General features: G+C 36.5%; 1 protein-coding gene across 4 annotated transcripts; it reads left to right on the top strand.

Moving 5' to 3' along the window:
- The first annotated feature begins 18,027 nt into the window (after positions 1–18,027).
- gabrg2 (gamma-aminobutyric acid type A receptor gamma2 subunit) lies at positions 18,028–67,374 on the top strand. 4 transcript variants are annotated; one of them, XM_023342147.1, is made up of 10 exons: positions 18,028–18,524; positions 27,237–27,376; positions 30,879–30,946; positions 32,055–32,275; positions 41,005–41,087; positions 42,582–42,719; positions 56,496–56,648; positions 58,824–59,029; positions 60,214–60,237; positions 63,789–67,374. In XM_023342147.1, the coding sequence occupies exons 1-10, from the start codon at positions 18,403–18,405 to the stop codon at positions 64,065–64,067; spliced, it is 1,434 nt and encodes a 477-aa protein (XP_023197915.1). In that variant the 5' UTR covers positions 18,028–18,402; the 3' UTR covers positions 64,068–67,374. The 4 variants fall into 4 exon arrangements, with proteins under 4 accessions (XP_023197915.1, XP_023197914.1, XP_023197917.1 ...); XM_023342146.1 differs by having other exon boundaries at positions 63,786–67,374; XM_023342149.1 differs by lacking the exon at positions 60,214–60,237.
- The last annotated feature ends 4,709 nt before the right edge of the window (positions 67,375–72,083 follow it).

Below are 72,083 nucleotides of genomic sequence, written 5' to 3'. Positions count from 1 at the left end.
TATTTCTTGTCTCTACTTTAGTTATGTTTCTTAGGTTTAGTTATTTTTCAGTATTAGATTTATTTCCTAGTCCCCTGTGTATTATCCCTCACCATTTCCTCTCTCTCTCCTCAGCCTGCTGTCTGCTCTCCTCTCACACCTGCAACTCGTTTGCTAATCAGCCCAGGTCTTTTGTTCCAGCATTCACTCTCACAGTATTTAAACCCTTCTCCTCCTCATGCTCCTTGCTGGTTCATCTTGTCAAACCCAATTGGACCGTGTTAGATCCTGTTTTCCGGTCATTCTCCTTGTGCTTTTGTTTGGTCCTGAAGTTTTTTGTTCTCCTCTGGCTTCCTGTACCAAGTACTTACTCCCATGAGTTTCTTTTGTAAGTTTTTGTTCATTATTTTTTCTTCAAATCAACTCACAGCCTCAGCCTTTCTGTATATGGATCCACGTAAACAAACACACATCATGAGCCCTGACTGAGTGATTTTTACCTAGCAGTGCTTGGCAAATATCTTTTTTTCCACAACACAAACAAAAAGCAAAACAGAAGACATTTACAAAGGGACAAAGACTTCATCATAGTCCATATCCAGTTCTTTTGGCTGAGCTTCCATTTGACCATATTTCTTGCCTGCGATATGTCTCCAACTTTCTTGTCTCCACATCAGACGTTTCTATCACACTGTAGTCATAGATCTTGTAAAATCTCAACCTTCATAATCTTCTATTTCTCTAGCTTTTACAGTTTTCTAAACTGTTTTGCTGTTCTGCTCTTCTTTGGTATTTACCTCAGGGACTGACTAAACTGGCGAAGAAAGCCTCTTTATCTTCCAGAACTTTTGTTTGGACAAGAATTTACATTGGATGCCCTGATACAACCCACATAGATCTATACTGACTTGGAAATGTCAGTAGGAATAAAAAGTCTTGAGGTCACCTTTACACACATTCATGTGGAAACTAAGATTTCTTAAATGATTCCCAAACTTATACTTTTCAAATTCAGTCTTCAGAGACATTAGCCAAAACAATAACACCTCCTGTTCTTACACATCTGAGTACGTTTGCTAGACTTTTATTAAGATAAAAGCAGCTTTGTCACCTACAAAATTTGTTTCCATTTTGAGGGAAATGCATTTAATTTGTTTGTTGGATTTGTTTTACACAATGCCAGTTACATAATATAATTAAAAGTGGCTGTTTTCTCATCATTGAACTACATTTATGTGCTTTCCATTTCCCAGTCAAGCACACTTAAATTAAGAAAGGTTTCAAGCTTATTGAAATTTGTGGCTATATTTAATACCAGACAACAGAGTGGCAATTTATTTAGCTTAATTCACCTTGTGCAGCCTGTTTTAAATTGGAAGTGAGGGATTGAATGTAGAATTAATCTGTTTTCTGACTTTTGATTGAGGGACTTTTCAGCTAAATCTATTTTAAATGTATCAGTGATTTATAGGTGAATTTTTCTTTCACCATTGCCTAACAGTCTAATATATATATATTTACAAATCACTGTACTGGCATCAAATAACCTCCAGGTTTACCACAGTTCATACAATGCTATACCCTAGTATTTTAATTTGAAACATCAACACAAAGTAGTTCATATTTGTAAAATGAAAAGAAAAGACAGCTAGTTTTAAAACATTTACAAATATATATTTGTCAGAAGGATGAGACTGCACAAAAAGCTTTTGAAATAGAAAACCTATTTCAAAGTAAAAGCATGAATATGAAACCCTTTATTTTTGTATGAAGTCAACTCAGAGAATATTTCTGTTATTTTCATAAGTAAAGAACATACTCCTTTGAAACCAGAAAACTTTTCTGTTTTCTCTGCAAGTGCTTTTTATTTTGAGTGAGTTAAAAACCTCCTCCTGAGAAACTACTCTGGCATTTTTGTTTTTTGGACCTTATTATGATGCAAGAGTAGCCACAACAATCAGACTTGACCTGAAAAGTTTGAAGTTTGTGTCTTATCTTTGGATTTATCCTTCTTATGTTTCCATATTAAGTTCCTTGCTTGGAAATTTCTCATGCATGTTTTCTGCTCTTTAAGTAATTTAAATGCGTTTGTACAGAACACATAGCTTAGCTTCACTTGTACTACTCTGTAAATCTTATTGTTTTATTTTGAAATCTGTCTTTTCTTGAGGTCTCTGTTGTATTTATCTCACATTTCCTGTTGCTTCTGATTGAACTGTTTATTTTCTGCTCTTGGTTGGAATCTTGATTCATTTTTAAGTTGTGTTATGTTCTGTTTTATTTTGTATTTAGTTAACCATTTAGTTTCCCTCATCTTTTTGATTTCTGTTTCTCACATTTGCACAGCATCAATTGATCATCATCAAATAGGTTCCTTTTGTACTATCACTACTCCCTGTATATATGTGAGTGTATATATACAGTATATACAGTATATATATATATATATAAGTTGTTTGGGGTTTTTTTTGTACAGCTCATAGTGAGATCTTTAGTCAGCATCAGTCTGAATAAATTACGTTTTACAGTATTTTGTTCTTGGTGTTCTATGTAGGATTTCTTGTCATTTGTTTTTTTTTTGAGAGTGTTGTGTTTTTTAACACATTTCCTGTCGCCTGTCTTTCAGGAGCTTAAGCAGACATGTAGGATATTTCCCTGATGAAGGTTAAACTCATCTGTGATACCCAGAAAGCTTACTGTGCATAAATAAATTCACCAAACAATAATTATGAGGCTTGAAAACAACAGCTCTAGATATATGGCACTCTTTTATGTGGATACATGGACTCATGTGCCATGTCCTAGGGCCTAGACTATATACAGTACATCACCCTTTTACACCCTTAAATAAAAGTGCAACGTCACACATCGTCAGTGTGAGCCCCACCTTACTAAGCGTTTACTTTGTTTCATGCCTTGTTTGATCTGAGCTGTTTTACTCTTCAGCAACTCTGATGGAACTGTGCATTTTCATTCTTTGCACACAAGTTTTTGTTATTTCTTTTACCCTTCCTCTCCCTACTTTTCTCCATCTGCTTCCATTTCCAAATTGTCCTTCTCTTTACAAAGTCTTCTAGATGGCCCTTGTTAGAACCAGCAGAAAGCATGCTTATCTATAACAAGGTCTCCAGCTCACAAGGCCTCACTTCTGTTCAGCCAAACATTGGCATTCAATCATATCTTGTTACCCTGGCATGCCCCTTTCAAACCATCCACTCTGCAAGATAAATATCCACTCAAAGGGCACACGTATCAAATTCAATCACCAAGCATAACTTTTTCTTTTTTCTTTTCTGGTTCTACATACCAATTTCATCCATCCACATTACTGCATTTGAATTTGTAGAAAGACATTTGGCCTGTTTTCCACAATGGATTACTCTGCAAAACTGACCATCTTCCAGATATAACCTTAACTGACTTGAAACGCAGAAGCTCAAAAGTTCCTTTTGAGGCAGGACTGTTACAATTGCAAAAGCTTAAATCAATAGAGAACGACTGAATAGCATCGTAGTTGACCAGTAAAGTACAATTAGAAGCAATAATTGAATGTATGTTTCAGATAAATGTTTTTTTATTATTATTATTGTTGGTCTGATGCACAAATCTTAAATGTCAAACTTCATTTCTGTTGTCGTATTTACACATGGATAATGTGCAAACCAACAATCATCTGAACTTGGTAAAAGCATCATTTTTTTTAGATTTGTGGTCTCAACATGGAAAGCATGAACCTCTGCAGACTACTCCAACTTAAATCAAACTGCAGAACTATTTGACCTTACAGTACATCTCACATCATTACCCAAAGCATCCATAGCATGCTAAAACATCTATCCGTGAATTAATATAAATTATTAAATAGTAAAGTCAAATGGATTCTTATCCATTTGGAAGTTATGTCTCTTTCTGCATGTATCAAAATAAGCAGGATTACCAATGTGTGCATTTTTGCAGATTTTTTAAGACTTTAATTGTCTTGTTATGGCCTTGGCTTACTCACAGTTGGAAAGATAAAAGAGAAAAGGGGCTCTTTTAAACTCCACGAGTCTCCTTCTAACAACCGTTAGCCCTAAGCTTCTCTGCAGCAGCCTTACACTCTGAAAATTAATATTAATTGATACCCACAAGCCAACAAATGCTCTAAGAGGATACGCCCTACAGCAACCTTTAATGGCTGATGAGAATTCCTGGTGACTTAAGAAGTGAAGAATGAACAGGCTGCAGTCAAGACTTTACTAACATGCTTTAGCTCACAATTGACGGTGACTTCTTTTGAAGACATCCAGTACAACATTTATGAAGAAGGATCATGTTGTAGTTGATATTTTCACTAAATATCTAAAAAAAACAAAAGAAAAAAACGATCTGGATTAAATCTTTAAATTAGCATCTCATTTTATTTATTTTGGACCTTGTAAAATATGTTTACTATGATTAAACGAGCCCAATATCCTTTAGGTTCTTTAGAAAATTCCCAGCTAAAAGAATTGTGTACTACCATTTTGTTCCTTCAGTGGAAGTCTTGTTTTGTCTCTGTAACAATGCCAATGCTCACACTGCTATGCAACCTGCCACCTACTTTGCTACTTGGCTGGCAGTCTGTCAGATTCTGCCTGTAGTCCCTCTCAGCATCTGTGTCTTGATGTGACCAAGTTTACGTCTCAAATCTATACCTTGTATATAAACAGTAATAAGAATGTCTTTTTGAACTGCCACCTAGTTTTGAGTGCAGTAGTCCAGATTCTTTAAAACGTAAAGAATCAAGCTGAACTGTTGTTTCAGTGGTGCACAAAGTTTTCTAATCAACTTTAGGGACAAAAGAGCCATGCAAAACCCCAAAACAAACCCATGAAATGCAAAGTGGCATATTCCCCCCCCCCCCCCCCCCCCTTTTTCTAATGTATTTTAAAAAGTAAAATATGATAACTGATTTTTTTTTCCTAATTTGTATAGTGTATATACTCTTTATCATTCCTCATCTTTTTGGCTACAGCCTAAAATTGAGAAACAAAGAAAATGCCTTTTATACAGCATTAAAAGGATGAGCACAACTAATAAAATAAGACAATTCAAAATTAGCCAAATCACCAAAGACACCAAGAAATGTTAAAATATACATAAAGAATATGTTAATGAAAAACTGTATATCAAAAATTTTACTTTTTTTTTTCTTATAGCACACTTTTGATGGTAAAAGGTAAAAGCCAATCATGGGGGCTTTGTGGCTCAGTGGGCAGCGTCATCATTTTGTCAGAAGGTTGTGGGTTTGATTTCAGCGTCCCTCTGTCACATATTAATCTGTAACCCCATGTTGCTTACCAATCTGTGTGTCAATATATGACTGTGTGCGGTTTAGTGAGAGCAACTGGTTGAGTAAAGTGCCTTCACTGGTCAGTATGACTGAAAAAGCACTACATAATTACATTCATTTATCTTGTAAATATTTGGTATTTAAAGTAACGTAATTAGTTTAGTAAGACTGGATTATTTCAGTCGTTTGTGCCTTTTTTGCAGTGTGAATGCAGATCATTACATTCATTTTTTACAAATGATGGCAGCTGAATAGCTGCATCCTTTGAAACTGTTCAGACATTCAAAATATGATGATGGCGATAAGCTATGTAGAAACACATCCACCTTTTCCACAACATAAACTCACAGTGGTCGTTAAAGATCAGCCACTCTCTTTTTGTCTCTCTCAGTTTTTGTTTTTTAAAGATTACAGGTTTCTATTTTCTGGAAGCAAATGCCACATGCTCCACAGAATGCTGTGTGTTTCTATATGTCCTTAAGATTTGGACATAATTTGCTGCTAATTGTGCAACTATTTTATAAACTATATGTCTAGCTCACACAATACTAATACTAATGTGGTAGATAATTGCTGACATTTAGCTCCCACCCCAGGCATAATTTGTCCTTCAAGTCTTTCGTCCCCCAAAATATTCCAGATTTTGTCTGGCATTTGAATTTGACAGATGGACAGACGGACAGATGGACAGACAGACAGATAGACAGAGCATCACATGTTAAGAGAATGAAGGAGTGAATGACTGTGACAGAGAGATACAGAAAGCCCCAATTATTCATCTGCTCATCTCACTGCAGTAGATCCAGCAGGGGGAAGTATTGCAATATTTGGTGGGTGAGCGCCTTCGTGTTACACAATTGTCTTAACTAAAGTATCTTGTTAAGCATCACATTGAGCTGTATGCAGTTGTGTGTGTATCTGAGAAGTAATCACTCATCCAGCGTTGACAAAGCTCCAGTATCCCAATGATAGTCACATGAAGGAAGGGGGAAGCTGTTGTTCCCTTTTTAAAATCTGTGTTGCATTTTCACTGTGTGTCTTCTCTTGTGTGTGTCTGCAAGTCTGGCGCTGTTGGAGGAAAGGTACATAAGGAACAAGGCAGAAAGGAAGCTGTTATAAACCATGAAATGTCTCCCCTCACTTGGGAGAAGATGACATTTTAAAGATTTTGACAAAAGTGAAGGGCGCAGATGTTCATGTTCACAGAAGATCTGAGATGGTTATATGGAAATCTTGGGTTTAGATTCACCATTTTCTCTCACACACACAACCAAATTCTTAATATTAGTAGATCATGTTTACATGAGTAAATAGGAACTATAAACAAATTGCTTAATTTAAAGAGGGACTCTAGAGGACAGTTAGTAATGAATTTTGAACCTTATCACTATCCTACCTAATCCACTTCCATTCATTCCTCTCACATGTATTTATTTGTTATTCTTGTATTCTTTGCTTTAGTATTAGTTTAGTATTAATTTAGCTTGTTTGCTTTTAAAATAGAGCTGTAATTTAGCAGTACAGTTGCTTTGCCATGATAATAAGACCTTAGTAATTTTCAGCAAATGTCAAATTCCTTCAGGCTTATTTATGCGTCTTGCATTTATTTTTTTTGTGACATGAACAAGCAGAAAAGCATGTGCCTTGTTGTCATTGTGCTAGGATGTACAGATGGAGGAAAATAATGAACTCCTTCCTCCTGTACCTGAGGTCTCTTATGTGATAAACAATAAGTTTATTACAACATCATTACAAAGTTCTCAAAAGCTAAATTATCCTTCAACTCAATTTCAGGCCATAAAACTTATTTCAATTTCATTTTGAGGTTAAAAAAATAATGTTGCTTTATTATAATATCATTACACTATTATGCACAAAATCTACAATAAGAATTTCCCTTCTAATTTTGTTCTATTGATTCTTTATTGTATAAATAAATCCTTCCCTTGGTTCAACTATTTCTAATCGCAACCAGTTTGAGTTGGAGTTTTGCTCAGTACTTGTGTGACCTGGTTTTGTGTGTTTTTCATTTCACATATTGCAAAAAGTCATAAATTAACAACTCAAATTGTTCCAACAGTTTCTAAAGGCAGCATTAGCTTCAGTCCCCAAGAGCCTCTGTATTTGTATTTTACTCCTCAGTATGATTTGATATTTTTTAGACAATAATTTTTTTTTACTGATTTTGTTTTCAGCAGTTATGACAAATGTATTAGGTTAAAAAACTGAATTAAAAAATACTGTGTAAATAAAATAAAAGCTGTTTTCTTTTAAAAATGGTACTTTCTTAAAGAAACTACCATTTCTGTATATATGTATACACTTCATATATACAGTTGACCCACTGTGAGCCTTGGCAGTGAACTATTTTTCAGTATGATGTATGATGTTGATTTATTTTTCTTAAAACAAAACAAATCATTCTTTCTTGATCACTGAAGAATCCTCCTACCCACATTGCTACACAACCCTCTAGCCTTCTGCTCCATTCTCTGTTCCAAATTAGGTGTCAAAGCCAAATCATAACATCATGTATATGAATTTCTTTCTTTCTTAGGAGAAACCACAGACTTTGGCCCTATTGACACAGCTGTGATATCTAAGTAAAATTACACAGGACTCAGGTTTTTAGAAGGCATGATTGTGGTAACAACTGGTTTACCAAAACATGTTTTGTAGAAGACAAAGACCAGCAGTAAAATCACATGAATTATCCAAATAATATCCTAAACATTGTGAACACACTGATGGAAGCACAAGGCAAGCTCCAGGTAAATAAGTCCCAATGTAGAGAGACAATTTGGTCTCTGCAGAGTCTCATTGGTCTTTTCCTACTTCAGAGCTGATAGGTAGCTGCTGAGTTCCAGCAGAACTCTTACAATAGACGGAGACCAGCATCACAAGAAAAATAGGAAGAAAGGTGGAAGAAAAGCAAACACAAACCTGATCCACATGACCCTAGAATTTCCAAAATCCCCCTTCTCCTTCAATTCTCCATTTTCCTGTGCAGTTTTTAAACTAAGTGCATGTTTTAAGGTAACAGTGTTACATAAAAATAACAGATGTATCTGTAAGTGTTATGCAATGCTGCAGCTGCAATTGACAAATACAGACACCATTATTTGATTAACAAAAAAAGAGTAGTAGCAGATTCAAATTTGTCCAGCCTCAGTTATCATCTGATTCTTCCAACATAACATACCAACTCTACGAGAAATAAACCTGCCAAGGCCAGAAGGGAAAATAAAAGCTAAAGCTATTCTTACAGGTGGAGTCATTGTTTTTATCGTAGGGGTCAATCATCTTGAAATAACTATCAAAATGTTTGAAATATGTGACTACAATTAATTTGTTTTGAGCTTCATGCACTTCTGTTTCAGATCTTGGCTATTATATTTATAGACAAAACTCCACCTGCTGTGCAAACGGAAGAAACAATTCGCAAGCATGAACAATCTATTTAAACAGTTATGGCCAGTAAAAGAAATAAAACTGTTGAGCAAATGTGAAATGTTTACACTGGCAGAGGGGTTTTTTTCTGGCTTGACCTGAATGCTAATGATGTTATGGTTAGCTCCAGCTCATAACAAGGCTGTGGCTCAGAGGTTAGAAAAGTGAAGAAGAATCTCAGACCTTCCATTGATGAAGTGAAGATAACAGAAAAGAAACCAATGTTTGTGTCCAGCTGAGAAATATGTCCAATGTAAAAGTAAAAACATTTACTGAAAGACTGACATCTATATTTTCACAAAAAAGCCATGGAAAACATGTTTGTATTTTTTTTTAAGTGAACCACAAAAGTAAGCTTTTTCTCATCAATAGTAAATGCCCTCAGTTATATTTAGCACTTTGTAAAAACAAAGAGTTTGTGTATGTAGAATAATCTCCTTATAAGTATAAAGGTGTATGATTAGATCTCTAATAAATGTCGCTAAGTGACACCGTATTCCTTTTAACATTGTCAGTTGCATCCATGATTTTTAATTTTGTTAAAATGTCCCACCTATCAATTGTAGTTTTGAACATTTCAAATAATTTCTGACACTATTTTTGTGCATAGAGGAAGACCGACAGTTATTATAGTGAAAAGTGTGAAGACAAAAAGCAAGATAAAAATCTGTAGAGGTTTTGAATGCTATCCAAAAAAGACATTAAGAAGTTACTTAGATAAATCTATAATGGTTCACAGGATGCAGCAGCCTCACAGCTCTAAATCATATCAAGCATCTAGATAATTGTTCTCACAGTAGAAAAACTACATCCTACTTCCAAGCCCCAGAATGCTCATTTACCCTGCCCCATCTGTCTGAGTGGGGGGATTGGTTAATGCGAAAGGCTTAGGATGAAGTATGAATCAGATGATGGGTTCTGATGATTTAATATCAGCTAAGAAGAGGGAGTTACCGGTTTTATTCTGTGATAAAATGAAGTATAACAAAGCAGGAACAACACAAACAGCAGCACATTTGGCAGTGATGGTTATAGTGACATGACAACATTTAGCCATGATTTATTGAACGTCTACATTTCCGCAGTGAAGTTCACACATTTTTATGGCAACTGTAAAATAAATGTGACTTTTTTGTCTCAATACAACTACAAGGGAAGCGACTGAGAAAATCTTTCTCAAAGTCAGCAGGATCTTTCATTGTTGGGGTCCATTAAGAAAAATGCAATCAGCCAAAGCTTTACATCACTCTTATAAAAAACAACTTAAGTTTTCTGCAAGATTATCTTGGTCGTATTTTCAGATTGACTTTACTGTGTATTTTAAATGCCCACCGATTCTAAATTGTTACATTTTATATAGAAGTTGGTTTAGATTTCGTCACACTCAAGGTCAGGAAAAAACTTTTTTTTACCTTAAAACATAAATACCCATTTAAAATCCATGCCAAGAGATGCTTTGCATATGTATATTAAGATAAAGTGATTGGACTCAAATATAAGGATAAGTGATTGGGGTGTTATGGATTATCTATATCTATATTTATTTATGTTTTTATTAGGCATAAAAATGCAGATAATCAAGTCCAGTTGAAGCAGACAACCAACATGTTCAAATATACTAAATAGCTCTAAACCTTCCTCTAAATTAACAAATTACTGGATTACTCATCCCCCTGCCTCACACACACACAATTTTGTACACTTGGACTTTACTCCTTTTTTTTATTACATTCAATAATGGATTAAATAATTTAATAGTAGATTAAATAATGAATCTGTATTTGTCAATTGCATAGCACTTTCAGATACATTCAGATAAATCTGTTATTTTCTGTAACACAGTTACCTTAAATTGGTTTTAATTTGTTACATTCAGTTGCAACAAAAAACAAATAAGCAGTACTGCAGAACTTAATAATGTCATTTTAAATGTTTTAATGTGTCATTTTAAACTTTATATTTGTAATTTGTAGCTTTGTAAAAGTTTGAACATTTTTCAAACTAGACCAGAAACTCCAAGTGTTTAAAGAATAAATGTAGATTCAATAATAAGGAAAGTTTAACAAGGAAAAGTAGAAACTTTTAATATATTTTTGTATTCACATGTGATTTCCTAGGAATAACACCAGTCATATCTGGTACATTCAGCCAGTAATTTGACATGAGATATGATAAAATATAAACTATTAAAGACTGAAATCTGAATTCTATACAGACTATTTAATATGGGGAGTTCAATCACATAAAGAAAGACTACTTAACATGATTTCAAATTTATGTGAAGAAAATGTAATATGATCTGATAAATAATTTAAAAATATTTATAACAACGTCATACAAATCAGGATTTATGAGGTACTGCAAGCAGACCGCATTAGTCCTCATTTGGTCATCTGCAAGTAAGAAAAATGAGTGTGCAGCACCTAATGAATTACTCAAACCTTCAATGTGTGAAGTCCAAATTGACCCTAACATGACGCCAATCAAAGGAGAAAACTGGATAATTGAAAATCTTTAAGATATAAATGAACACAGAATCTCATTAACCTTTTAGAGCAGAACATCAACAGCTCTAGGTCTTAGTATGTTCACTCTCTCTCTCGTTCATACATTTAGTATTAGAGGTGCCTTTTACTAACCAAAACCTCACATAAACATATGCATCACTATGTTGTATAAATATTGTGTTTTGTCCAGGAGTATAATTCTTAAATTAAATATGAATTTTCTAAATCTGTAAAATACTGAATCTGTAAAAGTTACTAGAAATAAAATGACAGGTAAACTTTGACATTATCAAGCGATATGCCCTAGAGGGGCTCCATTAGTCAAAGATGGGTGAACTGTGTGAAGCCTGACAGTGTGCTTGAGGCAATATTTCAGATATATGTATCAATCTTTTGCTCAGAGCATATGCACTTTGTTTAATTTTTTTCCTGTCAGTTGATAGACTGTGCATAGTCTATCAACTATGCACAGTCTAGTTGCATTAGTTAAAATTATTATTTTAACTAATAATAGTTAAAATGATTGTTTTAACTATAATTTTGTACTCAAATATTGTATTATTATTATACTCTAAAATATTAATACATTTCACATATGCTAGATTTATTGTGAAAAAATATTTCAAAATTATTCAGCGCTTTTGCTTCTCTGACAATAGTTTTTTATAAATTTTGTAAATATGTTTTTCTCATATATATATATATATATATATATATATATATATATATATATATATATATATATATATATATATATATATATATATATATATATATATGATGTATGTAAACATACCAGTAATGTAATTACTGGTATGTTTACCCCCAAAACCCTAAATTTTTTTAATATATTTTAATTCCGTTGAACAATATACATTTATTTTCTTTTGTTAAATTTAGAGACACTAATATTCAACACAGTTAATGATGTGTGGCATTTAAATATAAAGTTTCCTTTCAGTGGGAAAAAAAATGAAGGCTTCATTATGAGCACAGCACTCAGTAAATTGTCTAGCCCTGCTGCGAATGGCCAATGTGCCTGATGTGCACAATGAGATGGAGTACTACGGCCTTGGGTTGAACAGATGTTATGTAAGGTTCCCAGCAGAGACACAGGAAAAAGTAATGAGCATTGGATAAAACCCTCTCCTATGCAATAAATTTAAATCTAAATCATTACGGAAAATTACTGAGGTAAGCAAAGACAAAATGCTTGATCAAGCAAGACAAGTCTGGTATTTATAAATTTCACACAGAGATGCTAAATCACGCTAAAATCTATGTATTTATTGTCCTTTTGAATATTTGACGTATTTTTAAGCTTAGACTCATTAATGTAACCAACAAATTGTCACATTTATTGCCAGTAATCATGCATTATTAGTATTGGGTAATTATATTACTGGCTTTAAAGGTTATATTTATCACGTAAAATGTTATTTTGATAAAATACTGTAATTTTTGCTGTTTTTCAGTTGGACAGAAACCCTTCTAATGTAATTAAAATAAGGCACACAAGCATATTTGCTTGAGAATCAATCCTTTTATAGCTTTCCTAATTAGTTTCTATAGATTTTAAGCACAGAATGTAAGGTATATGGTGACCAATCTGTCTCACTGTGGTTTGGTATTTTGCATGCAATAAAAGTAGAAAAATGTTAACAGTTTTTGATGTTTCTGAAACATTTCATTTGGATTGTCTGTTTATCCAGAATTATCATCTATATGATATGCTCAGGGGAAACATTTGGGCTTTATCTGTTATCAATAATCAAACCAAGAAGGTTTTTTTATAAACAAACTTGGCATGACAAAATAGCGCCAATCACCAAACTAAACTGATAAACTGCAAAAATATTTGTTGCTAAGATAACAAAGTAGGGTTCTGATTCAATCTCTGTGGCAAATTGTGTAAATGGAGACTGAAAGTCCACCTTGAAGTTGAGAACATCAAAGTAAAGAAGATGGCTGAGCACTAAGAAAGTAAAGCTATTTTATTTTATTTTATATTTTTTGCATTGTTATGCTTTGAGGCAATAAAGGGATGATACAGAACTTGTAGGATGTTATCTTTCTGCATGAGGAAACATGAGTTCATGAGTGCAACTGCTCTGTAATGGTAAAAATATATTTTGGATGGTAAGGTAAAAAAAAAAAAACTCTCTAAGTACATCTCTAAGCAGATGCATATTTTTGTATCACCACAAAGTGCATTTGTCTCAACTTGAGGCCCCTGAGAATACACCAGCTCTCAGGAGTCAAATAGAAATATATATATAAAAAAAAACATCTCACAGATTAAATTTTTGCTCTATCCTTTCATTAATCTGCCTGTAAACCCCAACAGTTTTCCCTTTTGGGCCTTTCTTTTGCAATCTGTAGCATCTGCTATGATGACTTTGGATTCGTTTATATTTTTTGTTTTGACAAATCTGTAACCCTAAAGGAACCATAAAAGCTTCGGAAATAATACAAGAGCGCAAAGCTGAAATTTGCTGTGATCTACCTTCGGGAGAGGAGATAAAACCTGCTTAACGTCAAGCTTTCCAAATAAAGAGGCCATGAAATCAGCCAGTTACATTTTTTCATAATCACAGCAGAGAGGTGAGTTACTGGCAGGCGCCTCACAAAAACACAGTCCAGGAAAATGTGTGGAAACTTTTGAGGTAGCATGTGAATGAGTTTCAAGGCAAAAGGGGTTTCTGAATAATCTGAATGACTGGTTGAGCCTAAAAAGATGGCTACTAGAATGAAAATACAGATGAAAAGGTTTAATGATGAAAATAGTTATCCCTGATTCTGACTAAATGTATGTAAACTTATGAGTGTTCTTTGAGTTTTGGAGTTTGGAGGAATTTGGCAAATAGAAATAATTTAGGTAATTCTAGCTGATCTAAAAAGAGCGGTTTGGCCAGATTTAACTTCAGACAGTGAGAAAATGTGCATGTGTCTTCTTATTTGGTTTATGTTAATATCTAGTTTCAATTGTATTAAGATAAAATAAAGTCTGAAAAGTTAGACCAAGTCAAAATATAAAACTGTAGGTATTTCTTGGTTATGATTACCTTGTGAAGACTTAGCAACTTCCCAACAAATTCTTTGAGTTTTTTTTATGTGTCTAAACAAGAAAAAGTTACATTTACAATACATTGCGAGAATGTTACAAGCCTTTAACATTTGTATTTCCTGCTATGACAAAAAATTACATCTTCAAAGAATTCAAACCCAACTGTCAGGTCTAATATCTAACAAACCGTTTTGTGTGTTTTCTTGCATTCACTGCACATCCCGCCCACTGCTATTTATAACTTTCAGACAGATGGTCTCACCTAATCATCAAACATGAACTTGACTGCTGAATCTGCAGCTGAAAGGTCTCCAGTCTATGTGGTAATAAATCAAAACCATTTTCTTGAGTGTCTTTACAAACAAAGATGTCTGTATGGTATGAACAACCTAATTATTTCACCCAGGATGCAACTTTTTCTCTTTGAAGTTATAACAAGAAGGTTTCAGTTTTGACTGACTTTAGGGCATATACAGTATATATATATATATATATATATATATATATATATATATATATATATATATATATATATGTATATGTATAGATAGATAGATAGATAGATAGATAGATAGATAGATAGATAGATAGATAGATAGATAGATAGATAGATAGATAGATAGATAGATAGATAGATAGATAGATAGATAGATAGATAGATAGATAGATAGATAGATAGATAGATAGATAGATAGATAGATAGATAGATAGATAGATAGATAGATATTCATTTTTCTCTATCAGAGGCTACCAGAAATCTCAAAGCAATCTTTGGTTTTGGAGTTTTGAGGGATTTGCCAAGATGATGTGCTATTTCTTTATTTCTTTTTCTTTTCTTTAATATTTAATCTAAGAAATAGTTTCAATTTGGGGATTAGTACACCACAAACATTTACAACAAAACCCCTCCCCCTGCAAAAATGTGAAATGTTATTCTGAGTTGGCTTAACCCCATCATGTTATTCACACCCACTAGCTTTAGTGCTAACATTTTTGAAGTGCTTACCTTTTTCAGGTATTTTCAGAAAACATTTTGTTTTCTTAGCATGCAGGTAAAATATTTTCTACTATGGCTACAAGAGCCAAGAACATTTGCAAAGCCGTTTCTTTCATTTAACCAATTCCATTTTGATGTTCTTTTTTGTTTTCTTGGCTATTTAGATCATCTATATATAATCAAGAAATGTAAAAAAGCAGCTTCCATTTCTTCAGAAACAAAGAATCACTAAAGTCAGCATGTCATTATGAATAGTTTATGTTAGACATGATTTCCTATACAATAAAAAGTACTCAGGCCACGAATAGTTTTATTGTTGATATTAGCAGTAAAGTTTTAGGCTACTCAGCAAAAAGACAATCAATCAATCAATCAATCAATCAATCAATCAATCAATCAATCAATCAATCAATCAATCAATCAATCAATCAATCAATCAATCAATCAATCAATCAATCAATCAATCAATCAATCAATCAATCAAATGTTATTTGTATTGCACTTTTCAGCAACAAGGTATTTCACAGTGTGTTCATAAAAACACAAAAATACAAAGTCACAGAACACAGTCAACAATTAAATCTATATTTTGTCAAGTGCCGTCGTTACACAATTGTTGATTAATGTTTCATTGATTAAGATCCTTAAGGAATTCTAAACAGGTGGGTTTTTAGTCTAGATTTAAAGGCTCTTAGTGTTTCTGCTGTTTTGCAATCATCTGGGAGTTTATTTCAGATTTGTGGTGCATAGAAGATGAAAACGGCTTCAATTTGACCAAAGATCACTTATTTTGCTGAGAGCAACTAAAACAAACACAAAATACCTATTCTAACCATAGTTTGTGGTTATTGGGTTACTATGATTGTGTTTGTAATAAATCTTTTTTAAATAAATAGATCAAATGTATCTGAACCTGAACTACATCAATACATCAGTGAAGAAGGAAATGCTTTATGTCCCCCTTCATGGGCGTCTCATTATCATCAGAGAGCACCAAATGACAGCTGGACACTCAAGTACTTATGGAATCCTTTCTTATGGAACTTTGATCAATTGCACTGCAAACCAACTGGCTGTATAAAAAGGCTTTTGAAAGTTGACTTACAGCAAAATAGACATGGCACTTTCAGGTCAGGCTCTATTTTAGATATCAGTTTTATTTTTGAGGAATATCACACCATAGAGAGTGCTTTCTCATGTTCACATCCAAAAGCTTTAAGAAAAATCTGATGTGTGTTTGCCAGGTTCAATAAATAAAACATATCACTTCATCCAGGATATTTTCCATAATTAAAAAGTTATTTTCACATTTACTTATGTTCTGATGGTTCAATGATAGGTTGACATTATGAATGTCTTGGAATGTACTGTGTGTTTTCTCCTGACATTACATCACTTTGGACAGAATGCCAGACTCTTCTTCACATCCAAGAGCGAATACAGGAGATCATTCTGCTCCCACAGCTTGATGCTAACAGAGTGAGGCTGTAATGCCATATGTGTGGGTTGTAAAGCTGGAATGATAGTGGAACTGGGTATCTGTGCATTCAGCATTGCCATTAAAGAAGACTGTACTTCCCCCAGCTATTATCTAAAGATGACACAAGATATCATGGCTGCCCAACTCACACATATGACTTTGTGTGGAGAGAAAATGGGTGTCAGTAAGGATGAGATCATAGTGAATCTTCTAAACAGAAAAGTCATCAAACTATCATTTGCAGACACAATGTCTTCATTGGCTGTAAAGTAATCTATGTGATTATGAATATCAAAACCTCGAACACATTTAATGGGCTTTCATTTAAATTTCGCTGTTTGTTTAAATTTTATTACATTTTATGCCATTAACAGTCAGTTATTCAGTTTTGTTTAGTTGCACTGCTAAGCTCATTATATATCCATCCATGATCTAACCATGTCCCAATCAACACAATTTATTTTTCTCTGGCAACTGAATACAATTAACTTAAAGAAAATATTTTAAGTACAGTTGAAATGATCTGATCATTTCAACTGTACTTAAAATACTATACTCCTTGAAACGCTTTTAAAAAAAAGACTGCAAAAAAAGCATATAGCATAAAACATTTTTGCAGCCTCTTACTCACTCAGTGTAAATCCTATTTGTAAACTGAAGTTAGTAGAGCTACTGCTGCTTCAGCATAGCAAAGGATTGGATAATATTTTATACTCCCATGTTCATGTGAACACTTTGCTGGTGGTTCCCTTCTTATTCTAACATGAATCACAAAGACGTGGATGAGCAAGTCTGGTGTGGAAGAACTTGACTGGTGTGCAGAGAGTCCAGATCTAGCCCTGAAATAACACCAGTGGGAGAAATTAGAGCAGAGATTTTAAAGCAGGCCTTCTCGTCCAACACTAGTGTCTGACCTCACAATTACGCATCTGGGAAAAGTAAACAGAAATTTCCAAAAAATACTGTGAATGCTGTTATTTAATCAATACAGAAAGCTCTCATATGTACATGTCACGGCAGCACCAGAACAGAACAGATTAGTAAATAAAACCCAACTGCCTGTCTGTGGAGCTGTCCATGGTGCTGAGGCACGATTACAATCAGTACACCTAAGTTTATATATATATATATATATATATATATATATATATATATATATATATATATATATATATATATATATATATATATATATATATATATATATATATATATATACTTCCGCTTGCTGAGACCGCGCATGTGTTGATCTGTGCTGCAGCAACGTGCATCAGTTCCTTTCTGACCCCGGCGTTAATCTGCATTTATTCTGAGGTTCCAAGCTTTTCTCCAGTGCTCGCTGAGTGTTTTATTACTCGAGGCTTCGTCCTCTGTGGTGGGTCCGTAGGCCCCTTCTAGGCTGTCGTACGGGACACAGACACGCAAAAAAGCAGACGAGCTGCACCGAGTCGGGCTTGCAGACTCGCGTCGATTTAGTTCTGCCTGCTCGCACTTCGAGTCGCGTCGTTTCGTCCGTCTTGGGTTTAGAAAAGCAGAGCCGCTACGTAATGTATCGCTAAGAGGAAACACAGTAAATAGACGGAGACGTCCATCTGCAGAAAAGAGGAAATGAAGACGCTGATGACGGCTTCACCGAAGGCAACCTCTAGATGCTCAGTAGCAATGGCGAAGCCTTCCCTCCCACTGAAGCGGTTACTCTGGGCGTTTATTGTCTTTAGTCTATCTCAAAGGTAAGCTATTAAAATGCACATTTCCTTTCAACTCGTGAATCTATGTCGGCTCTGTGAATCTGCATATTTCTAGTTCTAACTGCACACAGCAATGCATGCCTCCTCCCATTTAATACCACCCTGCTATTTACGGATTTCTAAGCGATGAAAATCTTGACAGGGAATAAACCCGGTGGGTATTTTAATGTTTACTTTCATATACCTGTGGCTTGAAACGAAACGAGCTTTAATAACCTCATCAACACAAAGATTGAATTATTTCTATTTACTGAAAACAACGTATGGAACATCCACATAATGATACTGAGTGTAAGATTTGTTACTGTTTAATCTTGTGGTGAAATGTCTCCTGCAGATTCTCTCTCAGTATGTCTCCGGTTAGAAATAGCACAGTGGAGGCTAAGTTGGGGGAAGCTAAAGCTACATAAGCTCTCTTCAAGGATCAGGTCTATTTCAGGAGTCAAAGCTTCCTTTATAAACCCATGTGTCAGATAAGCCTCAGGTGAAATATTGGACAACTGTCAGCTTAATTTAAGAACTTGGGCATTATTGAGAGCTTTTGTATTTTTTATCTGAAATAAAAAAAAATCAAAATGGCAGACAACCACACAGAGAACATAAGAGAAAGGCACAAACACACTAAGAGTGATCCTCAACATTTTTAGTGTTAATTTTATCTGTACTTCAAGTGTGGGTGATTTTTCTTTTTATAAAATAAAAGCTGTGTGCCAGTTAGTTCTTTCCCATGTGCAGAGAGAGAGAGAAAAAAAACAGCTGATATTTTTCTCCTCCCATCTTTTCCTCCTGTGCTGCTTGAAGAGTGAAAAATGGAGGCAGATAAATCAGTCTCCATCACGTTAATCACAACCTCAGGGCTCCTTGTCCAACCCTTCCTTTGTCAGGCCTGTTTATTTCTAATTGTGTGCATAATTAGTGTTCATAATGCACCAGGGTAAACACTACACTCTTCACATTTACATCTGAGGTTTTTTTTAATGAAATTTAGACATTGTGCATGAAGAGTTCAAACACCAATAGTTAATTCAAATCATAGCAAAGGTTTTTCCAGTTTACCTAAAATAGTTATATGGGGAAAGATATTTTTAAATAAAAGTCACACATTATATCAAACATATTTCATTTTGACAATGGAGGTCCTGCAGATGATTTAATTAGCAGTTGTGTTTGTTTCCTACCCTTTTTTCATAAAGTTAATTATGATTCATGTAGGAAAGCTCTTACATAAGACATTTCCCAAGGTCTGCATGCTTTCAGTGTGATCTATGCCACTTTGTGACTCACCAACATCTGCTATGTGCATTGATGTCAGACTGCATTATGATACATGGACCTCAGTGCAAGTCCAGATATAGATCAAAGCTGCTACGCAATGCTGGTTAAGAGAACCAACAAACAAAATGCAGGAAATGTGTTTGGACATTGTTTCATTTATCAGCAACAGATTATGATTTATGGGTCATGAAAACATTGATATCATGGGAACGCAGCCTTGAAGAAGTGACCAAATTTTTATTTTCCTGTGTGATGCTTCAAGTCATTCATAGTTGGAAGAAGGAAATTGTGACGTAGTTCCAATTATATATAATTTCCAATCATATAATTGGAAATTACATATGAGAATTGTTGTTTACCTCCACCTTTGATTTATGTTTGGGTAAAGGTTACTTTTATGATCTGCTTTTTTCTAAGCTAATGTTGTCTTGCTAGCAGTTATTGCCAAGGTTGAAAAGGTGTTACTTACAACAAAATATCCAAATGTTGTTTATGTTTTTAATATATTTATTTAAAGCTATTTTAGGCGATAAAGTTGCAGAGTAATAATATTTTTTTTTATTATATTTCAGAGAAACAGAGTGATTGAATTATCAGGAGGTTTTTCACACAGACAATTGTTTGCAGTTCATATATACAGTGCCTTCTACAATAAATCGAGCTGTTGTTAGAGATGTGCAAAAACAAAATGATTGTATAATAGTTTTACTTAAGGAGAAGTGTAATTTGAGTATGTTTATTCACTATGAAAAAAACTCTCACTTTAGCCATTTATACATTTTTAAGATATGTGCACAATTAATTGCACAAGCGTGGTTGTTAAAATGTTCATATGACCTTAGAAGGAAGTTAGTCCTGAAGCTTTACACTGCTGTCTTATTTTCATTTTCAAACTTCAGCTGTGAAGCAGACTGGCTCACATTACACTGTGGAATTTTTAGGTACAGCAAAGTGTTTCTGGTTTGACTCAGCTGTTGCAAGTTTTTATGTTCTGTGGCAACAAAACAAGTGTCAACTGTCATCCATTCACTACCCTGCTCGGCAGTTGGTATGAGGTATCTGTGCTGATATGCTGAGCAGAGTTTTGCCCAAGCTGTGCCTTATGGCTACATATCACAAACTTGGTCAAATTTGTCAAAGCCTGTTTCCTTGATGTTCTTTTGTTTTGTTTTGAATATTTTACAGCACTTGTGGCTTTTGTTTATTCAGAGCATGACAAGAAGAGTGCCCAAGAGATAAAAAGAGATAACATGCAGTGAGTGGCCCAGGGTTGGGAATCAAACCCAAAACAGCTGCATTGAGGACTGGAGCCTCCATTTACTATGTGCCTGATAAACCAGAGTCCCCCAAGTTGCCTTGTTTTGGCATAATTCCAGATGTAGGTCAGTTATCGATAGGAAATTTAACTGCTTTTCAGAGACAAGAAGTTTTCTTCTGGCAACCTTTCCAAAGACGATTCACGTAGTCGGTCCATTTTCATTTTCCTGACATGAAGCCCTGCAGCAGGGCAATCGAGGGAAGATTCTGATCCCACCACAAATATATCAGTCCAAATCAAATAAACATAGGGAGGTTTTTTGCACTTAGGACATATTTTTACGTTCAGAAAGATGAACTACAAATGATTGTGACAGACTTTTAAAATTCTGACCAAATTGTTACAATTCAAATTGTTACAATTCACTGGTTACCTTACTAAATACCTTTTTATAGAGCAATTTTGCATTTTTTCTCTATTTTGTTGTATGTCTGAACCTTTATGTTTCTCTGGAAATTCATAAAAAATAGATCAAATTAATAAGTATTATGTAAATGCATCCCTAGCAGCTACAGTGTGTCGTCATTTTCATTTATTTTTTATTATTGCACAAGAGGCAGCATAGTGTCTAAGCTAAAAATTAAAATATAGAGATGACCAGAATTAGTGTTTGTTTGGTTTAAGTTTGCTTTAGCTTTTACCGGCCAATACCAATTTTAGATGTGTGAATGTTGCCTCGGTGTTGCTGTTGAGCTCCCTAACCTGTCAGTGGAAAAGTCAGATTTGTGTCACGTCGCCCTAAAAGGCAGCTTAGGCTTGGTAAACTGTATCATGTAGCCATGTTGTCTGAAGTAAAATGGAGGACAGGTGTGGGAGAGATTCATCTAAAGTCACACATATTTAATCACTGATGCAGAAAAGTTCCATGTCAATGTTTGGTTTGTTTTTTTTTTAAATATGGTAACTTTAAAAATAATATCTGATATAGAGAAGAGTTACAAAGTTGCACACTCTGGACATTTAAGTAGACACACCTTTTTATCACCAGGAACTAATTAATCAGACATTGAACAATCGTTAAGCACATTTTCTGGAAATGCTTTGTCCATTTTGTCAGTATATCATTGTACAGTTGCTGGCTGCACGTCATTGATCCATGTGTTTTGTTAAACCGCATCTCAAAAGTCTTCCTGGGGTGGAATCTTGTGACTGTAGAAGCTATTGGAGTACAGTGAACTCATTGCTGTGATCAAGAAACCAATCTGAGATTATTTGAGCTTTGTAATAAGATCCACTAACATGGATGAGACGATAGCTTATAGAAGATTGGTACACTGTGGTTTTAAAGGGATTTACATCATCAGTTTGGATACCCAGGTAGACTGTGGCATTTAAACAACATTCAGTCACTACTAAGTGGCCTGAAGTGTGTCAAGAACTTTACACTTTACAGAAGCAGCCCAAACTATTGAAACAAGACAGGAAAGAGCTATGTTTTCATGTTATTTACTCCAGATTCTGATCCCACCATGAATATACCAGTCCAAATCAAGACTCCTAGAACCATGCCAACTTTTACCAATTTGTTATTGTAGAAGCTTGATAAGTTTGTGAAAACCATAACCTAATCTTCTTACTCTTAACCCACGGGAGTGACACTAAGTGAAGTTTTCTGCTGTGTTCAACATGGATATTTTGCATACCTTGGTTGTAACAAGTAGCTGTTTGAGCTGCTATTACCAAACGACTGCCATTCACTGGATTTCTTTTATTCCTCTTCTTTAGGTCATTATCTGTAAACTTGAGTGATGGTTCAACATGAAAGTTCCTAAAATTATCAGGACAATCTATCTTTGTCCCAGAGAAATGATCATCTCACACCCAGAGCTACAAGCTAATATTCAAGATATCATAAAGCTCTTTGTTTTGTGATTCTAATGCATGGTTTGATCACTAGTATGTCTTTTCTACCCAGTCTAAATGCCAAAATGCAGTGTGTTGCTACAATTTGATTGGCTAATACAATATTTGTGTTGTCTTTACTTCCAAGTGTGTTTAAACTTGCTAAAAGAAAGTTTAGCAAGTTTAGCAATATAACAAACCCGGTTTGTTATATTGTTCCTGAAAAAGTGAACCCAGAACTGGTGAATGTTGTGCATTTTTGTTAGATTTAGTTTCTTTATATTTAAAATAATATAGACAACCAGAATGTGAAGTAGTCGTCATAGAGCCGTTTGTTGCCATGATCCAACGACATTGTTCTCATTTTTATCTCTGCAAACGAAATCACTGGCTTACATATTCATATGTATAAACACAAATACACACATGCAGCTCAAACTTGCGCTCATGTAGCTCAGTGCTCTTTTTCTCTCTGTGTAACTTCAGGTATCAAATTAGTAGGCAGACCCTCATTTGTGTCTGCAGTGGAGAACACATGGCTCGTCCTTTGATCCGGTTATGTTTGGAATATTTCCATAAAGAGATGCAATTCAACATGAATATTAAAAAATCCAGCTACTTTGAAAAACTGTAGATATTTTTCCCTCTTGCAACCCTGTCTGTCTCCTCTGTCTGGCTGTTTATGCTCACCTAAGTAAGTCAATCAAGATTTAATGTTTTAGGTACTCATGTTACAGTGGAAGTTGATTTCTCTTAATGGCATTTAATGTAGTCTAAGGAAGACTGTTGGATGACACACCATCCCTCATTTATTACATGAGAACATAAGAAAGCCATCTGTCTCTGTGCTTTTCTGTGAAAACCTTCACCATTTCTAAACTTTTATTATTTTATACTGGTGTCTCTTTTAGTTCTTTAAGTATAAATTATTTTGTAAGGGTTTCCTTCTATGCAATATCTCCCTGATATGTTGGGATGGTGGGCAAGTTCTTTGAAACCCAGGGCTTTCAAGGGTTATTTTCTGCATTACACTTAAGATGAACACACCACCTTCTCATTGTACAGTAGAATTGATTGGATCTTGGGTTCTTTGAGTTGGTTTTGGGTTTTTGTTAATTTCTGTGGTCTTTCGTTGCTTTTCTTCTATTAGATCAGCACTTTCAGCACTTGTACACTTCCAACATTTTGGGGGCCCTGATGCACCTGAGATATTCACAAACAAGTTTCTTAACACTGTTGTCTTGAAATGCTATCATTATTTTTTTAAATTGAAATATATATTTTATTGCCAGTTGTATGTTATAAATGCTTTCATTCAAACTCTGGGACTGACAGTGAATGGTGAACAAATTTACAAAAACACAAATGCAAAATTATGTAAGATGACACAAATGTGCTTTTTAAACTTTGCAGTTTTGTGTTGACATCTTAAACTATATTCTGAGGGATCAGAGTGATCTGATGCAAATAAATTTATTGGATTTTAAATTTTGTGGCAGTCCCAAACTTCACACTCATTAATGTGAACAAGACAGTCTGAATAATGGCAGTGTAAAGGATAACCAGCAGCTTTTGTGGAAGGTAGATGAGGTACTGTTTCTGCTGGGAATTCCTCTGAACTGTGTCCATCTGTGAGGACCAGAGAAAAAGTGGAATCTAAAAACCGGTAGTGATCTCCAGTAGAAAATGTTGCTGTGGAGGATAGTGATGAGATTGAGTGTAGGGGGTGTTTTAGTCCAACGTGATCTCACACCAGTCATCACACCAGTCATCCCAGTGTGGGGGGTTGGGCTCCTGTACTTATCGAAGTTAGGCTGGCTCCTCCAAACTGCTGCCCCACTGCTGTAAGCTTCTTTGTTGTGCTTGTTTTCCTCAGATACAGAGTTAACTGTAGTTTATTGTTGCTCTATGTGGCAGTGGTCAGGTTCTTAGTGTGCTTATATTTTTGTGTGACAGATAATATGTTGTCTTTATTTTGGAATTCATTTAAAATATTTGCTCCGCGGAAATTCCCAATAACAGAGATGAGAGAGTCTGGGTGTTTTTTTCTTGTCATTGGCTATCAGGTCAGTGAGATGATTCTCAGCGTCTGATATGCAGCATTGTGGTGAGACATAAACACCAATAGAGCAAATGAGGAAAGCTCCCGCTGGACAACAAAAGATTGGTGCACTTCCTTTTATCTGATAAATCCTTCATCTTACTGTTTGCGACACCTGGAAAATCAATAATTCAGAGAGAAAAATGTGAATGCTACCATCAGCCCTGAGTCTTGCGAATACTAAAGCCTCATGATACATGTGTAGGGTTGCTTCTTATCTAAAAGAGTGTGATGCTCACTGTTCTGTCTAAGAACACTGCCATGAATAAGGAGTTATCAGATATGTTCTTTTGGAGAGAATTCTTCCAACATTCTGGGCACAGATTGTTGTATTTTTGTGATTTGTGTATTGATGAGCCACTCTTTCACAGTGTAGAAGAATATAGATCAAAAGAATAATATTTAGTTACTTGAGTCAGGAAATCTTAACCCTGTAAAGAAAATGTTATCTATTCTTAACAACAGGTTAATAAACAAAAGCAATGTAATTAACTTAATGCCATAGCAGTACATGGATTATCTAGCATGCTGTAAGAAATTACTAAATATATGAAGAAGATTTAACCTTTGAACCTTTTTAAAATCTGTTGAATATTTTTTTGCATACCATGGAGGCATGTAAAAATATCTAAAAATATTAGAGCTGCAAAACAGAACATTTTTGTCCTTGCCAAAAGTTTTGGCTGCATATTAAAATCCGCTCTGGGAGTTGTTGTGGGAGGTAGAAAAGTTGTATTAATTAATTAATTTGTTAAAGTTTAAGTTTATCTTTTTGCTAAGACTTGTTGATGACTCATTAATGATATGATATAAGGTCATATCATTATTACATAATAATGATAGGTCAGGTTTGACCACCTATCTTCAGCTGGTTTGACCTGAAGATAGAAATTTACCTAACGCTCTCTAAGTAACGTCAACTAGAAGTTTTTTTTATTTTATCTCAGAAATTAAAGTTCATTAAGTTGATTTAACAAGAGACAAGCTGGCTAAACATTTTTTTTAATTCTGATGTAAAACTTGCAAGATTTACTTGACTTAGAGTAGAAGTAAGTAGACACAACTAACTGCAATTGAAATATTTTATGTTCTTCATCACAGCAGCCTCTTTTTCTTTTTAACACAGCACAATATTATGTAATGGCTTTTAAAATAACAGCAAATTTTGCAAAAAAAAAAGTCAACATGTTGATGTTATATTTTTTTAATAATTTTTTTTGACAGCTGTCCTTCCTTATAAAATCACAACCTGATCTTAGAGGTGTAAAGAGGGGGTTACTTAAGCTGATCAGATAGCTTGGTGCTATTTAAAGTTAAGCCAAAAAAGAAGCTCTAAAAATGCCTCTGTCCCTTGAGATGCTAAAGTATGTCAGTTCAGTGGATGATTTTGACCATCTGCTTGGATGAAAACAGATTCTCCATCAGGTCACTTCCATACTAAGATAATGGCTAGTTATATACGATGAATTTGTGACCCAATGTTAACATTTAATCAGTCTTCCATAAAAGTTATTTTGTTACTTTTCACTTTAAGAACAAATGTTATAACTTTTCATTGAATTTAGTGGGTCATTTTCCCAGAAACACAACTAAAACCATCCAATCATTAAGCATAGGATTACTTTACAAGGGTATGAATTGTGGTTGACAAAAAGAGAGCAAAGGTTACAGAAGAGCAAAGAAAATTGTTACAGGATAGCAAAGGCATAACGTACAATGTGCAGCATATGCTAAAGACAGATATAAAATGAAGAACATTCATGTTTAGGAGAATTGTGTCACTGTGATCGCTTTGTGCTCCTAAGTTTCTGTCTTGTTTTAAAGGATCGAGACAACAGACATTATAAGGAAACTTGCAGAACATGACTGCAGCATTTTATATATTTAGTTTCATGGGATAAAATAAAAACAGCAAAGGGATTTCAATGATTTTCATTTTGTCTCTGAGTTGCTTTTTTTTATTACACTTTGGCTGAAAACAACAAATACTTTATTAATCCCAAAAGGAAATTAAACGTTGTTGTTGTAACTCATTAATTTATATTCTTCAAAGAGTTATTGAAGATGGTGATGGTTGTTGGCAGGAAAGATATATGCTTGTTTGCCTTTTTAAAGCATTCACCAGTAAGGTGTATTTTTCCTTCTCTCTTCCCTGCAGCTCCCTCCAGAATGATGATGATGATGAGGTGTCTAACAAGACGTGGGTGCTGACTCCCAAAGTGTATGAGAGTGATGTAACACACATCCTAAACAGCCTACTAGATGGCTACGATAACAAGCTCAGACCTGACATTGGAGGTATGGGGTGATTTTTTTTTCTCTCTCTTATTTTCACAGTTAATGCAATTATCAGTCTGTAATCAAGCATGAGCAGAAAAAAAGAATAAATCTTTTAGAAGTCATAAATTGAATCAATATTTTGTTTATGTGATTATGAATGTCAATAAGTAAATGTATTATTAATGAAGTTATTAATAAAGTTAGAGTTTCTTTAGTTGAATTGGGGTACCACCAGGCTATTACATTATTAGCCAAATAATTTCTTTCACCCATGAAAGAATGAATTCAGTGTTACTGAGCAGTAAACACTCCTCACACAGAGACAGAATGATCACAGACATACTTGTCTGAAAATTTATTAACAAAAGAGCAATTTTGCAGTTGAAAGATTGTGTCAATAATTATGCGCTAACTGAGAAAAACATGAACAGACTTCCAAAATAAAAAATATACCTTCAAGGCTAAGAGAGACCAGTGAATCCTTCAAATGTGTGACAACAATCACACAGCATACATTCAGCAACTCTTCAGTGAGAAGCATTAACCAACATATAAAAGAAAAATGGCTAAAGAATTTTATCTAATTAACAAGCCCAGACACGTGTGGGGCAACGCTTGGGGGTCTGGCAAAAAGCAAAACAATTAATTGGAATAACTCATTCTGGTCCAGCAGGTAAACTGGTACACAGCTGCCCCGCTCTGGCAGACTGAGCGGTATCGTTGGGTTTTAAAGACCGAAGGGAAACCACCCATCGACGTTCACCGTATTGGCTTTAGTCGACTTCTGGATTGGTTGGACAACAAAGGGATTGACATATCTAAGTTTTGACTAAGCACACAACTGATCTTAAACTTTCTAGCTCATCCTTTTAAGATTTTAGAAAGTCCTGTTTCCTGCCCAGGAGGTTGGAAGAAAAATAATCCACATGTGACTGTGCCTTCCTTTCGGGCCTGTGACCCCAAGGCTAAGGCAGGGCTGGTTGGTTGAGAGCTTATGTGCCTATTGTGACATCTGGAATGATGATCTCCAGCACTTCAACAAATGCTGTGAGATTCTGTCCAGTCAGTTTGTTTTAGTAATATAGTGGCCTAACAAATCAAACAGCTTCCAAATCAAGTTTGTTTTGAAAACTTGAAGTTCTTGAATTTTAACTATTCTCAAGTTAAAATTCAGAACCATGATGAACAAAGAATCAGTTCATCATGGTCCTGTAAGCCCGCAAACAAGTTGCTCATCAGTTATGGTCAAGCACTGTAGTGTCTTCTGTTTGTTCAAGCTCCAGAAATGAAACAACATTCCAAATTCACATGAACTAATTCATAATTACCACATGCTGAGTGGTCAATGCCACTGTGTGTTGAGCTGTGACAGACAACCTGGCTATTTATAAAAACATTTACCAGTGTTTGTGTTCATGCGTGTGTTATGGTGAAGGAAGCTGTTCATCATGGTCCTGTAAGACTGCAGACAAGTTGCTCTCTCTCTTCACTTTGACAGACAGCTGAGGAGGACTTGCTTGTCTGCATGTGCCTATCACATCCATCTGTGAGAGCAGCACTGGGAGATGCTCAGTATCCCTGAATGCTTGATTCATGAGGCAGCATTCCTGGGAAATCTGGCTAAAGACAGAAGCTGTCACACACCATCCTGTAATGATAAAGCCCTGTCAGTCTACTCTGTTTTGTTTTCTGTAAATTATGCATTTCTACTGAAATAATTTCCAGCCTTTTCTAGCTCTATGAAACCTTTAATTCTCTAATTATGTCTTACCTGCATATGTTCTGTGCTTTCTACCACAAGCTTGTTTGTGATTTTGAAAGACTTGACAACTTGGTGCAGACATACAGACATTTTTAATTTTACACACAGAGTACAGGTACTTCTGATCACTTCAGTTAGATAAATGTTCCCTGATTTCAAAACTTTTGCTGAAGTGGTGCTTGTAATTCCAGTCTCCAGTGTGGTAGCAGAGGGCAGATTTAACCTCAAGATGAACATTAAAACAGCAGGAGAAGTCGTCTGTCTGAGACAAAAGTTCAAAACTTCATGATATTAGAATCTGCAGCAAGAGACATTTGATAACGCACAAGCTGGTGTGCAATTCAGATCTATGCAAACCAGGAAGAAGTTGTGAAACATAGTGTTCAAGTCGCAGCAGATGAATTGCTCATTATTTAGATGCAATGATTCAATTTTGGAGAAAACATTGCATACTGTACATTCATCTGCTTAATGTGTTTTATATATATATAAAAAAAAAAAAAATTCCCTTCTCACCCACCGCGGGTGGTTCTTATCCTCTGAGCTCGGGGGTATATATATACACTGCTCAAAAAAATAAAGGGAACACTTAAACAGGTGTTTAACACTTACAGTGTTCCCTTTATTTTTTTGAGCAGTATATATATATATATATATATATATATATATATATATATATATATATATATATATATATATATATATATATATATATATATATATGTAAAAACACATTCAGTATATATGTATGTACGTATGTATGTATGTATGTACAAACGAACGAACGAACGAAACTGGTGATTGTGGGCACCAGTGGGCAGCTGGCAGCCACTGTCTTTACTGTCATCTTCAAAACATGCTATGATCTTTTTCTCTCAGTTGCTACAACTTACACATTCCCACATGGGAAGTAATTAGCCAGCTCTACTGGTGTCTGAGCCAGCAACTATACTAACGAGCCATATTTAGTCAGAGAAATTTTACCTCTATTCCATGGAGTCCTGTAAATTAAGAATAGTTGCTGACTGTGTTTCTCTTTTGAAGTCCATTGTGATTTAATGTCTCTGGAGAATGCTGTTTGGATGAAAACTGAAGTTATTTGGACAGAAATCAAATCTGATCAAAACTAATTCTCAATTCATGATGTAAATTCATAGCAGTATTTAAAAGTCCAGCAGTATTTCTAAAATGTTATTTTAGAAAATAAACTGATCCTCTTGGCTGATAAAAGTCTTCAAGCTCAGGTCAGTCATCCAGAATCTTGTCCTTTCAGTCATGATCCATATACTATGGCCAGCAGCCTCTGACCCAGGCTAATTCAAAGGCTTTGGAAATCCTGGTGGAGAGGTGGAATATTTAAAATGTAGATGTTAGGAAGGACACAAATTACTAATGTTACAAGTCAATAGAGCCTGTACGTTCTTAAATTTCTCTTTAAAAGAAACAAAATCTGCATCTGCATCTGTCTGGCCAGATTTAGGCAGATTTAAAGTGGTGGGCACTTCCCATCCTTCCTTGGTGGTACTACTGTATATATATATATATATATATATATATATATATATATATATATATATATATATATATATATATATATATACACACGGTATATAAAGAATAAATATATGCCTCATATGATTTGAAATGCTTATGACATATCACTGATGGAATAACTGTTGCACATGCGTTCAAGGTACTTGTGTAACTTTTTTAATTGCAGCCAAATCCTGAACTCTAGTTTTCTATTCTCCTCTGCAGTCAAGCCAACAGTGATCCACACTGACATGTTTGTCAACAGCATCGGCCCAGTCAATGCCATCAATATGGTAAGTGGGAAAGGAATAGTATCCAAATTGGTCACCATCAGATGAAAAGTGTCCCAGAACCTTTATTTATCATTCATAAAGAAGCCTGTCATAGGTGTTGTGTTGGCGCAGGTGTAAAGCATGCGACTGTTGTTCTGCCAGTTCATCCTTAACAAGATCTAGCTCTAAAATATTTTCTTTTGGGTCAAAATTAATTGATTTCTGTCCGTAGTTTATGATGTTGATGGTGTTTCATTTAACTCAGTGTTGGCTTCAAGACCCACCCATACATTGACATGATCAGTTAGAAAATGAGTGTTTGATTTTGCATTTGGGAGTCACAATACAAGCACATTGAATGCATGGTGTGTGTGTGTGTGTGTGAGAGAAAAGAGAACACTATACTCACATGAAAGGTTGACTGATGGCTTAACATTCACATGTAATGCATGCTATTGGGAAAGTACGTTCCCACAATGACATGACAAATGCGGCTTGTCATTTTTTCTGAAGAGGAGAGAAGATGGATGGTGTGGGCGTATGTATCTGTAGCGGTCAATTTTGATTTATTAATTTTGATCTACGGATCAAAGGGAGGAGGGACTGGCTGAACTATTGAAGAGAAAGAGGTTTGAAGAGTATCAGGAATTCAGATTGTATGGCTGTGGGAGTTTGGCAGAGCTTTACTGCTCTTGGATATTTCCAACAGTTTAAACAAAAAAAAGAAAACTACATTATTATCCTTAAAACATTATTCAGACTTTCTGTCATTACTGTTTTCAGCTGTCTGTCTGTGCTTTGTGAAAGAAAAGAAGAATTTGTCTGGTTAGTATTTTCAAGTAACTGTTAGAACCTTTTAGCATGGACTTTGACTTTATTTTTTAGAAATCTTTGTTAGAAAGTCCAATGTCCTCTTACACACAAATCTCTATTTTTCCACTCCTTTTCTACTTCCCTCTGAACCTCTGGGCTCATCTAGTCTCTTTTTTTGTTTGTTTCTTTTCACTTACTCCAGCACTCTTGCTGTCTGAATGTGGATGGCCTGGAGAACGTGCACAAATACATAAAATAGCTTGTTGCAAATGTAATTGATGAATGGAGCTTAAACGTATTTTTTTGTTAATGTCAGGAATACACCATCGACATATTTTTTGCTCAGACCTGGTACGACAGGAGGCTAAAGTTCAACAGCACGATGAAGGTTCTTCGTCTCAACAGCAACATGGTTGGGAAGATCTGGATCCCAGACACTTTCTTTCGGAATTCAAAGAAAGCTGATGCCCACTGGATCACCACACCCAATCGTATGCTCAGGATCTGGAATGACGGAAGAATACTCTACACACTCAGGCAAGGCAACCGTGTTGACACGTAAAACTTTTATAGAGTCATCATAGACTAACAATTTATCCCAATAAAGATTGGAAGAGTTGAAAGTGAATAACTTTCAACTCATCTAATTGCAACTAATGTTTCAGAAAACACCCATCAGTATTTCTTATGTTTTCTTTTACTTTTATTATTTATAAATCCTAATTGTATGACAAGAAAATACACAATTACTCATTCTAGGAAAGAGTGTCATTTTGTTTCTTCAATAATTTCAAAACCAATACTACACAAGCACATTGCTATTGTCTGCTTGTAATGTAGTTTGTTGTAAATCATGTGACACCAGGGGCTGAAATAATTTCTCTGTGACTGCAAAGGTCTGTTGTTCAAGCAGTTCTGCAAGATTGGTTCCCAACTTTAAGTCCTTAGTCTGTGTAAACCAACAATGATGCCAGAGCCTATTAAAGTCCAGAATAGCTCTTTGCTCATACGAATTAGAGATTGTTGTAGTTATAATCTGCTCAGCAGGACTCCTGTCAGTTTTTCTTAATAAACTGGTCACACATAGCAGCCTCAATTATTTTCCTGTGAATTTTTTGCTATGGCTGCATTCACAATGTCCACTCATTAATGAATTATATAGTCACAAGTTTAGATTTATGATGCATTGTATGAATGGAGCAGTGCAGTTTGTAATCCATCAAAACAGTAAAGTATATTTAGAAAACTTAAAGTTAAAAGAGCAAATGCTAAAGACACATTTTGTGCCTTGTATTTCAAGTAGAGGAATACGTTGAAATGCAAATACACATATAAATATATATGCATATATTGCCAGCACAATTGTGAAAAAACAAATATATTTAAAATAAAAAAAAACAATGAAACATTGTACTAGAATATTTGGGTGCAATTCTCCAGATAAAAACAATGCCTCACTCAAAAAAGGTAAATGAATTACTTATTTGAGAAATGAGAAAATTTTACACTTGGTTCCACTATTTACAAGTTATTGCAGAGATGTAATTCAATCTGGAGAGACTCAGACGGAGATGAGAAGACAATTAGAAGAGTTTATTGACAAACAGAATTTAAAGTCTTTGGCGCTCGGGCCCCGGCTGGGGATAACGGTTATCGCAGCGTTAGCGATAGGTTTCAGATGAGCATCCCCGATGCTGTTAGGAACGTCATCCCCCGGGGCCCGGCCCTGGTGGTGGAGGTTGAAGAAGGGTGCGGGCCTCAGGACCGGGCGAATGGAGGAGAAGGGGTGGTGGTGGGTTGAGCTCGGCTGGAGAGCGAAGGACGCCATGAATGAAGGTCCTTATCAGCTGGGACTTGGTCGGTGATTGGACGTGACGTGGCTTGGTCCGGCGTTGATAGGTCGACGATTGTGGGCAGGTCGCTTCAATTAACGGGTCCCGGTGGGGATAAAAGAGTCTTCCAGTTTGAATTTGCGCCTAGGCTTCATTTCAATCTGGAGAGACTCAGACGGAGATGAGAAGACAATTAGAAGAGTTTATTGACAAACAGAATTTAAAGTCTTTGGCGCTCGGGCCCCGGCTGGGGATAACGGTTATCGCAGCGTTAGCGATAGGCTTCAGATGAGCATCCCCGATGCTGTTAGGAACGTCATCCCCCAAAAAGAGGCCGAGGCCGTGAATATAAGGCAGAAAGTAAAAAGGGGGAAAGAAGTTGCGCTGACTTTGGCTACCGAGTTAATAACGTAAAGGACGTGACATGACAGTTAAAGGAGAGGGAGAGTAGGACGGGAAGTGAAGACCAGCTGGGAATGCTGCAGGGCAAGAGGCGGTAGAATACACAAAACACAGGGCATAGGGACGTGGTGTGAGAGCCGGCTGGGGATACGGCAGGACAAGGGAGGAAGGGATGTTGGGAGGTGACGGCCGGCTGAGGACACAACGGGGCATGGGGTAGCAGAACGCAGGGCATAGGGATGCTGGAGGATGAGCCGGCTGGAAATGCTGCGGGACTAGTGGGATGGACGTGGGCTGGCGATAGTTGGCAGAGGACACGGCAGGGCATGATGATAGGAAAGCCGGCGGGGAATGCGTGGGGTGAGAATGAAGGGATAGAAGCAGGGCTAAGAAGAGGGGATGCTGGTTTAAAAAACGCCAGCATTAACTAAAGAGGGTTGTAGGATGAGGGGAGCAGGGCATAAGACAGGGGATGCTGGTTGAAAAACGCCAGCATTAACTAAAGGAGGGTGTAGGATGAGGGGAGCAGGGCATAAGACAGGGGATGCTGGTTGAAAAACGCCAGCATTAACTAAAGGAGGGTGTAGGATGAGGGGAACAGGGCATAATACAGGGGATGCTGGTTGAAAAACGCCAGCATTAACTAAAGAGGGGTGTAGGATGAGGGGAGCAGGGCATAAGACAGGGGATGCTGGTTGAAAAACGCCAGCATTAACTAAAGAGGGGTGTAGGATAGAGGGAGCAGGGCATATGATGGGGGGATGCTGGTTAAAAAACGCCAGCATTAACTAAAGCAGGGTATAGGATAGAGGGAGCAGGGCTTAAGATAAAGGGACGCATTGAATAGAGGAGATGGAGCGGGGAAAAGGATACGGGGCAGCTGGCTAGAAAAAGAAGCCAGCTGGTAGCGGCAGGGCTTAGGAGGTAACGAAGACATGGAAGGGACCAGCAGAGGAAGGAACAGGACAAGGGATGAGGGGCAGCTGGTTAGAAAAAGAAGCAAGCTGGAAGCGCAGCGAGGCATTAGAGGAGAGAGGCAGATGGCTGAAGGACAGCTGGGAATGGTTCGAGGCATAGGGAGAAGTGCCGCTGGGAGAAGAGTGATCACTATGGGTGAGCGGGGACACAGCGGGGCAAGAGAAGGTGGAATGCTGATGGGTGAAGGCCAGTAGAGGTGAAATAATGATACTATGGAGTGATATTACTGATAGAGAATGAAATCCCCCCAAAAAGAGCTGAGGCCAGGGCCGAAGCTCAGAATTAGAGGCAGGAGGAGCTAGGCTAACTAGGGGCTTACGGGCTGTGTCTCGAGGAGTAATTAGAAGATGATTGCAGAGATGGAGGTAAGAGACGAGAAGATTGTAGATGAAGGTGAACAAAGGTAAAGTGGATGCTATGAAAAGATATGTAAGCTGGTGGAAGGAAGCTAGCTGTGAGATAGCAAAAGAGGATGGGAGAATGAATAGACTAGAGTGAGAAAATAACTGCCTGCTACTGTAGGTGGGATGCTGATGCTAGGATCAGACTCGGAGGGTGACGTTAGAGGAAACGGGCGAAAGACAAGATCATTCTAGAATGAACCTGAAAATAAAAGTGTGAAGGACGATGAGGGGAAGGACATGCATCACGATTGCTGCATAAGAGTGTGCACTTTTGCCTGAGGTTGACCAACCACCACCAGTGGATCGTGCAGTGCTCGTCTGGCACTGAGGGAAGCTGCGAACACGGAGGAGAGATACTCATTACGTGAAAAGAATGCTGAAGATGAACTGGGGATTTTTATATATATATGCCCATATATAAATTATGTAAAAAAAAAATTTTCGCACTTATTGGAATAAACAACAACGACTCGCCAGATCTAGATCATCATCCATGTGTTTATCTTCAGTTACATTGGTTACTGCCACGCGACTTTGCGGGTCTTTCCGACAAATCAATCGAACGCTGCAGCTGGTCAGAAATGCTACTGATCGCGTTCTCGCTAAAAACCAGGAAGATGGAGCACGAAACGCCAGTTTTAAGATCCCGACACTGGCTCCCTGTTGCCCAAAGAATTGACTTTGAAATACCGTTGTTAGTTTGCAAATCACTGAACGACTTGGCACCACGAAACAATGAGGATCTGCCGTAAAGCATCAACGTCCCAGGCTCATGAGGTCTTTCGGTTTGAGCCGCTCTACGACCCCGGGACCAGGCCAGAAAGAGAAGGAGCATTCAGCATCTAAACCCCGCGGATTGGAGCAACTCCCGGGAGACCCTAAAACAGCTGAAACACGACTTTGATTAATCTCGACTAAAACCCGCCTGTTTAGAATGTATTGGAAACATGCTCAATTACAAAGTTAATGACGGAACTTAACTTGATATCATATTTTGTTTGTTGCTTCCCTATGCATGACTTTGGTTCTTGAGCTGTTATGATATAAAAGCACTTGCGCTGAAGACACCTTGCTGCTAAAAAGCTTTGTTGAGTGAGATCTTTAAATACTACAGCAGCCACGAGCATCCGGTAAGGGATGAGAGGAGAGATTTCTGGTTCGAAATTTATTAAATAGAGCTGAGAGTGGTCTACGAGAAATACAGAAGATGAGACAAATGAAGCTATTATTTTCACTCGCTATGGAGTTAATTTTTTTTTTTTTTTTTTTTTTTTTGTACCAGCAGATGGCAGCGAGACGACAAATAAACCGCAAAAACGTTATCGTGATGATAACTCTTTAGATTGTCATACCTGAATTTAAGTTGCTCGGATATACGAATCCTGCTTGAACGCGGAGAAAACTTACTTTTATTCGTTGACCCGCTCCCGGTCTCTTGAACAAACAGCTCTGAACGGCCTCCAACAATAACTTCATAACGCTGAACGTGAGCTCTTACAACAACGGCTGATGCAGCTTGAGAGTACAAGGAACCAATCAAGGTAAATGTGAATCGGACGGTTTCCTGAGCTCTTAAAGCGCAGTTATGTTAATCCATTTACGACATGCTATACGATAGGAATTTGATTGATTGATTTGGCTGGCTAGTTGAAAATTGCCGTGCGACTACTTGACTTGGACCCAGGCGATGATGAGGGGGTTTGGTTCCTTTATAAAAAGCCGTGGCTTCAGGGCGGCTTGTAAGTGCTGATGGCCGTGTTAACGAATCCGTAAGGGAAACCGGAGGGTGCTTAATGATGATTAGTTCAGAAGCGAGATGGAACGAACGCATCTGAGCCTGGAACCTGAGTGAGCTAGAGGACAAGCTGAGTGAACCAGGAAGTGGCAGGATAATCTGAGAAAAATGGTATGCAGATTTCAGATGAGAGATGAAGCGTAAAAGCACTGGACGGGACATGAGCTTGAAATATGAGAAAATGGGACAGCTTGCTTATTAGCGGAGAACCGCCCTGGCTCAGGATAAAATTTAACGGGTAGGGCGAAATGAATCTACGAGGCTGAACATGTACCACAACATCGGTAGCCTGCAGGCTACTTGTCAACGAGCTTAAGGTATTACTGGAGTCAACTCTTAGCCATCTGTATTACTAGAGTCGACTTTCAGCTATCTGTATTACTAGAGTCGACTTTCAGCTAACTGAATTACTAGAGACGACTTTTAGCTAACTGAATTACTAGAATCACCTTTTAGCTAACTGAATTACTAGAGTCACCTTTTAGCTAACTGAATTACTAGAGTCACCTTTTAGCTAACTGAATTACTAGTCACCTTTTAGCTAACTGAATTACTAGAGTCACTTTTTAGCTAACTGAATTGCTAGTCACGTTTTGGCCATCTGTAGTACTAGAGTCACCTTTTAGCTAACTGAATTACTAGAGTCACCTTTTAGCTAACTGAATTACTAGAGTCACTTTTTAGCTAACCGAATTGCTAGTCACGTTTTGGCCATCTGTAGTACTAGAGTCGCCTTTTAGCTAACTGAAGTGCTAGAGTCGCCTTTTAGCTATCTGTATTATGAGAGTGAACTTTTAGCTATGATTGCCTGTATCAAACGGCCCTATTCGCCTCAGTCGATTGGTTTGGGGAAACATTTGCACGGTTCTTTGCGTTTGCTGATTGTTGCCGAAGTTCTAACGCGCCTGCGCTCTCCTTCGCTGCCCTCTGGGTAACCCAGCGCGAGCGTCTCAGCACTCATGATGCGTTTAAAGGCGGCTTGGAGAAAAAGGCCACGACATGAAAACATCAGATAAGCAGTTTTAACTGCGAAAAAGAGCGAGAACACATGCATGGGAAGTACGGAAGCCCCCAATGTAACTAACTGATGTAAGAATGATGAAGTTTGGAACGCAGCCTGAAAGGCGCATGCGAGTAGGGCCTGCGAGTTCAGGAAGGGGATAAACTAATAAAGTTCCTACGTTTTGTCGCGTTGTAAAGAGTGAATGAGGCACGCGAAGGCTACATCTTACCCCCGAAGCCCGAGGCGGGCGTGGCGTGGGAAGTCCGATGGGAGGTGCTGACGGGCGGGCTGACAGCGGTCATGCGGATTTGAGCCAAAGCGGGGAACCAGTGGGAAGGCGGTGCGATGAACGCTGGCGGTGGAAAGGAAGATGGTGGACGATGAGCTGGGAGGAAACGGCAGCGTAGATCGAAGCAGCGAGACGTTGCGGCCCGGCCGGGGCGGAGAAAGGCTGCCAGGGGACGTATGCAACGTAGACGGTGGGATTATGTGTCCACTTGCCAGAGACGGATCGTGAAGCGGGTGGCATAGGAGCGAGGGCCGGTAGATCCCAGATCGGCGAGAGAGCGGCGGGAGAAGCTGTCTGGAATGAATGAGGCCTGGACCGGGAGGAACTCTTCTTCCATCTGAGGAGCGTCTGAAGGAAAAGAAGGAGCCGAGCCCGCGGCTAAGCAGCTTTTGTGACTGACATTAGAGGTGGAAGGACGAGCAATAACGACGAAAAGGATCTGGTGAGATAGCTGACTGAGAGCTGAGGCGTGCAGCTGAACAGGTTGAGCTCGGCTGGAGAGCGAAGGACGCCATGAATGAAGGTCCTTATCAGCTGGGACTTGGTCGGTGATTGGACGTGACGTGGCTTGGTCCGGCGTTGATAGGTCGACGATTGTGGGCAGGTCGCTTCAATTAACGGGTCCCGGTGGGGATAAAAGAGTCTTCCAGTTTGAATTTGCGCCTAGGCTTCATTTGTCCACATCTCAATACCTGTGATAAAGTAATTCAGATCAATTCAGTTGTAGTTTGTTTATTTATATACATATTTTATGTGGCAATACACATAGAATGTTGTTTCGAGACCAAAAAAGCCTTCCAAAATTATAAACATTTATGATCACATTCATTCCAATTTGATCACTTTTTCAAAGCAGTGCAATCATGTTCAGTATGTTTCATTTGGTGAAAGGTTGTCAAAGGAAGTTGAGTCAATTTACTTTACAAAAATGACTTTTCCTACAAGAGTAGCTATGGTGATATTGGATAGTTGATTATTAGTAATTAATTTTACAGTAAGTCCTCATAGTGAGCATATATTTAGCTTTAGTTGAGAAGAGAACTCTCATTTTTAAAGGAAAAAACCTGCAGCAGAACCTGGTTCAGTGTGAGTTGCCATCTGCAGTGCCATCTGCTAACCAAAAATTAAAAAGTTAATGGCAGCAGTAGCTCTTTCAGTGACTTCATCCAGGAGAGGAACATATCTAATTACATAAGGTCTGAGCCAGATCTATGCTATGAAAAACAGAGTACATAACAGAGTTAGTCACAGCAATAGTTCCCTCAATTGCTGTGTCTTGGAGAGAGACTGCTAAACGAGAGACAGAGCCGAGTGTATCGTCTACAAAACAATAACATGAAGTTATTGGCAACAATAACCCTGCCAATGCCCCCCTCCAGGAAGGTATCACCACTAAACAAAGCACCAGGCCAGGGGTAACTTATTTGAAGAGAGAAAAGTAAGCAGCTGGATACAGCAGTGCTTCTGTTTGTTTATTTGTGTCACATATTGTGTTTCAGATCTCTAAATAATCAACTTTAGCTATAAGAGGAAAAAAACTATTCAAACCATCCTACCTCTATGGCAAAATATAATTTACTCCCTTTTTAAATTCCATCCATCCATCCATTTTCTGTACACCCTTCTCCCTCAGTGGGGTTGGGAGGGGTGCTGCTGTCTATCTCCAGCTAACGTTCTGGGCGAGAGGCGGGGTCACCCTGGACAGGTCACCAGTCTGTCGCAGGGCAACACAGAGACAAACAGGACACACAACCATGTACACACACACTCACACCTAGGGAGAATTTAGAGAGACCAATTAACCTGACAGTCATGTTTTTGGACTGTGGGAGGAAGCCGGAGTGCCCAGAGAGAACCCACGCATGCACAGGGAGAACATGCAGACTCCATGCAGAAAGACCCCGGGCCGGGAATCAAACCCAGGGCCTTCTTGCTGCAAGGCAACAGCATATTAATTTATTTTTGTTATCAGTATATCCAAGTATATTTGAGAATATTATGTTTCAAAGTAAAAAAATAAATGAATTTGTATCATACATTCATAGCGTGACAGATATTACCTTGTTATATTGTCACTTTTGCAGACACTTGCACAAAAATGCTTTACCTGTGATAAAAGAGAGAAAGCAAAGTCTTCTGGGCTCAATCAAGCTATGATGGATGTTCTTCTGAGCAGAACACTAGTCCTCCACCTCATTAATTTGTTAGGGAACTCAGAACTTAAGCACTGGTTAATTAGGATGGCTGCTGTGATTCCAAGCACAATGATACATGACAATAGCAAATGCATGGATGGGTGAAGCAATTTAAGGTCATTCTCCCATTAAGCAGAAGTTTAATGACTTTGCTGTTAAATTTCCTCAAGGATGAAAGAAAAGAGAAAAATGTTTTCTGTCTAATTTAATTTAGCAAAATCCTATTTTCTAATACGTAGCATCATTAGGAAAAAGGGCATTTTGTTGTTAAATTAATTGACTATGTGTTTATTAAGTATTTAAACATTAAGTTCAGTCTTTCTAGTATATTTTTAGGAATGGTGAATGCAAATGTTTTGTTTCTGCAGGTTAACCATTGATGCTGAGTGCCAGCTTAAGTTAAATAACTTCCCAATGGATGAGCACTCCTGTCCCCTGGAGTTTTCAAGCTGTAAGTTTGCTAATTCACTGCTACTTTACAGCTTCCTTTATTTTCCTGTTTTCTTATGTGCATAGTCATAGACTGTAGTGAAATATTTCCTTGCAAATTAGCACAATATTTGTTCAAATTCTTAAAATGGTCAGAATAATGTTTTTCTTATCATCTACCAACATCACTGTTGATTGGCTTTTATGCACTTGTGAATATTTCTTGAGACTTTGTTAACCTTGGAATCTTGTCAAAAAGTAACAAGAGCTCAAAATACTTAACATCCCATTGTATTCAGGGTACTGAGAGTGCTGAGAGTAATGAGAGTGCTAAACCTTTACTGTGAGATACTATGGGATTTTCTCCAGGAAGAATCCTGATTGAATATCTCTATCTTTAAGAATAGAGGTGAAGAAAGAGAAGCTGAAGAGGTTAGCAAGGCTAAAACTGCAGCATGTGAATTCATTTAAATTTAATGAGAGCTATGGATTTTTTCCATTGCTTTGAAAGTTGTTTGACATACACCACAGATGCTCGGTCTCAGATGTTGCAAGCAGAGAAGCGTGCTTGTTTTCACGGGGAAAATTTCCGCATCACATGTCAAAAAGCAGCAAAGCTTAGTCATTACATGCTTTTTTGCAATGGTTAAGACTAGTCAAATATTATCAGGCTATTTGGCAGAAATTTTGTTTCAAATGAGAAGAAAATACATTTCAGTATATTCACCTGTAGTGAATTGAAATGAAGTTAAACTACTGTCATTGAGCCTTTGTTTCCTCCTTGTTTCAACTTCCCAGAAGGAGACTGAACGTATAATATCTCCCAAATGCATTAGAAGCAAAACAGCAGACTGCTTTCTTGGTCTGTGATGATGTGTTACTTTGAAGACCAACATTATTGGATGTCTGAGAGCACTTAGGCTTGCTCTAAAGGAGTTCACCTGCATAATTCAAACCACAGCTCATCTCTAGACTTTGACCGTCTGCAGAGATGTTAACACTGCTCCGCTGGAGAACATTGAGAAAAGCTAAAGCTTTTTTTGGTCAGTTTGTTTTTCCAAACCGCACAGAAATTCGATACTCACAAGACTTGATTATGATAATCCAATTGCTCAGTTAAGTGAATCTGTTTTAGACAAGTAAGATTACTATTTTCATTAGAGCGTCTGCAGAGTGTGCAGTGTAGAATGAAATTACTGAAAGCCCACTCACCCATGGCCTGAGATCAATGATGCAATTTTTACTTCTAAGTCAGCTCAGTATTTTCAAAGAAAATACACTTTTTCCTCAGAAATGGAGCAAATGTCTTCTCAACATGAAGTACATCCCTCAGTTAGATAATCATTGTCTCAGGTTGAAACGAGTAAAATTAAACTGATCAAACTGAATAGTGATGCAATTTTTTTTTCTTATCTGGAAAAAGTAGATAAACTGTTGATAGTTAGCTTTGGAAAAACAATGCTCTGTTGTAAGTTTAAAAAGCTCCCTGACTGTGCAAATGTCCTGTCCTCTTCAGATGGCTACCCCAAGGAGGAAATTACATACAGGTGGAAAAGGAGCTCCGTTGAGGTTGGGGACATTCGCTCATGGAGGCTTTACCAATTCTCCTTCGTTGGCCTGAGAAACACCACTGAAACCGTCAGGACAGTTTCAGGTATATAACCCAACTCTTGATAAAAGAGCATCTGCGTACTTTATTACAAAAGAACAAGATTGATACATATGCTCTTTCGTAGCATCAGATTGGTTAGTGAATTTCAAAAGTGTTCATACCCCCCTGGCAGCAGGGGGATCAATGCTCTCCCAGCAGGTTTACAGTCATGCCTGAAAAAGAGACATTTGTTGCCACTTTTACGTCCAACTGTCTTGTTTTTCCTGCCACATTTCTTTCTACAGTCAGTTGACCTTATCCCATTGTCTGTTTAAACAGTAGAATGGATGCAGCTATGAATTAAAATGAAAAAAAAAAATCATATTGTGGAGCGGAGTCACTGTGTAACTGGAGTGGGTTTTGTAATCAATGACTGAAGTAGATAATATCATCAGATGTGAAGGATGTAGGCTGACGTCCTAGACAAAGAATGGGAAAAAACTAGGCTAGCATGATTATTGCAATATGTTGATATTTACCAACTTGAGATGTTGCAAAGTAATGTACTGGATAATGATTTTGCATCCTTCACTGATTTTTGTGGTGTGCTCATTTTTAAAAAGATTATTAACAGGGTACAGTGTTCTGCTTTTATTAGCAATGACATTTTGCTTAAAAAGAAAGTTTATATAGTTTGAAGCGTTGAACGTTCCTGCAGAGTGGAGTTTCTTCTACGTTCCTCCCTGAGATGAATGACACAAACAAGGAGATGATTTAATGGGGTTTGATTGTTGGGAATCTTTGCAAAACATTTTTAATAACATTGTTACATTTTTAAAACTGTTTTCATTGTAATCAGTATTTAAAAATTCAGTGCAGGTTTGTGCTTGTTTTAATTTAGTGTGGGAAAGTTAGGTCTGGCACGATAACACATTTTTCGGGATGATAAAACATCCCAAATATTATTGTGATTAATATTGTTATTTTGAGAACATTTTCAGGTCATGACATTCATGTATAATAATGCAAGTTTGCCGTCTCAAAGACTAATGAACTTTAATTTTGTACAGAATACTCCCCTCTGGAACTGTAAGGAATCTTAAATGTCTCACATAAAACACAACTAAAAACCACACACAACTGAAACCATAAATAAAATGGATTATGAATTACTTGTAAAAACAAAATGACCCTTCAAAAACTATCACAAGAATTGAAATCATCGAGCTCATTTTCAATTTATCATGCCATTTATTGATTTATTGCTTATTGGGACAGAAATGCATCAAAAAAGTTTTTGTTTTTAAATCCACAGTATGCTTTTTTTTCTAAATCTAATTCACCATTATAAATATTTTAGCTTTTTGATTGATGATCCCACATAGATTCCATAGAAAAAGTGAAAAAAACAACATTTGTTTAGGTCTTAACTTATTTCTTCATCATTGAACCACATTTTCTTTGAGTGCTTAAAATGTCTAAAGTGCGTGCTGGCAACGGGAATTAGACATGGCAACAAATATTTGAAAACTAAGACAGATAGACAGGCCGACTGTATTGCTAGGTGGTGTCATTGATTGGAAATACACTACATTTTAAAAACAGTTCCCCCTGTACCACTAAATGGTACAACAGAAACTAAAAAACACAAATCACTGTCATTACAGTGTTACCTTAAGGCACACAGGCAAAAACAAAAATGTCACTGTGAATTTTGTCTGGCTTCACATAAGCTGTGTGCAAGTAAGTGGTTAAAACTTACAATGTCCTGCACTTTTTCTGTTTCACAGTTCTCTAGCATGTTTCATGTGGGATCATTAAAGAGGAATCTACAAGTGATACGCATGTGTTGAGAAATTGCAGTCCTCAGTTTCTCTCCTTTTGATCTGGTTTGTTATTTTCACAAACTGCCATCTGCTCTCTTGTCGGAGCAGAGAACCTTGACTGTGGCTGAGAGACCTCTTGTCTCATTTTCTAGTCAGTTTGGGAACTGACCTGCTTCAAGATTTGTGAACACAACATCTGTCTCAAACAGCAGTCAGTTGGGCATTATAATTATTGTGTCATCAGAAATAACCAACACGCAATGGAGTGCAACGTCAGGAGCTGGATTGTTATTTAAAATGTGACAAACACATAATAAATTATTCTGTTTTCTATTATTATTATTATTATTATTATTATTATTATTATTATTATTATTATTATTATTATTTAAATTGCTAGTACTAATGATGATTTTATTACTTTTTAAATATCTTTGCTGTACACACATATTTAGTTTCAGAATTAAATATTTTTAATGGCCACCTTAGATTTGTCTAGTCTTTTGGAAAAATATCACTAAAACTATGTATTTATTTATTTACCATGTTTAATAAAAACCCCAGTAAAATAATTTTGACAGAACAACAGCATTTTTTAGGCAATAGGACTTGATTTGGAGAAATAATTTAAGGCTTACTATTTATAGTGGTCTCTTTGGTTTTCTGTAAATTCTTGGTCAAATTTGGTTTTGTTCTCCTAAATTAAATTAAGCTGGAATTCCTAATTGCAAGCCTAGCGAACAAATATTATATTCTTTAAAAAAGCACAAATGGCCATCAAAATCCTTTTGTCTCCACTTGTATTCAATTTTTACAACAAAATCTCTCCTACTCGTATTTCTACAATATAAAATTTTGAGTATAATAGATGTACAAAAAAGAATGGAATGTTGAAAAGGATAAAGGTAAAAAATGACTTGCAGGAAAATGACAACTGTTAATTTAGTTAAAAAGCTGCTAAAGTGCTTTGTTTGTTTTTGTTACTTTTTCAGACTAAAAGGACTCAGAAACCAAATTCACCTTTTACAGGCTGGAAACCAATTCTTTTATCTACCAAAGTTGCCTAGTTGTGTGAAACCATCATTATGCAGATGGAGAATCTTTTCTGGGCCCTACAATTCCCCCTGAGGATGCATAGATGAAACAAAGGCGTGATTTATCATATTGTTAGGATAATCCTTTAAGCTCCTGCCATGTGCATTTATATAAATACGTTATAAGCATGGGTGTGCATGGTTGTGTTTTTGACTTTTCATGCAGAGCAGATAGTCAAAGTGCCTCCAGATTTGCCCCATCAACAAATCATGTGGAGACTGAGAAGCTCCTTAATCGCAAGAAGGCCACTGATGTGTCCCTGGGCTTTCTGCTCTCAAACTGAATCATACAGGCGGCCGCACACAGACAACAGGGCTGCGTGGCATGGCTTTTGAAAGGTCACTCTAAGAATAGCTTCCGATAAGTAAACGAGCCTCATATCCAATGAAAAGCACATGTTGAAATGTGCAGGCAAGCAAATGGACATTAAAACATGCAATAATTCATGGATGAAGGCACAGACCAAAGCCCTCTTGCTGTTGAAAATACTCACAGACATAATCCTACAACTTATTGATGCACATGAGGTACATCTGCTCTCTGTTAAAAGGACAGGAAAAGCAGCAAATCTACTTGCTGATATCTAAGCCCTTCTGTGGTTCCTTATCAAACCATAATATCAAAAGGACATGAGAGAAAATCATTTTCCTCCTGCCCGTCTTCATGATGTTCTACTTACTCATTTTTACAACGAATGTGGAAGAAGCCCATTCACAGCACTTTTGGGGGTGATGTAAATGCATCATTCAGGAGAACTGTCCAAATCCTTTCATGATTAAACTAAGTGATGCAAAAGTTGGTCATCCTGGTGCAGTTTTTTTTAAACTCACTTTCATTCATCTAAAACTAGCTTCTTGCATGTTTTAATGTACATATAATATTTATAATAAAAATTATAACGATTATAAATAAGTGGTCACCAATTATAGTAGATTTACAGCGTTGGCAAAGCAAAATGAACATTTTGTCTTTCTGGCAAAAGTACCAGTAAGACAAAATTATCATAAATGTTTTTTTGGCATGTATAAAGGAAACTTAGATGGAAAAAATGAGGCATTATTGTCTTAACATTACTGTGTGAAGGATATTTTAAAATGCTTCAGTAACTGTATGATAATAACTATGCTATGACACAAGTTCAATAACAGAAATCCAATGAAAATTAATGGGAGAATGTGATTACATTTCTCAAAGTAAATGATGCCGTTGAGACAGGAGTATTTATCGCTGTTTGCCTGCTTTAATCATGAAAAGATGAAGCGAGAGAAAAAGCAATAAACTGAAATGACAATGGCCTTTTATTGTTACTGAGACATTGAATCCCTTATCAAATAACCAGTACAAACTCCAGCACACTGTCTGAAATCATTTCAGTACAAAACCCTCAGAGCAATTCAGAAAAATTTACAAAGGAGAATATTTGATCAAACAACTTGTAGAAATAAACGTAATTAGTGTATGTTTACAATATGAATGATGGCTGAACTTTTTACATTTCTGTCACGTTTATGACGACAAGTTACATCAGTGCTTCTTGATTATTTATCCACAACAGACAGAAAGTCTCGCTGTTTCTGCCTTGTCTTGTTAAAGTGAAGTTAATATCTGCCTTCTAAATTGATTCTACAGATGAATGTTTATGTAATTGAGCAACTTACAATACATCTCTGCAGTATTACTTCTTCCTTTCTCTTTCCTTTTCCTGAAATGATACACAGTGGATTCCTCAAATTATTCATGGTGATTTCTTGAATATGAAAATAGTAATTTTGCTACATTAAAAGAAGGTCTGATACTGTGGACTTTATTGTAGAGGTTTAGCTTTCTAAAGGTTAAGAGGCACAGAAACAATCCATAAGCTGTATTACAGCTGTGTTGCTGTAATGCATATTTTTTTCTAATATCTCCATGCCTTTATCCTCTCTTTCCATCTCTGTGAGTTCCCTTTTTGCTTCTGGGTGATTTGTGATGGACAGGAGTGGTCTGAAAACAATCTGACTCAGCACAAATCTCCCCCTTGTCTTATAAAATACCAATTTATACTCTTCCCTGTCTCTTTTTTAGTACACATGCATTCCCAAAAAAATCCCGGTACACTTACAGGATTCATATTCTCATGTCCTTTTTTTATCCCAAACTAGTAAATATACAAAGGGTTTTGCTCTGTGAAACCACCCCTCCCATGCTCCCCCTGTTCAGGATTTTATTTTCAGCCTGGTATATTCCTGTCCTACTTTTTACACTCCCTCCCCCATCCACAGCTTCTCTATCTCTCTTTGTTTTGCTCTCTTTTTCCTGTCCTTTTTTGCTGCAGCCTAATATGCCAGTAATTAACACCTGAAACCAGGGAAGACGTCCTAGATGAAGAGAGTGCTTTGGATAAACAAAGCACTTGTTTTCCATCTCATCAGCTACTCTCTGCATATAAATTAGGACTTTTGGGTGCAAAATACAAGAAATTTATTTTGAAAAATGCTGCATGTTAGACGTTGGAAACGCAACAAAATCAGTAGAATATGGTTTGTCAGATGTAACCAAAAATTCTTCTTTGATGACAATAAATCTTGGCTCATCACAAATGATTTTGCAACATATACATTGAAGTGATAACTAGGACAACTGAATGCATGGAAAACAACATAAAAGTCATACAATTTGCATCATTGGGAAAATCAGCAAAGTGTGAAGTAGTAACACTGCCATAGTTATTGTTTTCTAACTGAAATGCTGTAAAGTAAGACAGGAAATCATGCAAACGGACAGGAGGTTAATGAATTAAAGAATTTAAAAACACATGGAAAAAAATCTTTCTGCATAAACTGCAGAAAGGTCAGCTCTGGGTGCCAAGAGTTAGCCTCTGATTTCATCACCCTGAAGGTACAAGACATAAGGTGGTTACACATACAGCACATACTCTTTTCTGATGAAATGTCTTACATTTTATATCATGTTTTTAAGCTTCATAGGCCTTTTATTCTTTTCCTGCCACTGTGACTTTCTAAATGTAAAATCCACTCTTTACATTACGTTAAGTCATTTTGAGCATGCAGCTTTTGCACTGTTTTAGTTCAGTTAGGACTACAGAAATTATTTCTATTTGCTTAAAGTAATACAATATTTTGTAGGTCTTTCTTCAAATTCAGATGTTTACATTCATGTCCTAGTATCAAGTAGAAAAGTCATATTAATTGTGTAACTTGTGTAAAATGTTTTTGGATGGAAGTCAGAGGGGCTTCAAATTAGCAATAATTTATCTGTGCATATATTTAATAGAGGTGCTAATAGTGATGCCCACTGAGAGATGAAGTGAATGGTGAGATCATATCAGACAGAAAGAGAACAATGTGCTCATAAATTATCCCATTTTCAAACTAGTTGGGGTTGATTTCATAACCGGTAACTTTTTTTTCCAATTTCATCCCATAAATTCTTTTTGTTTATTTATGATTTAAAATTCATGCATCCATTTCAAAACTTCTACATTGGCAGATGTAAGTGCTGTCAGTGTCCCCCTCCTGCCGAACAGTGAGGATTATAATCCTGTCACCTGACCAAAGGATTAGAACAGAATAAAAATGAGACAATGTATCAAACATTAGAAGAAAACAATGTAGTTTAATTTTAAGACCAAAAGTTTATGTAATAGGTGTGAATCACACGTCTTCTTGTGTGTGAATAAAAAAATTGGGAACTGGAACAAAAATAAACTAAGACTGAGAGGTGTTTTCCTTAATATTATTTTTGCCTTGAAATCTGGGGGGCAGAAATTAATTTGAATGCTTAATGTGGGTATAAATGTAATTATCTCATTTTTTAGACAAAGTATATGGGGGCAGATGTCTTAGAAATGTGTTAATTGAATAATATTGAGTGATAATAACTAGCAACATGCATCCCCTAAGACAAAAAACAAAAAATAGGATCATCATGCTAAAAATCGTAATACCTTTAATATTGCCTCTGTCATTTCTCTTTTTATATTTAAACAAATCCTTCTTGTGTAACTAACAGAAAAACCTTGGCAGACTCACATTTAGGTCAGAAAATCTGCTCTAAGCAGTAGCTTGGATAGCTTTTTACTGTCATAAAACCTATTAACAGCCTTGCTCTTCATAATTTCAGCACCGTCATCGGGTATGAAAGCAGGATAATCATCTGTCCCCTTCACGGTAAACATGGCACTCACTACTAAGCAGTCAAAGTCTATATACTCTTTTTTGCCATTCAATCATGTGGCTGTGTTGCTGCAGTTGCTCACAGTGACAATGCTATTCTTCTTTTTTTTCTGTGACTTTATCTTGCTCACCACTGTGCGGTAGGAATAGCTGCCAGCAGCCCTGTGGAGGGACAATACAAAGCTTCAGTGACTGGTTAATCACTCACATGAAGCCTGTGGCCATGTCGCGAAAAGTGGTGACTTGCATTCTGTGTATGCATTGTTGATCCTGGCAACCAGTCATTAGCAAATCTCCCTTTATTTGTAACCAACACAAATATGTACGCATGCACACACATATACGTGCAATAACAGGCACTGTCACCTCTCATATACACGACCCCAGACAGGAGAGGGGCTCAGTGAGACAGCCTGTCAGCTGCTCTGCAATGTGTCTTACTTGTCTCCCTTCAATGGATGCCCAGCATGTGCCTCAGGTCTCGCCTGCCCATGCATATCCACAGCAGTTTCCAGACTTGCTGCCAGCCCAATGATACTTTAGTCTGAGAGGTATTTTTGCCCTGTCAACTCTCTTAAAATTATATTTTCTCTGTAGCTCTCTGCATTTTCACATTCAAACAAATAAAGATTTACATATAGTCACATTCAATAAATTAAAATATGCAATTCAGTAAGGCTCGTTTGCCAGATTAAAAGTACCTTGTGAAAATACCTTATTTTCTGGACTATAGAGTGCACCTCACTATAAGCCGTACATACAAATTATTTAAAAAAAAACAACAACCTGGAAACGTACACATATAAGCCGCACCGGGCTATAAGCCGCTGGTATCTCCGCCACTCTTGGTTTTCACAAGGACGCAGTAGAGGGCTGGTTCCTTAATACCTCTGCTGGATTTATTAAAGACGCAGCCCTCCGTCTCTAATGCCGAACCATGGATTTGGTCACGCCGAGTTTACGTGCAGCGGCTCCTTTTCCCTCCTGTACTACCAGATTGATAGTCTTCAATTTAAAAGTGGCAGCTTTTCTTCGTGTGGTTCCCATGATGAGGGGTATGAGTTTGAAGAAATTTCCCCATCGTGCCTGCTGCTAGCGTGTGCTTGTACTAAATGAAAATTAGCGCTTTCTTCTTTGATTTCCAATTTTGACTTCCAATGATTCACTTCCTGCTAAAGAGCCCCCTGGTGGTTGAAGAAAAATCCACAGAAAAGCCACACCGGGCTGTAAGCCACAATGTTCAAAGTGAGGGAAAAAAGTAGCGGCTTATAGTCTGAAAAATATGGTAATAACCTTTAAGCAGGTATTTTGAAAATATTGAAACATTTTGTAAAAGTGAAACATTTCTTGCCTGTTGTCGCAGGAAGTGAAACTCATATATAAGGTAGATATTTATCAAGCCTTTTCTTGTAATTTTGATCATTATGACTTACATAATGATCAAAATTATGAAAGCTCCAAATGCACCTGAAAAGGTTTCCTGAGCTTTTAAACGGCTTCTCACTCTGGATCAGCAGGTTACACAATCATTGAGAAGACTGCTGACTTGACAGATGTCCAGAAGACAGTCAATGACAGCCTTCACAAGGAGGGTAAGCTACAAAAGGTCATTGCTAAAGGAGCTGGTTGTTCATAGAGTTCTGAATCCAAGCTTATTAACAGAAAATTGAGTGGAAGGAAGGAGTGTGGTAGGAAAAGTTGCACCAGCAACTGGGAGGACTGCTGTCTTGAGGAGATTGTCAAACAAATCCAATCTAGAGACGAATACTAGACATGGACTAGACCAGACAGCCACTGCTGAACCAAAGAGAACATCAGATGTGTCTCACCTGGGCTCAGGAGAAAAGGAACTGGACTGGAACGCTGAGGACCCCTTGGTTCAGAGCTTTTCAAAAACTATAATTCTTGTGAAATATATTGCTGCGGTATCGAGTATTGAGTGTTTTTCTTAGTATCAATGTGAAGTTGGAAGTTTTACCTAAACATGCTATCTACATAGCATGAAAGCACATTCAGTGGTTGAATTTAGTCCATTTCATGATGGGTCAGGTCTGTTTTGGCAGCAAAAGGTGACTAACACACTATGAGGCAAGTAGTCACAAAGTTTTGGCTGATTGGTGACGACAAGGCAGGTGTTAAAATAATTGTATTCTTTTTAGTCCTTCCTTTTTGTCTCTGTTTTGTGTGTGTATTGTCTTTACCCAAATTCAACAGAGAAGCAACACTCTTTTCTGATTAATGATCATGTCTGCCAAGCTTTTATTGCTTTCTGTATATTACATCAACTCACAGCAAATTACTTTGACAGAGAAAATTTGTCATCTTAATAAAAAAAATTACTTCAGAGCATGCTGTTTTACAAAGAATGATTGGAGTTTTTGTCTGAATGGTTGTTCTTAACACAGCATTTTAATTCACAACTTCCAAAGGAAAATTGTGGAAACTACATCGTAATTTAATGATAGAAGAAGATTGCTTCCCTTCCTGGAGATTTGTGGTTTGTTACTAAACAAAATATATCAGAATTTACATTGAATGATTTGCACTTCTGGGTTTATGGGAATAGCAGTCAGAAGGTAACATCATTTATGACTTCTCTATTTTTATTTTATGGTGGAACAAATGGCTGCACAGTTATGCCTTGAGCATTCAAACAAAAACAAACAAGAAAAGCAAACTTCAAGACAAAATATAAAATAATGAAGTTGAATTTAAGGAGTTTATGATTTTCTTTGTTTATAGCTATTATTTTATTTCGGGGTTCTGCCTTTTTGTCTTGTTTATCCTGCTTTATAGTTGTTTATGTTCATGCTTCTCCTCGCCTCTCCCACCTGTGATGTAACCAGAGGAGGTGGGAAGGAGATTCAAGGATACACAAGTCAAGACAACAGAAACTTAACAAAATGGGACATCTTTACCTCTGAGCCATCGAACTGTGGTATATTAAACATGACATCCAGTACTGAGGCATCAGCCGTCCTTTATTTTGTCACTGCATACTGGAGTACTATGTGACCTTTGACAGATGAGCGTTAACAGTGTTCTTATTAAGATATAGATTTAAAGTAGCTTCATTTTCCATGTAAGTGATATGGCTTTTATGCATCACTGATGATACAAAAGGTGTATATGATGTGGAAGATGAAGTAAACGATTATACAGAAAATTGCGAGATTCCTCTTATTCTTTAAACTACTAATTTCTTCATGTCTTTGGTCAACTTTTTTGTGATTCTGCTAGATTATGTCTTCTGAAAGGTGTATTTGTTGATAGGTTTTATGCAATGAAAGAATTTCAATTAAGGTCTTGCTAGATTTGCCCTGATCATGGATTACCATTAAACATCATTCACATGAATAAAGTTCAGGTGAATGATCCAGACTAAAACATGGAGGGTAATTGGCCACTACACTGCCCGAAGGTGTGTTGTTTGCACTGGTGTGTGTCTGTGTTGCACTGGCATGGACTATGCAAACGTTGAAGGTGCATTCACACCTCATGCCATTTCAATCCCAGGAAATAAGCAGCATCTCCGGGTGACCTTGAAGTTGTTAGGTAGAAAATGATTAATTAATGTGAGGGAATGGCAAATAATGTCAAATAAAAAGAGGATTCTTCTTCTGTGATTCTTTGATCACATCTAGTGGAATATTCTTCCTCTACCTTTTTACCTTGTGACAAAATAAGTGTTATATTCACCAACTAACTAGTCTGGATATGTTGCCTCTGAAAACATGATCTAAATTTTAAAATGTTCTGTTTTGCATAAGAGCATCTTCCCCTCCTCAGTTCACAAATAACATTTTGTTCACATGTTCCAATAAAGCAGACAAGGATAAAAACCATTGCTTGTAGATTCCTAAATTCTGCAGTATATACAACATAAACATTTTAATCCATATTTTGTATTAAATGTCTAAATTTGATGAGATCAACTAACATTCATATATTACCCAATACATGTTTCTGTTTTACATTTTGCTGTGCAAATGTCATATCAATATAAAATAGCTAAAAATAATTTAATGATTTTGCTTTGTTAGTAATTGTGTTGGGACTGTTTATTTGGAGCACAAAAGAATCTGGTCTCCAAATGTCTACATTGTAAATTCTCTCCCTCCAAACACAACAAAAACTATGTGCTTCTGGTGAGAGACGGTCCCATACTGATTCAGTACCCTGAAAATATGGAGCCAGTTTGTTGAAAAGAAATCCCTTGAAGGTGTCATCTTGGAAGTTTTCATAGATCACACTGAAACTGAGGCAGAGGAAGTGAAAGGTACAGCAGGAAAGTCTTCCACTAACTGACCTCATCCCTGTGGTGGAAAGTCCATTATCATTAAGAGTCTGAGGATTTGTGAATCAGCCATTATGCTGCTGACCAAGCCGAAAAAATGTATTCACCTGCAGTTTCTCAGCTGTCATGGGGTCTTGGTTTAGGAGGCTGGTTAATCATATGTTAATAAACACAAAATAGTGGGCTGCTGGACCCCTGAGAGAAGCCTTCATGTGTCGTCTTTACTCCTACACACCAAGGCAGTGCACTGTAATATCTCATTCACCTGCCTCCATCAGCAGAAAGCACACATGGTGATATGAATAGCAATAATTCCGGTTGCTGAGGTTATTGCTTGTGGTTTATTTAATGATACTATCAACGCTGAATGAAAGGGTTGCATGAGGGAAGCATCACCCCACTCTGGTCCTTGTACAGAAAATGTGAATGTACTTTCACACGGTTAAAGAGAAAACAAGTACTGACAGTCTCATCTCCTTCGGTGCCTCTTCTTACCCACACAAAAAGACAGATGTCTATTTTTTCATGCAGTTTGTCCTTTCCCATGAGAAAAATTATAAGCCAGCTGCTCATTCCCCAGCTGCGAACATTTTGTTCACGTTCTTATGGGTGCCTAAATGCATGCACACTCTCACACGGGCACACACATACTTACCAGAGAAACAGTGTGCTTGTGCCCGAAGGTTACAGACCGTGGAGGGAAGCCAGCAGAGGTTTCTGACACTGTTAATTGTCTGATGTTAATCAATTAGTAGACATTTGAATGAGCTCGAGGCCAGAAGTAAACTGTCATTAAGTTCACAGAAACAGACAGGTTTTCTGGTAAACAGATAAAGGAGACGGTAACTATTGGCAAGCGATGTTGTACTGTCAAGCTAGGAAACAATGAAATGGAAACGTGTGTGTCTCTCATAGGAAGGTCTAAAAAATGCATTTGATTTCATGTGTGGTGAATGTTGCAGTTCACCTGTGGACTTTACATAGGATGGTTACTGGTATCAGTGGATGGTTACTGGTATCAGTGGATGGTTACTGGTATCAGTGTATACCAAACTGGCTCAACTTTTTGACAGTGCTTCAATGTTTTCAAGTTATTTTAATGACCCACATTAAAATAACACAAAATAGTGGGCTGCTGGACCAGACTGTCATATTGTGAGAAACTCATACAGGTACTTGTTTACTGTGCACGTAACATTCATGCTTAGCATGCATTTTCAACACACAAGGCAGTTGATCCTTATTGTCAGGGTCAGGTCTTTCTCGGCCCAGTTAACCTCAATCTCTGCACACCTGACATCTGCTTGGGTTGGCCAGCCAACGCCTGGACAGCTCATCATCTGCTGGCTGCTGGTGGTCATGTTCTGGCTAACTCCTGGCAGGAAACTAAGGTTTGAGTGTGCATCCGTGCAAGTTCAGCTCCAGTTCACTGAATCACTCGCTTTCATTTTAGGTCTGAAGTTGCCTCAAGCTAACAAGCAGTAAGGAATTTTGGTTGCACAACATAATTAACTGAACACTTAACAGTTTGTGAAATCTGTTTATGTTTTGACAGCCTTTTAATGCCCATAACATATCACCCCAAATGTTTCTTTAAGAGGCTCTTGTTTAACCAAGTACTAGAAATGATTACCTTGCCCATTTCTGTAAATTGATAGCGTACAGTAATAATTTTTTTCTTGAACTGTTTCTTTTTCTTCCTCTTATATTAGGTTGTTTTCAGGCACATTTTTAATATATATCATTTTTGTCAGTTTCATTTTTTTCAAACAGTAACGTTTTGAAAAATAAAGTTACTGTTTGTTCAGAATGGCAAACATTTGTTCAGAATGACTTCCTCTAATCATTATCAGCATGACTGTCATTAATTTGAGGCTTTAATCATTTATTTGAACCATTATCCTTTTTTGATTTGCTATAGGACAATCAACCTTGATATGTTTTAAAACTAGAATGGGGTGCACAAATGTATATTTATTGTGTATTTTCTCCGAACCATACAGGAGCAATGTCATACATACAGGCTCAAACATGTACATAGAAACCTAAAGTCATTTGGTTGGTTCCCTGGCACTGACTTGCTTTTATGCATAATTCGCACATTCTCAATAATTTTGAGATTGAAACCATTATAAAATCTCTATGTTCATCTGACTTGCCTATTTCAATACTTACATGTGTAATTGGTATAATTGTCCTATTTGCTGTTATTTTGAGGTGCAGAAAGAATATGGAGGTGAAGCTGTCTATGTGGTCATCCACTTTGTGTAATACGCTAGTGTCTCTTGTAGTTTAATAGATCCTTACCATGATGGTTCTACTCATATCAGTGATGAGTCCATACTTCTCACTGGAACTACATACACAAATTATGTTACAAATTATAATGATCCATCCCTCAAATGACACCGAGCGTCTTGTATTTTCTTTTCTGTCTCTTTTTCAGGGGACTACGTAGTGCTGACTGTCTTTTTTGACCTGAGCAGGAGGATGGGCTACTTCACCATCCAGACCTATATTCCATGCACACTAATTGTTGTCCTCTCCTGGGTCTCTTTCTGGATCAACAAAGATGCAGTTCCTGCAAGGACTTCATTGGGTATTTAAGAAAGACTAATGCCTAGTGACTACAATACCTGCTAAATTTATGCTTACATAACATGTAATTTTCTCTGCGCCTGTCATTCTATGAAACCTTAAACTCCACTATAATTTTAATTTCATACTTTCTTTTCTGATCAGTTCACCTAACTCCATCACAGACACAATGCAGATGTAAGTTGCAATACCACCTTGGTTTTAATTACTCCCTGCTGTGAAACACATCAAGAGCCACATGCAGTGCTTAAACCCCCCCTTATATTATAGCAGTAAGCTTAAGCCTCCTTGTTACTGCAGCTCTCTTTTCCTTGTTGCCTTCTTTTTTATTTCAACATCCTTCCCCTCCTTCTTTTCCCCTATGAGACGGGGCAGCTGCTTAAAAATCTTGTGTATCCTGAGAAGATGAGCCCATCCTCAGACATATGTTTGCATCCATGCCTTAATGAGGCATTAATTATGCAATACAGGCAGGAAGATGTGGAGATGCTACTTCAGCACAATAATACAGGCGTCTTCTTCACAGAATGCAAAAAGGGGACACAGGATGAAAAAAGAGGGCAAAAGTGAGAAATTGAAGGAAATTTGTCAGCTTTGAGCTTGCCCTTGACATCTTCAGATGCTACTTTGTGATTCACTTGCAAACACATCCCTTAGTCAGCTATTCCTTTAGCTCCTTAGGGATTTTTAAGATTTAAGTAAAGAGTTTTTATAAAGAAAATTCTAGAATTTAAAGCAGAAACTCCCATGATTACTTTACATCTTTCTAAACTAGTTTTTCTTTCACCTTTCCAACATGAATGAATTGTTGTTATATTAATAAACTAATAATAACACAATTCAAATGTAATTCTGTCTATTAAAAGATGATGTAGGAGGTTCATGCTGCCAGTGTATTTAGGAAGTGGATTATCATTGATGACATAATTCCTAATCCTTCAATGCCTAAAAATATATCAGTTCACACAAAATATCACTGCAGACGAACGTCACTAAGCTCCCATTAAATTTATACTTAAATCAATTTCAGCAAATATCAAGCATGTCCCCTTGTACACAGGGAATAATTAAAGGAGAGAAGGAAGAAGTCTTCTGCTTGCCTGTTGGTGGTTGTGAGTTGTAATACTGCTGTCAGGCAGTCAGTTGTATCTGTGTACTTACATTTTGCTTGCCATGGGAGAACCTCTATGAATGTCATCAGTATTTACAGGAAAATGAAAAAGGTTTCAAAATAGTTTTACAAGATGGCTGATGTAGGAATGCATTATGTCAAAATAGTGATGAGTGGCAGATGAGATGTAGTGATTAAAAGGAAGAAATAGTAAATTCAAATGTGTACAATAAAACCCTTTCCAGCACAAAATAGTCAATATGTTATTAAGTTCTTGCTTTGCCCATGAAATTGTTTAAAATATTAAATTATTTTCAAATGTATGCTTTACAGGACAACTAAGAACAAATGGCATGAACTGTATAACATTGTGATTTCTTGTTTGCATTGTGCAGCTTTTGTTTTTTTCATAACAATCAGCATATACCTAACCACAACTAAAAAGTAGTGAAAAAATTGACATGTAATACAACATTCATATTAACACAACATCTATATTTACTCTTTTTATCAGCTGAAGCAGTAGGTTTTCCTGTTTTTAAAGAAAATTGGCCTCACAAACATTTTGGTTAAAAAGAAGACAATTGAATGAAGTAATTGATGTTTGAAGGGGCTGTTTAATTTATTCTGCCACTGTCGCATACAGTTTCTGTCACATGTATATTTTCCTACCCTCATGTAAGATTAAATGCAAAGGGTTGCATGTTCGTAAAAGTTGAAATACATATAAATGTGACCCTTAAAATGGATAGTGTTGGAGGGAAAATATTTACACCTTAACAGAAGTCTTCTGTTGCTGTTTGACATGCTTGAGTTTTATAGCATCAAGCAAAATTTAAAGCCCAACATAAATGAACCAAGTAAATACAAAAAGCTGTTTTCAGATAATTTTCTTGGAAGACTGAAGTTTTCCAATCTATAACAAGTGATCTTGTCATGAGAGTTTTTACTAATGTAATAAAAGTGAATGTAAAAATAATAAAAGGCATTGGAGTCATGGCATTTTGGAGATTTTGTTTGGTGCATGTTTACAAAAATATAATTTTTCCTTGCTTTCTTCACCAGGCATCACCACTGTGCTGACTATGACCACACTGAGTACCATTGCCAGGAAATCTCTTCCAAAAGTGTCTTACGTGACTGCAATGGACCTGTTTGTGTCTGTCTGCTTCATTTTCGTCTTTGCTGCACTCATAGAGTATGGCACACTACACTACTTTGTCAGCAACAGAAAGCCGAGCGCCAAAAAGGATAAGAAGAAGAAAAACCCGGTGAGCCCCTTCTAAAAGCTAACAGAATCTGCAAGTTTGTAAATTATCATTTGAGCTTCGTAATATTGCATTAGAGTTGGTCGTTGCTCTTTTTATTGGTTTATCAATTCCTTACATAGTAGAGTTGAATAAACTGTGAAGCTTTATGTTGCATAGTTTCCAATGAATGTGTTTTACCCAGGGCTGCATTCAGTAGGTTAGAGATGAAGCTCTAACCTTTTCATAATCCATCACACATCTGCTACAGTTGTTTTTAGACCAGGGTCACATGACATAAGATTTGGCCTCATCTGAGCTCTAAATCCTTCAAGAGATCATGGGAAGTCCAAGTAACGGTTGTGAGCTCTTTACAAATATTTCACATGTAAGTCTTGCTCTCCTCTGCAGCATTACTGTTCAAAAAGTAGGGATAATGATTCATTCAAAGCAGTGATTTTGAGAGTTGGAAAAATAAACGCAGTGTGCTTGTGTAAGTGTACTGATATTTTCTGACGAGAAAGAGAGAGATGGGTAAGAGCGATAGAGCGATTTTATGCATTTTTAATGCATTTTAAAGCTGTGTAAATTGTCCCACATCTTTAGAGACAGGAAAAGAAAAGGGAAGGATGATGCATAATGTGTAGGTCTTACTGACTCACTTATAATTTTCTCTGTAAGTCAGGGTTCTGCGGCTATTTTGAAACATAGACTGTTCTGTTCCTAATATAAATATTTAATGACAACTCAGATACAGAAGGCTGGAGAAATATGTTAGATACTATTAATCCTAGTTTCAAACATAGAAAAATTGAAATAAAACTAGATTCACTATTAGAAGGTCAAGCTTTCCATAAGACCAAACCGCTGCCAATTTTGGTACATCTACAGTATGAATGTTGTTTTTTATGAAATGCACTAAATCTATTCAGACTTACCTTTGGTTCTTTTTCTCCTGACGTGATGACGATGTAAGAAAAATGTGAAATGCACAGGAATAATCCTCCCACTATTGCTTGTGTCTCTATACAGTGTATGTGCCATTCCATAAGACCAAAAATGGACCTTACTTCTGTTTCTTAATACGATATCTTTGTGTGCCCCCTTATTTTTCTGGTTACTGTTTTATATCTCTCTGTTTACAAAAAATTGTGTGTATATACATTCCTTTGTTTTATTTTGCTTTGTTTCTCCCGTCTGGACAAAAGCTCCTCCGGCTCTTTTCCTCCAAGGTATATTGCCTGTGTCTGACTGCATGTGTCTGCTGCATTTCGCCTCTTTGGGCCCCCAGCACCTCACTGCTTTTCTCTCTGCGCAACAGCAGATCCGCCTCTTCCTATTACCACTTATAAACCTGCATTTTAACTAACTGTTCACCTCTTCAATTACTAAATGGGTACTGAAGATTACAATGAAAGGGGCGCTAAGCAGTGCACAGTGCGGAGGCAGCCAGGTAGACATACTTATGCAGTTATTTTTTTCATGAAACCCTAATAAGCATCTCACATATCCTGTGGTCAAAAATGTTTTTAGTCAAGAGCCCAGTAAGGACTCATTCTGGCTCCCTCTGTCCTGTTTCACTCTTTGTTGTTGTTACCACAGCGAACAAGCAGCCGAACCAAGAGCTTCCTATTTTCTCTTTTCCTTTTTCTGTCAGTTAATCTTTCAGTGTGCTCATTGAGCTTCTTAACCTGACGCTTCCTAAAGAGTCAGCAGAGCCTTAACAGACTGAAACAGACAACCCATGCCCTGTGCAAATTTTACTTTGATTTGGAAGTAATTTTAGAGAAGTGTTTGCAAGCTACAAAAGAAATGACATAAAATAAGTGAAAATATGCTAATTCTACTGTTTTGCGTTTGTCTCTACATCAGCGACAATACAGGGGGATAATTTAAAATGCAAAAGCTTGTCTAAATTTGCTGCAGGATCAAAACAAATATTAGTCTTATTATCTTAAAGGTAGGAATTCAAAATTCTTCTTCTGAGGTTGTTCATAATTTTTTTATCTCAAACGGGTTGTTGACTTTCAGCCAGTTAAAGCTGCCGGTGCCACTATGCTGGTTCTGTTTACTTTTTTCATTTTGCAAACACCAAATCAGCCTACCCCAGCTTAACCGGATCATGCAGCAGGACAGTGTTACTGTTCCTCCTGCTTGAGCTTCCACAACTGTTTCCTTAAGCAACCCCCTTTGAAAACTCAGTCATAACCTGCCACTGCTACTCCTTTTATTAACTTAACACTTTATGGTTTTTTAATATGGAAAAATATGCCTCAACTAACCCATGTTCTGTTTGTTTCTTACTTTTTTGCTTATGTTTGTGGTTATGTGTAGTTTTCAAAGGGAGAGCCAGTTTGTGATCTAATGTTGGGCATAATGAGAAGTGTCAAGGTATCAACATTAAGATTTGGAGGATGCATGCCTACAGCTAATAGTTTCATATAAACCTGCATTGCCCGGTTTTAATTTTGTTTCATTTCTAGCCTTGCAGCCATGTTTGTGTAAAGATCATAATTGACAGGGTAATTATTTACAAAGTAAATGAAGAATGAGTTTCAAGTCTTTGTGTTTTTAAATTCAAATTAATAAGACATACTTTGTATTATCTACATTAAAAAAGCACAAAGTCTTCTCAAGGCTTATCGACTTCTATTTTATAAAGAGAATTCAAACATTGCACTGAACTAAAACTGCAGTACAACATTAGAAATCTAACAGAATATCTGTAGTTTCTGCAAACTGTTGGAGCAGTCTTGTAGGATGCACTAACAGTTATGCATGTTGGATTGTGAAACTTATCCAACTGCTTTTTGCAAGCTCAGACTTCAGGTGGTGAGAACTTAGGTGTAGATGTCCAGGTCCAGCCCTCAGAGGCCGGCGTCCTGACAGTTTTAGATAGACTTAGACTTAGACTGACTTTATTGTCATTTTGCATGCACGGGGTGTATACAGAACAAAATTTCGTTGCATACGGCTCAGGACAGTGTTTTGAGGTTCCAATGTTGTGAGGTTACTCCAGAATAAAATAAAATACAGTATAAAATATGAATATAAATATGAATATAAAATATAAAGTGCAGGACTGACAGTAAAATGGAAGTTACTTAGCTATGTACTGTATATGTGCAAGGTATGAAGCGGAGACCAGTTTTTTTTGAGTCTGCTCCAACAGTTCATTCAAATGGTCCAACTATCTCTTTAGTATGTCAAAGTTCGGGAAAGGTTCTGCTTATAAACCATCATTTGATCCAGGTGTATTGAACCAGGGAAAGAACTAAAACTAAAAATTAACATCGAGATTGACATGTCAGTATCTCACCTGCTGGAATAAATAGTTTTGTTTCTTTGTAGATCATTTAGCAAAGCATATTTTTAAACAGTGTGAATTGTTGCTTATAAACAGATATTTTTGGACTTTTTCTCATGTCTAACAGATGACAGTTGCAATGTCTAAAACTGGTAGATTTTCAGAAAAGATGTCAAATGCATTCGTGTTTTATGAAACTGGCTGCGATATTGTCATTATCTTGCCCATCCATCAGCTTTTTCCTGCCTATTCATTGTGATTGGTGCTTCTATATAATCTTCTCCTGTTTTACATGAAACTGAACATAGTAAGAGTCAGTAGCTCTGGATTTACTTAGATAGTTGAAAGCCAACTTCTGTAACACCACACATCATATATATATATATATATATATTCAGGTTGGTTAAACTGGATCTCCCAAGCAAATCCCCTGATAGTTTGTGGTAAAGGGTCCTGGACAGCAATTCTTACAACCAATGTTAACTTAAAAAGGTCAGCTCATGAGACAACAAACAGTTATTGGTTCATGACGTCAGTTACATTTGTCATTGTGATTACAACAGAACAAAGGTGGTTTATTGGATATAATGGTCAGTCAGAAATTCTATAAAAAATGTATCCTAACTATCAGAACAACAACAGTCACCATGGCCTCTCAGCTTCATTCTACCCAAAGGTGGATTTGCATCACAGGTGTAAAATAACTTCATCTGAAATCTTCACAAACTAAAACTACTCCAGGTGTTTATAGTTCTAGATGTTTGTTTTTTTTTTCTTTACTTGTATTGTCTGACATTGTAGCAAGCAGAATTGGTTGAATATCAAGAAGAAGCCCAGCAAATTTACTTTCACCAGTGGAGCATTTGCCAAAATTAAAGAAATTGATGCCAATAAATGGGTGCACCCCTAATAACTATCATTAGAAATAGATTTGGGTTTGTTTCTAATGCATTGGACAGAGAAATGGAAGGGAAAGAGAAAACACACAACTTCTTGCTTTTCCTTGTCCTCGTGAAAAGGAATGGAGGTGAAGTAAAAATTTAAGAGAGGAGAGGATAGAGAGAATAACAGAAAACACTGAGTCTGCTTCTACACCTGCAGCAAGAGAGAAAAAAGTACAGAACCAAGAAACCCCAGAGGCAAAGAACATATGCATATCTTACAACAACGTCACTGAAAAGCACACAGTGCTAATTAATATAAGCTATTTTTAGTGGCAACTGTAGTCCAAGATAATGTATCTATAAACACCTGATTCCACAGGTGTTCACTCAGGTGTGGACTAATCCACTTGTAAGTTAAGAGTCCTTGCATTTTTTTTGCATTGAGGAAGGTCCCCTGGCAAGCTGACGCTGCAAATTACATTTGCCCATTTTTGACCTGAAAATAAAGCTCTAGTTATAAATATTAGCCTTCAGAAGAGATTTTATGACATGACTTTTGTGGCTAACCGTTGGTTTGTCTTATTTAAAGCAGACACCAACGGTGGACATCCGTCCACGCTCGGCGACAGCCATCCAGATGAACAACGCCACACACATGCAGGAGCGAGACGAGGAATATGGCTATGAGTGTCTCGATGGAAAAGACTGCACCAGTTTCTTCTGCTGTTTCGAAGACTGCCGCTCTGGAGCCTGGCGGCATGGAAGGCTGCACATTCGCATTGCCAAGATAGACTCATACGCACGCATCTTCTTTCCCACTGCGTTTGCTCTCTTCAATCTGGTCTATTGGGTCTCCTATCTATATCTTTAGGCATGGGAGCATTCCCAGCCAGTCCATTACCATTTTCTGTATGCTCAGCGCCAGCAAGTGACATTTTACAAGAAAGAGACCCACTGAAATACCCTGAAATTTCACATTTTTGTTATTTAAGTCCCTTTAAATTTGTGCTAGTTTTTTCAGATAACCCTAATAAACATTGCACATATTGTAGCACTGCATTTTATTGGTGTTAAATGGTTTTACTGTAGTTGTGTTGCAAAATTATCGATTCTGTAAAGGATTACCATCTTTCTTTTTTTTTTTTTACTTCAGCTGGAAACAATTCTTCTGAAATATAGTCTTAAAATACAGAGTTATTTAGAATTAATTTGACATTAAGTCTGTTCAGCGTTTTACTGAATGAATGAAATACTAATAAAAATATATCACTGATGAATTTTAATCAAGTGAAACAATCGCAAATAAGTTATAAAATACTGGATGTAAAAAAAAACAACAGTGCAGAAAAAAATTCAACTTTCAAGTAAATGTAAAAACAATTTCTGGAACTAATTATGTATTGACTACAACTTTTGGTTCTTTTATGCTGAAATGATCACATTCACATCCTTTACATTTTGTTTTTACGTTTTATTTTTTATTAACAGAAGTATAAAATCTGAGGCACTTTAAAAGAGCTATGTTTAACAATGAGCAACTTCAGTAAATGTTTCATGTGCGGTCAGAGTACAATAATGCTTTATATGGACAATGTTCAGCTGTACAGATGCTGTATATATTTTATTATTACATAGTGGTTTGCCTCTATTGCATGCACCTTTCAGGCCAAAAAAACCCACCATATCTTTATGGTCTTCTACTGTTGGCTATGGTGACAACAAAAGAATCAAAAAAAACTATTTCGACTCATTTAATAAGCATTTCTTTTCTTATAAAATCTAGAAAATTAAATCTTATAAAAGGTACTTAAGATGTTTTTATGTTAAGGTATTATCTTTGCAAATAAGTGGGAAGATGAGCATAGTATTTAAGCAAAAATATCTCAATTAATTGTTTTCCCCTTCAGGAATTAGCCTGCAGGATCAATAACTTTGACCCTTCATGTCCACATTTATTTGCCCTCAAAAGCACTCATTAACATAATGATAATCTGCTTCTATACTTAGGCTATTCAGAAGAAACTGGGCTGAAAAAGCTAATAATTATTTTGCCCTTTGCGTTATCAGAATGATAGCTGCACAATCAGAGGTTCGTTTTTGCTTTGAAATTAAGGATTCAAAGCTTATCTACCCGTCAGTGCAACTGTGAGTCCAGGCAGCTTTAAGGTATTTAGAAATGTCTGCAGTTCCATTTATTATCTCTAAAAAGAAACTCATAATTATCCCAAGGCTGCTTTATCTGAAAACAGATGTGTAAAAACTGTTATCTGGCGTCTCCTGTCTCTGCTAATAATTACGTTGAGAATGTACAGTAAGTCCCTTCATATAGTCATAAAAAATGTTTTTGGGGTGTTAGTAAAGGCCTTTATTTCTAGGTCTTTATTTCTATTAAGGTTGGATTAAATGCATGACAACAGCAAATGTTGTGGATGACGACATGTAACGCACTTGAACAAGAACCCGATACTGTTCAGTTTTGTTAGACCCCAGTATGCAATTGACAGTGTTGCAGAATGATTTGTAAAATCACACAGAATGGGTGTAAATAACATGGTCTATGTACATAAATTATAAATGGAAAAAACACTTGTCAAGCCTTTGGCATTTTCTAAAAGGGTATATATTTTGTAATTGTAACATTGCTACACTATCAATCAACACTATACTATATTTATTGTTTATGCTGGACTGACCATGCAACATACATGATGGGGGAAGGGTGGCTAGGGTTGTGCAATGGGGCTATTTATTTATATAATTGCTGATGGTATTATTTTGAATTTATTAAATTGCATTTTATGCTCATATGACCCCTTAAAAGAAACAGAATGCTGTCATCTATATCAAAGATACATTATTGTTCAATGTGTCAATAGAACTTGAGCCTATTTATCTTGTGTTTTCTATGTTGTGATCTATGTACACTACTCTCAGAAAGGCCTGTCAAAATGTTCTATTTGTTGAGTGACTTGCAAAATTATATTTCGTGCTGCTTCTGCATTGTAGATTTTATTTAGATGACAAAAAATGCAAGCGTTCCAAAGCTAAAAGAAGAAGAACATTTGCTTTTCACCTATAATTCTTTTTTCACATTTTTAAACAACATTCATTCAGTTGTTTGCTGTGGTGTTGACTTTTTTCCGTAAGAAGTCAATGCAATTGCGTGTATACCAGTATCCAGATTATATTATATTCCCCCATATGTCTGAAATGATTATTCCACTGTGTTTCTCTTAGCAGTCTGAACCTGTTTTCAGTGTCGACATATGCATCATTAAGGACATGAGATTGTCATTAGCATCATAGATAATAATAATCAGTAACTGCAGTGCCAAAACTGACACACAAGTCTACCGAATACATAACTTCAGTGATTTTGAAATATCTCTGACTTCTTTATAAACCGAGTTGGTTTTTGAAGTTCCCTAACAATTCTAGTATAGTTCCTCAAGTCATTTGTGGTATAATGCAAAATCCAAATGCCAAGAAGATAAAGCAACAGGTAAAATGAAACCAACGTTTCTAAAATCTAATTAGTGTGAGAGGTCAGACTGGAATGCTTCTGCCTGATGATAAATGTTTTGGGTTTTCAGTATTAGGGTAAAGGTTGAAGCCTGTTGCTAGTATGTTTATTATACTTCTGTTTGGTATCCTGTGAATGAAGAGGTTCAAAGGTGTGCACAAAGTACTGAGGCAAGTTTACATTCCCCAGCATGCTCGTTGAATAAATGATCAGTTAAAAGGGTTTGGGAAGACTGGACTACTTTCATCTTTTTATAAATACTTTGTCACCACAGACATCATCATTCACTCTAAGCGTTTTAACATGTGTTATTTATTTTGGGACCAATGGGAAAAACATAAAGTATGTGAGCAGCACATGTAGATATTTTGTGTTATCAATGTTCTCAAACTTCAGAAAAAAAAAAACAAAAAGCACTGGACATGCAGGGCTTTGTAAAAGATACCCAACAGAAAAATGCATCCAATGAGATTCTCATCCATACAATATTAGTTGCTTTGTGTTTATATCTGATTATTGTGTTGAAGGGGCACTGATCAAATCTGACAGGGTCTAGATAATATATTACAAATGTTCTAGAAATATAAATTTTCATGAGAAAACAGCACATAGTTGTAAAATTTTATAATAAAATGGTTGCATTTGTCTGCGTGCAGTTGGTCTTACTCATTTTTTTATGTATGTATCTATGTATCTATGTATCTATGTATCTATCTATCTATCTATCTATCTATCTATCTATCTATCTATCTATCTATCTATCTATCTATCTATCTATCTATCTATCTATCTATCTATCTATAATTAATTTTCTAGGAAAGAGGTTTTGAGAAAATTCAGCTCATTGGTTGTCTTAAAGTAGTTGAAAACTTAATTACAGATCTTCAGTGAGTGTCAACTTACTCAAATCCTTCTTCCTTTCCATGTTATCTGAGTCATACTTGATTATGTTCACTTCCAGGCTCTATATGAAACTTCCACTTCCAGGACTTCTTGCTCTTCCTTGCACTGAAGATCGTTCTTACTGGCCATCATTGTGTATTTGGCCACATTGTCCTACAGCAGAATGAATTTAAATAACACAATCTTAGGCAGGTATTTCTTTCTGGTAAGCAATTAGATAAGAACAACAAAGTTTCCTATGAGGATAGTTGTAGATGAGTAAGTTGTGTTAATAAAATGCATAACTTTGTTTTCACAAATGTGTGTTGCATAAGGAAAGATGGGTTGACTTGACTGTACCATATTTTACTACAACTTCCAGTTTAACCACCAACACAGCTGTGACATACAGCTATACTTTGTATAAAATGTTAAAAGAAAAATTAATAACTACATTTTTTAAATGAAAAATTTCTCAAATGTTAACAAAGAAGTCTGACCAATTGATCATGAAATTAGCAATAAAAGAGAATAATGTAGTGCATGTGTGCAGGTCTGAAGTAGAAAATATGCACAGGACTAACAGTTAAATGTTTTATTAAAGAAAATACACATAAGATTTAGTGTTATTGCAAACAGCAAAGCCAGCAGATTGTCCTAAAAAGTGGTATTTCCCTCAGAAGCAGTATTTACTGCTTCTGAGAAAAACAGTGGACGTTTTGAGGACTTTGATTCAGTTTTGTTTAAAATTTCTCCTGTGTATTAAATCCTGCTGCTTTTTTCCTTTAGTACACAGTATTGAACATTTAATAGACACAATATTGTTCCTTACAACGAGATCAAAGGTCTTCACTATATAATCCATTTATGTCTCTGTACAGCATGCTTACATTTCTTACTTTTTACTGAAGTTTCTCTCTTCAGTAAGATTTGGAGAGCCAGATGAACAATTCACCCCGGTATATCAAACTGAGGCTTGTGAAGGTAGCTTTGCTGTGGGTCAGGGCCATATTGACCAAACTTCATGTGTTCTCCATTGTAAACAACACTAGGGAATCCAGCCAGGCTATTTCTTTCATTTTACTCTGTAAATCAAAGATGTCTTTCATTTTAACCTGTAACACTGAAAGTGCTTATATCTAGTGGACTACTTACATAAAGAGTAATGCAAAGTGTATTTGATCAAATAAATACATAAGTACATCAGAACCAACTGCAATAAGAAGCTTTAAAAAACTGAACTAAAAACTATAAAGATTTTCAGAGCAGCAACGGGATTGTAAGGAATGCATACATCTCCTGAAGCTGTATATTCACTTTGCAGTCCTATACCATGAAAACCAAAAGCCAATAATTTCCCCATGATGTGAATAATAGCCGCTTTTTAAGTAACCTTCATCACATCAAGATCCATGTGCATTTACTCTATTCCTTGTTTGCATAAGATCCTGTAGGGAGAGAAGGCTGGAGGTGAAGAGATGAATATCTCTAATCTCTCCCTCTCAGTGGCTTCTTTCCTGTGACTAAATATGTAAAACTGGAACATTCTGTTGCTTTGGGTTACTTTGATTATAGTGATACAGCATGGCTGATGTGGATTTTCAAGAAAAAAGACCCAAGAAGTCTGCAGACATTTCTTGTAAAAGATGCTACTTTGTACTTTATAAAAGTGTTTTCTTGGGGGGTGGATAAAATACTGATGAACTTTCCTGTGATCTGACATTATTTGTACTAAAACAAATCCGTAATTCTTTCTCTAACACTCCTACAGTACCTTTAGGTCGCTGTCACACTAATTTACTAAGTATGCACATTTTTGCTTTCTTTTGAGACGCACAGCAGCAGTACAGTGTGTAGCAAAAGATAACATAATACGTCTTCAACTCTTTCACATTTGTCTCTTTAAAACCATTAAATTAAATCCATTTTAAGGTATTTCATGTGACAGAAAATCTTTAGGTGACATGTTTGAATGTGTCCTGAAGCACTGTTCAATCCATCATCTGAAGACACGACATACCATGAAATGGTAGTTGGACTAAATTGACAGACCGTTCAAGAAGATCCTTAGAAGGTGAATTTCATGAAGAAGATCGTGAATTTCACTTAATTCATATAGACACAAATTTCGTCATTATAAAAAAGTTGACAACCAAAGTTATGCAGAATTTGGGCATATTAAATACTGAACACATATGCATGCCACACTCAATAGTTCTTTATTTTCAAAGTTAAAATTAAAAAGGTATAATTTTCATGCAGTTTACATGTACATAATGCCAACAAAATTAATGAAGGAAAGGTGCAACCCACCAGTTTTTTTCTTAATAATTATAATAATCCATAATTTCTAAACTGAAAGCATTTTTTCTTTCCTCTTTTTAAAACTTGATTAGAGATTAAATTAAGTAAAATAAATGAAAGCTTTTCATTAGCTGATGGTCCAAGAACTTTTTGTAGAAAATCTATTCAATCAACATCTCTTTAAAAATTCCTAGATTGAACATTTTTCAAGCAAATGTTTGATTAAATAATTTTCTCTTCTTAAAAAACAAGACCCTGTAGTAACATTTGTTTAGGAGAGTTTTTCATTGTGAACGATTTTGTTAATGAAAGAGCCCTCTGTACAACTTAGCAAACTTTTTATACAATGATTGCTTGCTGTATAATTGCCACCTATAAACACATATACCACTGAATGTGAAGATTCAGTTAACATTTCTGTTTTACGTCCAGTCATCTGAAAAAAACCCAAAACAAAAACTTTTTAGTTTCACATAGTTGCTAATTTTATTACCTGTGAAATACATGGATCCTCATATAGAGAAGTGTTCAAAACATAGTATGTATGCCCACCAACAGCAAAGTGGAACAAAATCATAACAGATTTACATGCAAAATAACCTTTTGAGCATATTTGAATACTATGCTACGTATTATGCTGTGGAAAAGTGAGAATAGTCTGTGGAGACTTGCATTTCTACAGGTTTTTCACTTACCTTCATGCAAATAAATTAATGTGCTGATTACACACTTTGTGCTTCTGGGAGCATCATAGAGAGATTTGATGTATTTTGACATTTTTTTCCCCATATGGCTTTCATCAACTGCTAAAAATAATTTTGTTAAGATACATACATTCTGTAAACTTTGAAAGTCTTGTTTTGGTTTTGATGAGTAAAAAAAGTCCAAATTTATAAAATATGACTAATCTGTTCTTTAAGATCTTTTAAATTCCTTACCATTTAAAAATGTATTATATTTGAAAATAGTTAATATTTGTTCAAGAAAATCTATCTTAAGCAGACTAGACAGGACTTTGTCGTTTTTACTATGTTCATTGAATGTCACATAGGTTTGTTGAAGGTGTACATGGGCGCAGCGGTGGCAGGTTCACAACCTACTTTTTGTGCAAAGTGTCAATCTCGTTCCGTTTTGTTTCACATTGGAAGAAACGTTTTATTTTGCCCAATCAGATGCGAGTGGGCGGGATTAATGGTACCCTGCGTAAAACGTAGGTAGGCGTTCGAGCCGCAGCGCAAACAGCGGAGCGGATGTGGGGCGAAAACAAAGTACAACTTTCTATTACAGCAGTTAATAGAGAGTTATTGTCTGTAAAAGACTTTAGGAAGCATATGAAAGGTAAATGCTTTTGTCTGTGTAGAAGAAAACCATGCTAAGTGCAGATAGTTTTTTAGCATGCTAGCGTGATGTAGCAACCGTTACAATGGTGTAGCAGCTAATTTTGTATGTTAAAATGCTAACATTAGAGGCTTGTTAAATGGCTTAATGGCTCAATATGAGACACATGTGAGTCATACTAAGACCTGTTAATGTGTACAACGGGCCATGAACTTCCCTCTGGGCCTGCTGGACCAACAGAAGTTTCCCTTTCGACCCTTTGGGTTCCCATTTGTGAGTCTGCTGTCATGAAGGATCTCGATGTTCAAGTTGACATCACCTGCCTACTTACCTTGCTCAGCGCCATTTTTAAAGGAATTTCCACATCTACCTTTCCTGTTCCAATCTCGAACTCTGAAGGATTTGTGAGTACAAAACCAAACCAATGAATGTGTGTTTGTTTATTTTATTTGCTCTGCAAGGAAACAAACTGTTTGTTTTTAGCTCCAATGCACCAAGTATTGATTCAGGCCTGCAATGGGTTATTTATTGGTTGAGTGTTTTATTTGAAGTTTTAACTGAAATATTGAGGATTGGTATGGAGTGAAATTGTGGTTCAAATCACCATAACTGAAAGGACAGTACTAGGAAAAGCTGTTTTTTTTTCATATGCGATGCAAATTAATTGTATTTTAATTTTTTTCTAGACCTAAAGTGTTGTTTAAACTTAAATTCTGCATCAGGGTCTTGTTTAAAATTAGTTCAAGTGTAGTTCAAGTTTTCCAAGTGTATTTGACATACATTTAGCTAAACTAAATTCGTAGTGGTTTAAACAAAGTATCTATTCAGAAGATTGAGAAA

Source organism: Xiphophorus maculatus, chromosome 11 (genome assembly GCF_002775205.1).
Source record: "Xiphophorus maculatus strain JP 163 A chromosome 11, X_maculatus-5.0-male, whole genome shotgun sequence".
NCBI classification, from domain to species: Eukaryota; Metazoa; Chordata; class Actinopteri; order Cyprinodontiformes; family Poeciliidae; genus Xiphophorus; species Xiphophorus maculatus.
This window is presented reverse-complemented; position numbering and strand designations above follow the sequence as displayed.

Coding starts and splice junctions, on each gene's coding strand:
- gabrg2 (XM_023342146.1), top strand. CDS start 18,403: ATGAAGACGCTGATGACGGCTTCACCGAAGGCAACCTCTAGATGCTCA. Junction 27,377..30,878: donor GCTCAGACCTGACATTGGAG/GTATGGGGTGAT, acceptor TCTCCTCTGCAG/TCAAGCCAACAGTGATCCAC. Junction 41,088..42,581: donor TCCCCTGGAGTTTTCAAGCT/GTAAGTTTGCTA, acceptor TGTCCTCTTCAG/ATGGCTACCCCAAGGAGGAA.